The 71377-nt window shown below is 52.0% G+C and overlaps 1 protein-coding gene across 4 annotated transcripts; it reads right to left on the bottom strand.

Moving 5' to 3' along the window:
- Positions 1-23942: 23942 nt before the first annotated feature.
- ADCYAP1R1 (ADCYAP receptor type I) lies at positions 23943-63142 on the bottom strand (the record flags this gene model as incomplete). 4 transcript variants are annotated; one of them, XM_082846314.1, is made up of 16 exons in its annotated part: positions 23943-24131; positions 25343-25384; positions 26796-26925; positions 30116-30199; positions 37131-37222; positions 41363-41432; positions 42044-42104; positions 42536-42689; positions 43537-43669; positions 44150-44247; positions 44773-44882; positions 47415-47456; positions 48694-48714; positions 50741-50848; positions 61389-61494; positions 63062-63142. In XM_082846314.1, the coding sequence occupies 16 exons, from the start codon at positions 63110-63112 to the stop codon at positions 23943-23945; spliced, it is 1491 nt and encodes a 496-aa protein (XP_082702440.1). The 4 variants fall into 4 exon arrangements, with proteins under 4 accessions (XP_082702440.1, XP_082702437.1, XP_082702438.1 ...); XM_082846311.1 differs by having other exon boundaries at positions 30116-30196; positions 63062-63112; XM_082846312.1 differs by lacking the exon at positions 30116-30199 and having other exon boundaries at positions 63062-63112.
- Positions 63143-71377: the final 8235 nt, after the last annotated feature.

The following is a 71377-nucleotide window of genomic DNA, read 5'->3' as shown; positions in this document are numbered from 1 at the left end:
TTATAAGAAAGAGGCAAAGGGAGATTACACACACCCAGGAGAAGGTGATTTCAAGATGGAGGCAGAGATTGGAGTGATGTGGCTATAAACAGGCATGCTGGCAGCCACCAGAAGCTGGAAGAGGCAAAGAACAGATTCTCTCTTAGAACTTCTGGAGGGAGTACAGCCCTGCCAACACCTTGATTTCAGCCCAGTGATACTGATTTTGTATTTCTGGCTTCCAGAACTGTGAGAGAATAAATTTCTCTCGTCGTCTTAAGTCACCAAGTTTGTGGAAATGTATTATAGTAGCCACAGGAAACTAATACACTGACACTGTGGAACACTGGGGAAAGGAAGGATGGCCTTGTCAGTAAATGGTGCTTGGTTAACTGAATAGCCATATGGAAAAACAGTGAACATTGGCTTTGACTTCATATTATACACAAGCATAAACTTGAGATGAATCAGAAACTTAAATGTAAATGATTTTTAAAGGAACATCAAAAAGATAACATAGGGAACACATTCATGAAAATGAGATAGACTAAGATTTCTTTAATAGAACCCCAAGAGTAACTAAGAGAATGTACACAGAGAAGAAGATTGGTAAGTTGGCCTACATTGACATTAAGGTTTATTCATCAAAAGATTACATTAAGAGAGTAAAATGGGAAGTCATATAGTGGGAGAAGATATGATCAACTACATATAACTCTCAAGAGATTTGTATCCAGAAAATATTTTGAAAACACCTCCAAATAAAAACAGAACGACTGTCAACTCAATAGAAAAACAGACAGGAGATTTGAGCAGGCATTTGAAAAAATATAATATCCAATTGTACAACTAAACACATAAAAATATGCTTAATGTCATTATTTAACAGAGGAATGAATATTAAAACTATAATGAAATATACTGTTACCTACCCATGAGAATAACTAAACTTTTAAAGATCGACATACTAAGTGCTGGTGAGCAGTTTTAAACTCCATATACTGCTGGTGGGACTGTTACGTTGTACAGCCAGCCACTTTGGAAAAGTATTTGTCAGTATCTCCTAAAATTTGACATATACATACCTTATTATGTCCCTGCTGTCTGATATTTGGGGGATGACTCTTTCAATTTCTGTGTCCTCATCTGAAAAATACAAGGATATAAAACAAAAACAAAAAGATTCTTACTACATAGGGGTTACTGGGTAGATGAAAGGTAAACATCTTTATGAAAAGCTTAGAACAGTGCTTTGGTATGTAAGTTTAGTTTATCTGTTTTTTTTTGGGGGGGGGTTGTTTGTTTTTTTGCGGTACACGGGCCTCTCACTGTTGTGGCCTCTCCCGTTGCGGAGCGCAGGCTCAGCGGCCATGGTTCACGGGCCCAGCTGCTCTGCGGCATGTGGGATCTTCCCGGATGGGGGCATGAACCCATGTCCCCTGCATCGGCAGGCGGACTCTCAACCACTGCACCACCAGGGAAGCCCTATCTGTTTATTTATTTAACAAAATGAATGAATATGATTACTTCTAGTTTATTTCGGAAGGATCATAGCATACCAATATTTTTTCTACAGGAGACCTGGACAAGGCCTGGTTCAAACCAGTGACTGAAATTGTGCCTATTCATTCACTAAATATTTCCGAGGCTCCAAGGCTCCCATCAGCGGCTTTCAGTGACCCTGAGAATAAAGTCTGCAGTGGCGCCAATGGCTTCAAGAACTCTCCACTGGCCTTGGGGAGAGTCTAAACTCCTGAGTGCAACTTTGCAAACTCGGGCCTCTGGCTACATCTCCCCACCATTCCTTCTCACCATAATAAAACCCTTCAAGTGCCTCAGAAAAGCCACGTTCTCTCACCCCTCTGTTGCTTCCTCTGTCACAGGGTTTCTCAACCTCAGCACTATTGACATTTTGTGTGTGTGTGGGGGGGTGGGGGTCCGATGGGTGATCCTTTGTTATGGGGACTGTCCTCTTCACTGTAGGATGTTCAGCATCCCTAGCCTCTACCCACTAGATGCCAGTACCACTTCCTCCTCCTTCCAGGATGTAACAACCAAAAATATCTACACACATTACCAAAAGTTTCCTATGGGGCAAAATCACCCCTAGCTTCCAGCTGGGAACCACTGTTCTATTGTGAATGTTTTTATCCCCACTGGCCTGGCCAACTTCAACTCATCTTTAAGATTTCAGGTTAGATGTTACCGTTGAATCCCCAGTGTCAACACCACTGCTATATTCAAACACATAGGTGATCAGACAAACAGCAGCATCGCTCAGTGCAGATGCAGAGGAATGGGAGGACCGAGGAAGTAGACGTGAAGTGAAGCACTACTGACTGGTAGCAGGTTGCACAGGAGGGTAAGAGCTCCGTAAGGAAACAGTATGACTCTGAAGTTCCTGAAACGATAGGGTTATGAGAGTGTAATATATCAGGAGGGAACTGGAAAGAGAGGATTGGGTGGGAGAGGATAAAAAGAAGGAAATAATGAGTTTGGTTTTTGAAACGATAGAGGTGCCTGTGGAAAAGCTCACTGGGGATGCTCAAGAGAGGTGAGGGCTCAAGTATGAGAGTAGTGAGCAGTTGCAGTACCTTCTTTCTTACCCAGAGTTAAATCTGTGCCCTTAGAGGGGCCATCCAAAGTTGTGTAGAACTCACAAATTCCCTCTCCCTCCCTACCACCCCATGCCATACACACACACACACACACACACACACACACACACACACTTGTCTCCTCTGCCTTCAAAATCACACAAAAACTGCTTCTGAAAAAAAGCCCAATTTTTAAATGGGGTTGGGATGGGGTGAGAAGATGGAGAGAAAAGTGGGAGAATGACAGTGGCAGAGAGGGGAAGCTATCTTCAGACCCTGTCTTCGCTCTGGGAGGAAGGACCTACAGAGCTGGCTCAATAAAGCACTTTAGTCTGAACAGCTGGTGCTATCTAGTGGCTGATTCTTATAACTACTGCAGTGGAAGTGGAACTGATACCTGCTTTGAGGACCGTCAAAGGCAGCCAGAGGGGAGGAATGGGGGAGTTAGGGAATCAGGAGAGGAGAGCGGTAGTGATTGGAAAGGTAGACATGAGATGTTCTTCTGGGACCCAGGATTCATACACCCAGCTTGGAACAGGGTTCCTGAACTACATTCAGGCTGCCCATTGGCGGTCTTCCATCTGCAGTCTTCTGTCAACTTCTGGGAGGCTGGCTTGTCAGAGCCACATCATTGCCTTATAACCCTCCCCGGACCCCTGGTCCCTTTTCTTTGCCTGATCAGAAGATCTCATGTCTGGTTGATGTTGTCCCTTTCTGATGTTTTCTTCCTGATTATTAGCAGTCTTCATTACTAGTGCTTGGATATAGTATTTCTTGTTTGGATATCCAACAAGCTTTTAATTAGAGAAGCAACAGGAAGAGATATTAAGCTGTATTAATGCAACTGAAAACCCAGCACAGCTAAAAGAAAGATAATCTCATAGATAACAGTATTGTTGAAAATTATGGGAACAGCTTCCAGCAAATAACTAAATGCAAAATCCCAGAGAGGGTCAATTGTTGTTAGTTGATATTTGTAGCAAAGTACAGCACTTAATAATGTGGCTGTTTCTTATCCTTGTGGGAGGCAAATAACAAGAGTTGGGATTTCCACTTTACATCGTAACTCTGGTTCTTTCTTTTTTTTTTTTTTTGCGGTACGCGGGCCTCTCACTGTTGTGGCCTCTCCCATTGCGGAGCACAGGCTCCAGATGCGCAGGCTCAGTGGCCATGGCTCACGGGCCCAGCCTTCCCGGACCGGGGCACGAACCCACGTCCCCTGCATCAGCAGGCAGACTCTCAACCACTGTGCCACCAGGGAAGCCCTCTGGTTCATTTTTAAGGGCCCCAGGTCCTGCAATAATGAGCATAATAAAAGTTTATCTTAGAAATAATCCTTTCACCATCAATTCCCAGAAAAAGGATCTCTAAGATGCTTTTCATCCCAAGGAATGTCACAAAAATGACCTTATATTAGGTCATCAGATAGACACTGAAATAGATTGTTTGCAAAAATTGTCACAATTATTCCCCTCCCTATATTTATTCCTTGAGTCTGGGCTGGCTTTGATTTGTTTTATCCCCCACAAAACACCGTGGAAGACACTTGCCAATTCTGAGCCTGGGCCTCACGAGGCTTTGTGTGCTTCAGCTCAATCTCTTAGAACCCTACCAGCTACAAAGCAAACAACTCCAGGCAGCCTGGTGGAGCTTGCAAGAACACACAGAGTAGAGACAACCATCCCAGCAAGACATGGTGACACATGGGAGGGACCAGCCAAGATGAGCAAAGCCATTCACAGATACCTGGGAGGGCCCAGTAAAAAACAGAAAACCACCCAGCTGATCCCAGCCCAAATCAGCAGTCTTCAGAATCATGGGCTGAATAAATGGTGATTGTTTTAAAACTCCTTTGGGGTGATCTGTGATATAGTAATAGCTAACTCTTATAAGTATTATGGCTAAATTACATCTTAGAAAATTTATATTTCCTGACTGAACAAGAAATCATGATGCCAAAAAGAAGAATTTGAGGAATAAGTCAGATGGTATGAAGGAAGTTGGGCCTTCTCATGTTGCCTGTCTGAGGACTCCTGATTTCCCTCTGGAGTAATCCAACCCTTGCTGTAAGTAACCCTATGTAATCGTTAGTACATTCTAGTTAAGCAGAGAGAGGCAAAATTTTAATAAACTATAATTCCTGTTGTTCCCACACTTACCTAAATTGTTATTTATTTTATACCTAATTTAATGTAATAGTTGATTTTCCTTACTGTAGATTTATTTCTACTTCAATTTATATCATTGTCTACAATCAGACCAATTTCTGTTTTCATGTCTCTTTCAAGATATTGCTCCCCTGCTCAAAATTCTTCAAAATCTACCTACTTCTTACTGCATAAAAATGCCTCTGAAAACAAAATTAGTGAAATAAATTTAAAAATTGATAAACTGGACTTTATAAAAATTTAAAGTGATTGTTCTTTTAAAGATACTATTAAGACCCAAAGCAATCTACAGATTCAATGCAATCCCTACCAAATTACCAGTGGCATTTTTTTTACAGAACTAGAATAAAAAATCTTAAAATTTGTATGGAGACACAAAAGAACCTGAAGAGCCAAAGCAATCTTGAGAAAAAAGAACAGAGCTGGAGGAATCAGACTCCTTGACTTCAGACTATACTACAAAACTACAGTAATCAAGACAATTTGGTACTGGCACAAAAACAGAAATATAGATCAATGGAACTGGATAGAAAGCCCAGACATAAACCCACACACCTATGGTTGACTTATCTATGACAAAGGAGGCAAGGATATACAATGGAGAAAAGACAGTCTCTTCAATAAGTGGTGCTGGGAAAACTGGACAGCTACATGTAAAAGAATGAAATTAGAACACTCTCTTACACCATACACAAAAATAAACTCAAAATGGATTTGAGACCTAAATGTAAGACTGGACACTATAAAACTCTTAGAGGAAAACATAGGAAGAACACTCTTTGACATAAATCACAGCAAGATCTTTTTTGATCCACCTCCTAGAGAAATGGAAATAAAAACAAAAATAAACAAATGGTACCTAATGAAACTTAAAAGCTTTTGCATAGCAAAGGAAACTATAAACAAGACAAAAAGACAACCCTCAGAATGGGAGAAAATATTTGCAAACGAATCAACGGACAAAAGATTAATTTCCAAAATATATAAACAGCTCAAGCAGCTCAATATTAAAGAAACAAACAACCCAATCCCAAAATGGGCAGAAGACCTAAATAGACATTTCTCCAGAGAAGACATACAGATGGCCAAGAAGAACATGAAAAGCTGCTCAACATCACTAATTATTAGAGAAATGCAAATCAAAACTACAATGAGGTATCACCTCACACCTGTTAGAATGGGCGTCGTCAGAAAATCTACAAACAATAAGTGCTGGAGAGGGTGTGGAGAAAAGGGGACCCTCTTGCACTGTTGGTGGGAATGTAAATTGATACAGGCACTATGGAGAATGGCATGGAGGTTCCTTAAAAAACTAAAACTAGAATTACCAGATGACCCAGCAATCCCACTACTGGGCATATACCCAGAGAAAACCATAATTCAAAAAGACACATGCACCCCAAGGTTCACTGCAGCACTATTTACAATAGCCAGGACATGGAAACAACCTAAATGTCTATCAACAGAGGAATGGATTAAGAAGATGTGGTACATGTATACAATGGAATATTACTCAGCCATAAAAAGGAATGAAATTGGGTCATTTATAGAGACGTGGATGGACACAGAGACTGTCATACAGAGTGAAGTAAGTCAGAAAGAGAAAAACAAATATCATATATTAACGCATGTATGTGGTATCTAGAAAAATGGTACAGATGAACTGGTTTGCAAGGCAGAAGTAGAGGCACAGATGTAGAGAACAAACGTATGGACACCAAAGGGGGAAAGTAGCGGGGGGGTGGGGGTGGGGGTGGGATGTATTGGGAGATTGGGATTGACACATACACACTAATATGTATAAAACAGATAACTAATAAGAACCTGCTGTATAGCACAGGTAAATCCACTTCGTTGTACAGTAGAAACTAACACAACATTGTAAAACAACTATACCCCAATAGAAAAATTTTAAATTTTAAAAAATGATACTATTAAGAAAATAAGGACAAGCTACAGACTGGGAAAAATATTTGTGAATCACTTATCTGATGAAGGACTTGTCTAAAGAATATATATATTTTAAAACTCTCACAAATCAATAGTAAGAAAACAAACAACCCAATTTCTAGAAAAAAGGATATAAACAGACATTTAACCAAAGGAATGATATGAGTGGCAAATAAATACAGGAAAAGCTGTTCGTCAGAATAGTTCATTAGGGTAATGCAGATTAAAACTAAAGTGGATATCACTACACACATTAGAATGACAAAAAAAACCTAATACATGAAAAGATACATGCACCCATAGTAGCATTATTTACAATTGCCAAGATATGGAAGCAACCTAAGAGTCCATCAACAGATGAATGGATAAAGAAGATGTGATACACGCGCGCGCGCGCACACACACACACAATGGAATACTACTCAGCTATAAAAAAAATAAAATTTTGTCATTTGTAACAACGTGGATGGACGGACTTGGAGGGTATCATGCTTGGTGAAATAAATCAGACAGAGAAAGACAAATACTGTATGATATCACTTATATGTGGCATCTAAAAAATACAGCAGACTAGTGAATATAACCAAAAAAGAAACAGACACAGATATAGAGAACAAATTAGTGGTTACAAGGGGGAAAGGGGAGGGGTAGGGGATTAAGAGGTACAAACTATCATGTATAAAATAAGTTACAAGGATATACTGTACAACACAGAAAATATAGTCAATATCTTATGGAGCAAAACTTTTAAAATTTGTGAATCACTGTATTGTATACCTATAACATATAATATTGTACATCAACTATACTTCAGTTATACCTCAGTGGAGGGTAGAACTTGTACTAGAGCAAGTCTAACCTTCAGAAGCAGAGGTCAAGAAAGTCACCACCTAGCTGACGCCTAGGATAGAGCAAGAGCCTGTTGCTGAGAGACAGGAACTGTAAGGTTGGGATGCTGATGTAAAGGCCACAATACAGCATGATGTGTGAAGTTGGAGAGCAGAACACAGATTTTCCAAGAATCAGGTTTTCAGTCAACATTTTAGAGAATCCCCAAACTAGCAAATGGGAGTCAGGGAATATTTATCCCCAAGAGCATCCCGTTTCTCAAAACAATGCCAACAGGAAATGAGCTGCTGAAGCATAGCAGTACCTGGTAGGGGGAAATCCTCCTGAATCTTGCTTTCAAGTGTAGCCGTGGAAAACAAGGTATAAAGGAAATCCCTCCAGTGTGAAGCTTGAGCTCGGCCAGGTATGGTGAATGATGGGCTGGGGGAGAAAGAGAGCACAGAGGGCCACAAGGATCTGGGAGCACCATTCTTTCCACAAGTAGCTACGAACATGAGCTGCCTGCAATGTGCTTCTGTTCCCCACGGACAGCTAGTCTCAGCTGAGCCAGCCCAGCCCAAAGACCACCATCTCCGGAACCAAGTCTGGCCGTCTGAAACTGGGACTAATGGGAAGGCTGAGATGGGGTGGAAACCCTAGAGATCATCATGGGAAAGAACTTGTGTGATGAGCTCTAACAACCAAATGAGGAAAAGTTAGGGATGCTCAGAAAACATCCATGGCACTTGAAGGTGCTGGCCTGGAGGGTGTCTGCATATCCAGCCCTTTGGGCGCCGCTGTGCTGCTCTAAATCACAGGTCCTAGTGCCAACATCAGAGGTAGAATCCTGGAGAGTCAGGCCATAGGAGCAACCATCCAACATGCGCTAATAAGAACAAATCAGCTTAACAGAATCAACTTTAAAAAATCAGCTCAACAGATTTTTAAAAGAAAGCTACTTTTAACCAAGTCAGTGTTGGGTGGTGTTAGGGGTTCTGAAGAAGTATGAAGAAGCATCCTTCTTCAGAAACACTTTGGTGCTTCTTAAGGAGGGTAAAACCAGCCTCTGTGGGCCACTTTGGAAATTTTAGGCGGTGGGGGGGAAGGGGGTTTGATTATCATAGCAATTGGAGTTGGGGTGCAACTGGTATTTACTGGGCAGGAGCCAGGGACAGTAGATATCCTGCAATACACAGGGCAGGTGCACACTATAAAGAATTGTCCCACATTCTGCACGACTTTCCAACATCCTAACAGACCTTTTGCCTTCTGTTATGTAGGCAAAAAACATGTAGGTTTTTAAGTAAAACCTGGGCCAATTGTAGGTTACATTTAAACCTGGACCAGGAACACAACTCCTGTTTATACTCAAACGCAAAGTATTTGGAGCGTAGTTTCAAAATACGTTGCATTTTCCCAGGAAGCCAACTGCTTTGTTAATCAAGGGAGGATTAAATTTTCATGAAAAACTTTACTGAGATTTGTTCCTATTTTTAGATAATCACGTCAGTGACAACAGCACTGCCAGTTATGTTTGAGTCACTGGCATAGCTCTAAGAGTCTGCATTTGCAGCTGCTGTATTCCTAGTGCTAAGATGTATAGGGACAAGCATCTCCCTCTTTAGGTCTGCTAGTGTTGTCAGCTACTGGATATATATCATTACAATTTTATGCCCCTTTCTTTCTCCATATTGCAGTTAGACCATCATATCACTTTTTTAAATTAAATATATATGTATATTATATATATGTATATGTATATAGGTATATACATATAGACACAAACACACACACGTATACTATGAATTTCATTTTAGGAGACTAAAATGGGTGCTTCAGTCATAATGAGCTACATTCCGTGGCAGAAATTAACAACCCTGGGTTAACCCCTGTGACTTCAAAACAGCCAAAGTTTATTTCCAATGTAATCCGCAGATCCATACTGTTCTTGGCTCCAGCAGAGGCAACAAGAACGTGACAAAGCTTAAAGGGCTCTTTAATGCTTCGATGGCAAAGTGGTCCAGCTCACTTCTGCCACAGTTCGTTGGCCAGTGCGTGTCACATGCCTATGCCTGACTTCAAGGACCTTGGGTGAATGCCATCCCAAGAAAGAGAAGGATCGGAATATTCAGCAAAGCCCTAACGACAATCCAAAGTGTTATGTAAAAGGAAGGTAGAACTTCATAGGATCGTTTGCGGCTGCGTTAGGAAGGTCCTATCCCATACAAACTGGAGAACAATAACTGGTTCTAAGGTCAGTCTGAATCACAGTGATCATGGGAGCCTTTGCGGAGGAGGTGAGATTTGAAAGGTAGATGCCGTTTGGTTCTGAAAATAGAGGACATTTCAAAAGCAGGCCGGGAAGATGGGAGAACTGGAGAATGACATACATAGAGTGCCTACTATATACAGGCAAGAGTGGACACTGTGTACAAAGTTTCTATGCAGAAGCCATTTGCCCTAAGTCACACACTTTGGGATTCCAGTGCAGGCTTGGCTACCCCAAAAGCCCAGGGGTTTCTTTCAATTACCCAGGCAGCCACTGAGCAGGACAGCAGGCTGAGCAAAGAAAGGCGCGGTGGCTGGAAACAGCATGGAGAGAGGACTATGGCCTGCTCACTGGGGACCATGGAATTCACTCATTAACACAAATGTCACTGGTTAATTCTCATGCAACATGATTTGTTTGTGCCCTTGGGGCACAGGAAGATGAATAAAACACTCTCTGCCTGGGAGACATCACAGACCAGAAAGAAGAGGGGTTACCTTGGGAAGGCACATTGGATTAAAGGACAGTGTGGTTCTGCGATACTGGCATGGAGAACGGGACTTACAGCTGTGCAGGACAAGTCAAGCCTGAACTCCCAGGAAAGCCAACTTCTCCTTGTCCCCAGAACCATCTGTCAGGCAGCCACAAGTACTCAATGCCAGCAATGGCAGGGACTTGCATTCTACCAGTTTACAGCATCCCCAGTTCTCTAGAGGGACTCTGCTCTGAATCCAGCCTAAATGAAACTCTTCAATGCTTGAACTGTGGAAAGCCTGAAGAACGTTCCAAGATCCCAAATTCAGGCTTTGGAAGTGTCTGAAACATGTTTGGGGTCAATGCTCTGTTTTAAAATAACCATCCACAACCGGAACTCAGTGGGAATTGACACTGACTGAAATTTGAACCATTGGATGTGAAGAATTATGACAATTGGGAGAGAGGTTGGACTGAACTACCTGTTCCCATGGGTGAGTGTTTGTAGAACGGTAGGAAAGAGAACTGGTGACATTAACCAGTTACCATGCTTTATTTTCACTATAGCACTTATCTGAATTCATCTAATCGTCCATTATTTGTTTTATTTCTTTCCTTCTCCACCAGAATGTAAGTGCCCGTGAAAACAAGACTGTCATATTTGCCGCTGTGTCCCTGAGGCCTGAAAGAATGCCAGGATCATAGAAGGCACTTGTCAATAGGTGTCTGTAGGATGAATGAATATTTTCTAATGTGCTCAAATCTAAACTAACCTTCAAGGCATGCTTTCCCTGATCCTGAAACTAGACATCATCTTTCCTGGGCTGCTTTGATAGCACATGTTTTTGTCTGGATTCCCAAGAAGTAGAGCCTGAAATGGAGATTCTTGAGCAAGGAACTTACGGAGGGGCTGCCCTTGGGAGAAACTGTAGAGGCGCGAGGAAAGCAGGGAGGGACAGGGGAAGGAGTAGGCAAAAATGTCGTTTCAGCAGAATCAGCCTCCTCCCGACCCTGCAGGGGGCTCTGGAGTGTACAGGGCACCACAGAGGCGGTCCCAGCCGGAGGGCAGGGGGCGGGGGCCACATCGGTCAGTCTCCAGCCACAGGCAACCCCGGGTGGGAAGTGTGGAGAGGGGGTAGTGTTACCCCTCAGGCATCCCTCAGCAAGCGTCTGGAGAAGGGGCAGGTGTATGCTGTTAGCAGCCCACACCTGCAGCAACTGGACTGGCGAGGGAGCCCTGGGCGGCCACCAACAGCATCTGGGCACATCTCTCTGTTTGCCTTCTTTCAGCGTGTTTATCAACTTCCCTACAAACAACAAGCTCCTTGAGACCAGCATCCTTATCTCTTTCACCTTCGTGTCCCCCAAAGCATGGGAGAGACGACACGGCAAACATCTCATTGAAAAAGTGAGGAAGGAATGAACAGATAAATGCAAACACTCATGTTTACAATTAAGTGTGAATATTCTTAGACACATATTCACTTCCTAAATGACACCAAACATATGTTTCTTACATTTATGTGACCTTCAGTAATAAATTTTCTGTATGATCCGGAAAACAGTGTAAGCGCGTACTTCATCAACAGGAAATGCGGAGGATTAAACCCACGGCAAAATCTTCTCTAGGCCACATTCTTTCCACAGGCGATTTAAGATATAAGTTTTTCCACCCGATGTTAATTATATTAAATATCTTAACTTGCTCTTATCCCTCATTATCTCATTTATGAGTCACCGTATGGAAACAAGCCCGGTTAGCAGAACACTCCATTCTAGGGAGAGCTCCTGCGATTTCCAGGTTAGGGCCGGGCTCCCGGTGTTGATAACCAACTGACCGACAGAGGGCAGTGCAGACCCATGCACCGATTTTTTGCCAAGACAAGTCAAGATGGGAGACTTTGCCCCTAGACATTTTGGTTGGAGGGAAGAATTGGCTCTTGGTTCCCGGGCTTTTTATATCTGCTGCTGCCTCACCTGCTTCAGGTTAAGTGACTGGTTGTGTCAGGACCTGTTTTCAGTTTTTCTCCGCTGGTGATGCAAATGAATGACGAGGCAGGACCACTCAGCAGGTCGTCTGCAGAGCCCATGAGGCCTGTCTTCTGCCCTCTGTGTGCTTCCCTGTTGTCTGCCCTGCAGGCCAGGGCCCAGCCTCAGGCCTTGGGTCACTGGGAGGCTTGGTGCAGCCTGGACGTCATGCAGGTCCACAGACCAGTTAGACCTCTCCTCAAACCTCAGTGTGTGGTTCCATTCAGTTATACGGCTTTGGCCAGTCCTGGGGTTCCAGTCAAAGCAATGGTTGCAGACGTTCTGGGGCCAGGGCTGGGTCTGACATTTTGATTGCTTGAGTGGGCCAAATAAGGCAGCATTCCCTTAAACGTGCCTAAAGATAAAACCCATTCCATCTTCAACTCATCCCTTCCCCTGCATCTCTTTCACTCCAGCGAAAGGACTGCTTTCCGGCAAAGGTCCTTCCTGGGGGCAAATAAGGACTGAAAAAGGATGGGTTCCTTTTCCAGCAGGGCCTTTCCACCACCATCCCCACTGTTTCCAGGGCCTGGTTCTCACACCTGGCAGTGCCCTCTCCTTCCTTCAAGAGGCAGGGATGCAGACTGAACTCTCATGAGAGAACTCTCCATGGTTTCTACCAACACTGGGCCTGACCCAACCCATCCTGGAGGGAGAAAAGACTCCCAGCTGAGCCCCTCCCCTGAGCCAGCTGCCGGTTCTTTCCACCTAGCCCTTTTTGTGGCCTGGACTCAGCTCTAGAACCCTGGGGCAGGCTGGGACGAGCCCTGGATTTTGGTGAGAGAGGCTCGTGGTTCCTAAAGGTGCTAGGACCTGCCCCTAATAACCAGGGTTAGTAAGGACTGCAAAGTGACAAACCCCCTTTCGCACCAGCTGCCCATCCTGCCACCACCAGGCAACTTTTAGGTCTCAAACCCCTGGGAGGTCTGGATAAGCCCTGGGCTCTCCTGTGGGGAGGCCACTGTGGTCCCTTCAAGCACTGCTGCCTGCCCTGTGGAGCCTGGGGTGAGGGGTACCCCTTAACAGACACCACTCCTCCCAGCCGGCCGCTGGTTTCTGTCCTAATCTGTGTAAGTCAGGAACAGTTTAGGGACATATGTGTTTGCCTATGTATTTTCTGCTTTCTTGATTAGAATGTATTCCCTGTAAGAAAAAAAAAAAATTCTTATCCTTAACTCATAGTTTTACTGCCAGGTATCTAAAAAACGTAAAATCTAACAGAGGCACCATTAATATTTCTTGTATAAATGTTTAAAACTCAGTGTGCCTTCAGTACAGAATTTTATGAGACAACATCTAAGAGGCATTTAATCAGATTTGGGCTCTTGGAAAGCTTTTCAGAAGAAAGTGAAAAAAGTCTTCACTATAATTTCTCTGCTTCTAATGTTTTTTCTTTTCTCTCTCTTTTTTTTTCCCCCTCATTCATACTCAAGCTTAAGAGCAAATTCTCATGGAAAAGTTTACTTGCCAAACCTCTGCCCCAGCTACAGCAGACAGCTCTAACAGTCAAGACACAATATGCTACGAGAGACTGAAAGCTGAACACCGTCTCACATGCGTGGCACTGTTGAACAGACCATGAGCATTCTGGAGATCCAGCTAAGAGGAAGTTCTGTTGGAGATACATTTAGTTTGGGTTATGATTAAGTAGTGTACTATTGCTTCAGTATACAGTTAGATTATCACTACCCTATGTTCTACTCAGCATGACATACAAAGGCAGAGGGCCAGAGATCATATCATAACATGAAATGTCCTACAGTGTCCAGCGCTGTGAGTAATGGTGGAGAAACAAAGTTTGGCGTGTATGGAAACAGGCAGTAAGCTGTGAAGAAAATCTTCCAGTCAGCAAATATGTAAAATTTTAAGTGGAGGATTCTGTTCTCATTGGTGCTGAGTCCAAACTATCAATAATAAAACACATATTTTGACCATGTGGCTGAGTTCCATTTCCATTATGTCTAGAAAATGATATAAAAATTGTTGCCCAATATAGAATCAAAAAATATACCGCCAAAAAGTAGGTTAAAACTATCATAATACAAATGTTATGTTATTTTTCTGGATTTTGTAATATTTGATAGTTATCAACTTTTTTCATTCTAAAAAAATCCATTTTTACACCTAATTTTGAATTTTAAATTTTTCATTTTTTATTAAAGAGGACCTCCGCCAAAATTAAATGTTTCAGGCCCCATAAAACCTAGATCTGCCTTTGTTCACATCAGATAAATTGGCCACAATCTGCTCTCAAATAGGTACAGTGTCTTGGAACTGTCTGTGGGGCTGGAGCCAAGTTCACTCAGCTCTCTTCATGGTACTTACTGCACCGGTCCCTGCCTGTGCCAGTGTCCCTGGAGATGAAGAGTCAGGATTACCAACTGAGATCATGTTTAATGCATAGGAATAGATGCTTCTGCTAATGGAAGGAGTGTCTAAAGAAAAGGGGGTTGAGGAGAAAACCACAGACAATTCCCAAGCATCAGGGAAATTCGAAAGATGTGAGCTCCAAAAGAATATCAACTCAAGGAAAACATTGACTGCCAAGCCATGCCCAAGTCTAGATCAAGGGCAGAGAGGAGGGACCTGGGGTGAGGGAGGAAAGGCAGTGAAAATATAATTGACTTGAGGTAGGGGCTATCTGGAAGGCAAAGAGAGAGGAGAGTGACTGAGCGGGGTGGCCTGGGAGAAAGCCCTGAGCCCACCAGAACAAAGATGCTTCCCGTTGAGCTGGCTGGGGAGAAGCCAACTAAAGCTGAGGCTTCACTCCCAGACCCCATGAGGGTCTATGTGAATTGGAATAGATGTAAATGATGGTTTTATACAAGTCTTCCGGCACTCACGAGTGTAGATGGCTATCGGAAGATGGTCTGGGTTTGCTTTTGTTTCTGCTTTGAAATGGGCACTCAGTTTCTTTGAAAGTTGGGGTTGTTTGCAGAGTGAGAGGAGGTCAGTGTTCAGCCTGCTTGAATGAATTTCATCCAGCTTCACTGGCCAAGACTGAGGCCCTCTAAGGATTTAGATTCTGCTGTGCAGCTTATGATCTAGCAGGCAATGGACTCTTAGCCAGTTAATTTCTGTGAGAAATGCTCAAAAAAGGACCAAACCAGGACCAGGGTGAGGTGTGTTTGCTTTTTTACCAAAACACATGGGTGGTGCCAGGAGGTGACTGTGGGTGAGAGCAGGCTGTCACCCTCTCTTGCCCCACATATCCATCATTGACCCCCATCTCTTCCAAATTATCTAAGTCAAAAGCAGTGTGCCAGCTCAGCCAGCGAAGCTTCAGACTTTCTTTCCCTTTGTTGTGCACTGAATTGCGCCCCTACCCGCAAAAGACACACTGAAGTCCTAACTCTAGGTACCTATCAATGGGACCTCATTTGGAAAAAGGGGTTTTGAAGATGTAATAAGCTAACATGAGGTCATACTGGATTCGGCTGGGTCCTAACTGCTTTATTTTCTTCATAACATTTTCCTCTATCTGAAACCAGCTCATTTCTTTTCTTCTGTACTTGGGATGTAAGCTCCTGAGAGCAGGGCCCTTATCACCGGTGATCACCAGGGACAGAACAGTTTCTGGCACATAGTAGGCACTCAAGAAATAATCATTAAATGAAGACTCAGATGCTCAACAAGCATCTGGTGAATCAATAAATGAAAGGTACAAACCCTATTGCCACCATCCTCCTTCTAAAAGGATTTACACCCCAAGCCTGTCCTTTATAGAAACAGAGGAAATGACAATTTCAAGAAAAACTATCTCCATAGGAACACATACAATACCACATCTTAAAAGTTAGAAGAGCTCTTGGTGGCTGAGTTTCACACGTGGAATCCTTAATCTTGCATCCACGACAGGGAAAAAAGGCCATCTCTAAGATCAGATCAGAAGAATGGCTGTGACAGGCATCCAGCAGGGGGCAGCCTAAGATAGTTGGGAGGCTTAGAAGCACCTAAGTTGGGTTCACTTGAGGACAACTGACAAAAATTAAAAGACCAAAAAAAAAAAAGTGAACTACATCACCACTCTGATGATCCCCCAAATTAAAAAGACATTAAATAATGTAGCAGCTGCGAGGGAGCAGAATCCACTCAGGAGATGCAGTCATGAGAGCGCAAGAAAGATGTAGGAAACCGGAAGTGAGGCAAACATGCCCTCACACCTCACACCTCACACCAGAGTAGGTCCCTGTGGGTGGACACAAGCAGCTCCCTCAATTCTGACCGGGGACCATCTCGAGTTATTCTTTGGTCCAGGTTGGAGACTGCATCCCCCAGTTTGTTTCCAGTTGTAGAGTGGGACATCAGTAGGATCAGTTAGCCTCTGGGTTTTCACAAGTGTGGATGAGCTCAGTGACCGTCAGCTAAACCCTGAAAGATTTGGGGGTTTGAGACTATAGCACAAACTACTGTTTGCCCGCCAGTATCCATCCTCCCATTTTTACTAGGGGTGCGTAACATCACCTGCCTTGAAGTGTAGCCTTGTGATTAACCGTTGGCCAATGAGATGTAAGCAGATCTGAGGCTTCTTCTAAAAAGAAAATTAAAAAGACTAGGAGGGAGGTTTTGCCTTCTCTCGCTTTCCCCTGAGTCTGGTGACATTCACACCTCTGGGAGCCATTCTGGGACCACGAGGTGACCCTGAGAGAGGAAGTCACATGCTAAGGATGGAGGAGCAGAAACGGAGAAGCCTGAGTCCTCAGAGGGACCATACAGCCACCATTCCAATTCTGGAGTGCCTACCTCTGGACTTCTTCAATGTGAGAAAAATTAACTTCTGTCTTCCTTAAGTCACTGTTCATTGGGGTTTTTCTTTTATAGTCCACTGAAATGGATCCTAGTTGATTCAGAGATGGTCTTCTACTTACTCTGATCGAAAATAAATGACATCCATGGGCTGCTTTTCTCCTGGAACTTTCTGCTTCCTGTCCCTTAACAGTGGCCTGGGAAGAAAAGTCAATTAAAGTTCACGTTGCTGATGTCCCTGCTTGTCCTCCCTATGCCGGGAAGTTAATCATTGTCAAGCCTCAAGGTTCCCAGAAAGGGACTGTGATGCCCAGCCAGTGTCCTTGGGTAGAAAGTCTAGAACAATGGTTCCTAAAGCATTGTCTGCAGATCAAGAGCAGCGGTACCTAGAAACTTCTTAGAATTGCAAATTAGCATGCCTTACCTCAGACCTGCATCAGAAGTTCTGAGGGTGGGCCCAGCAATCTGTATTGTATCCAGCCCTCAGATGATTCTGAGGCATGCTAAAGTCTGAGAACCACTGGGTACCCAAGAGGAATTGCTCACACCACCCGGAGCAGAGAGCGTCATCAGAAATAACCAAGGTTGAAGGCATTCTTTTACGGGGCTTGGGACAAAAGAGAGCTGGAAGAGTTGACTAGTTGGGAGGAATGGATAGAGGAGACAGGATTTAACAGGTGCTCATCTGAACTAAGTCTTTGGTTGGTCTTCACAGTTGCCAAGAAATTCAAGACTGAGATGGAATTCAAGGCTTTCCATTTACTTTTGGTTCTCTTTGCTTGTTGAGTGTGACCTCTCTCTGCGAGTGAAACATATAGAACCTCAATATATCATGGTCACACCAGTAAGAATATTTTTCTAAGCACTAGGGAAGTCATCTTTGCGAGCGGTCGGCATAGTCTGACACACAAGGAGACTGACTTTCACCCTTCAAGGGTAGGTTCCATTTTGGAAGCAGCTCAAGATATCTGCCAGGTAAGTCATATGACATAGCCTGATAATCTCCCTTACGAGTGGAAGACGAGGTGGACCTGGAGAGGAAAGAGCAGGGGTGATCTCAGGCAGCCTCCCAGCTGGGGAGCACCCGCACCGGATACCTAGGAGCTTTCGGCGAGGGGTCTAGCTGCCTGTAGGGATCCCGTGCAGTTGGGCTGGGATTCATCTTTCCGTTGATTTGACCTCCCCAGAGTGGCCCACCTGAACACCGAAGGGAGCTGGCTCTGCAACTGCTGTAGACCTCAGGCCTGTGGTGGTAGGCATTTATTTCAGGACTTTGTAACCCTGATGTTCAATCTAGAAATTCTCCAGATGTAGGAGCCTGACCTCCCCAAGGTTAAATTTCCAGCCTCATTGCAGCTAGAACGCAGTCAATCTGATGGACTCGTGTGAGACTTTGATTCAGAAGTGAGCAAGTGGAAGAAAGGGGCTGCACGTGGAATTGGGCTTGCTGGTGACAAAGACAGCCAAGCTATTTGCTTTCAAAAGTGGTTAATTGTGAGGTTGGGTCCCTGGCACAGAAGAGACATCCCTGAACTGGTAGCAGCAGCAGTCAACAGCTTTGCCTCAGTTCCATGACATGATAAGGCTTGAGACACCTTTTCTGGTTTCTCCAGCCTCAAAAGAATTCTATGAGCTGCCTAATATCCTCTTTTCTAAACTTACTTTCTGATTCATCAGCCAAAATGATCTTCTATAGCTAGCAACTAAAAATTCTAATATAAATATGGGCATTGGAAGTTGTGGAAAATCAACAGAACCTCAAGGAAATGGGGGTTACCTGGAATTGGTTATCTGGTCTGGCAGGGGCTGATGACTCGGAATGTCCAGAAGAATTAGGGGAGCCTGTGGTTACCTGTGGAATGAAATGCTTGCTGCAGGCAGGCTTTGGGCATGGCCAGTGGCCACTCTCATAAAACAATACAAAGGTCATGAAGCAACAAAGACTATGAGGTGAGCTGCTTCCATTTCTAGGAACTCAGAACATCCAAGTGACCTCGATTCCACTCAGGTTGCATGATCCTTGCAGGTCCTTTTGAGGTCAGGACTTTACTCTTCCAAGTCCATTCTAAGGTCACTCAGGCCCATTCTCATACCTTTCCCTTGGACTCGAAAAGGCTACAGGACCTTATAGACTGGATTACTCTGGGGGATCAGATTTCCTCCCCTTCCACCTCCTCTCCTCCCTGCCCTCCACTTCTGCCAAGTTACAGCCACCAGGAAAAAATGATAAGACATTTATTGAATCATCTATAGCAGTTTGACATTCTTAAAATCCCGGACAAGGTTGTGAGCACAGCGGTAGCAGTGAGGTCTGTGGGGCTTATCTTTATTGTGGGAGATGAGACCCAGGTGGGCCCGGCTCCCACAGCGAGCCTGGACCACGTCTGGGATGCCAGGGGCGTCCCCACTCCAGCCCTCACAGGGGCAAAGCTACAGAAGACAGACATAAGACAAGACACACATGGCCAAGCACAGACACATCCCAGGACATTGAGTTCAGGAAAAGGAGAAAAATGAGCACACAGCCCTTGAGGGATGTCCCAGATTCTTGAAGGATTCCCACGGGGGTGGCATGGAAACACTAACATCACCCACGTGGAAGTCTCATTCTATCCGAAGAACAAACGCCCAACTAATGGGAATAAACGTGGAATTCTGTGTCCATCAGAGCCCACTGGCCTCCCCCTCCACCCCCCAGTGCTGGTAGTTTTACAAATGGGGCAAAGGTTAACCCAGGAGGGCTCAAAGCAGTTGACAAACAGTATGGGGTCCCCCTTTCAGAGGTCTTCACCCCAGTAAACAGCTCACACCTGTGTAGTTTCCAAAGCCCTTCCATATGCAAGGGCATCTCACCTCAACCTTGCCCCTGACCCGTGGGCCAGACTGAAAATCATGTCCACCCATTTCTCAGATTAGGAAGCAGAGGCCCAGAGAGTGCCTGTGCCTTGGAGCACAGAGCAGGTGGTCAGGTGAGGCTAGAACGCAGGTCTCCCCTCACCACACCGACTCCACTGTCCCTCCTGCAGTCTGGAGTCCCGACAGCCTCCGTAACCAGAGCCCTTCTCCTGCGCAAGGCTGAATATTTTCTGGTCGGAAGCTTTACTGGGTGTCTTGTTCTGGCTCACGTGCAGGGGGGCACATATTGGCAGGCCATTTCCCCATTCAGGTTTGTAAAGCATCCTGGGTCCCCAGATGGTGCAGCACTGTGCTAAGCCCACCTGTCTGTGTCTTCTCATCAGCCCGATGGGGAGGCTTGACCTGCAGATCTCCAAGTTTCCTCCCAGCTCTAGTACTTTGTGAGTTTCCCCAAAGATACATGAAGGAGTCCAGGCCAAACAACAGGTCAGTGGCAAAACTGGAAGACGCCCAGGTCCCCTGCTTCCTGCTCAGGGCTCTTCCAGAGGCATCCATGGTCACTGGGCCCAAGTAGGAACTTACGACGACAGAGCACTCCCTGCTTTCACTCTGAAGTGGCCTTGAGTGGATCAAGGGTACTCACAGAATTACAAAGAAGCCTCTTGTAGCTTTCCTTCCGGGAAGGGAGAGGGTCAGATGAAGGAGGTGGGTGATAACGGACTTGAGGGTACTTCAAGGCTCGGGCCCCAGCTCCAGCTCTCTGGCCCTATGCCCTAGAGAAGCCGGTTCAGGGAGGGGTGTGGGTTAGAGAAGGAATCACTGCAGGCCCCTGGATACGTCAAGGAGGGTGACGGAGCTGCCCACTGAGACAGAGAACATGGCCTGGCCTCAGGCATGGTGGGAAGTCATGAAGTCTGTCGTGCTGGGGACCGCCAGAGAGCCCCTGAACCCCGATTCCCACACTCTGACCCCTCATGGTTTCCCTGACAGGCTCAGCATCTTTGACTTGGAGTCCCATTTCCCCCAGGGCTAGAGTCTCTCTCTTGATACTGCTTGACAGCACAGTCATGACAGAGGACGAGAGATTTCTTCATCCCAAGGAACACTCTGCCTCCCCTGGGTGAGTTCTGTCCCTTGGGATTGCACAGCACAAAAACAATCCCTTTCTAGAGACACGGAGTCAGATAACTCTGCTCCTCTCCAGCCCAACCGTTCCCAAGGCCCTTCGGCCCCTCCTCACTCAGCATGATTTCCTACCTGTTCCTGGTCCAGGTGAATACTGCAATCCTTGCCTGGAGCCCATTCCCAGGAGATGGCTGATGTCTAGACGAGAATCTCCGAGATACAGTGGGCTATAAAAGCTAGCTAGTCTTATTGCCCATTTTACAGGTTTGAAAAAGCAGGTCAGAGAGGGAAGGGTGGTACCCAGACCTTATACTGTCCCCCCACTGCCTGTGACCCTGAAGAACAGCTGCCTGACCTCCTGGAGCATTCAAAATACATCAGGCACATCTGCTCACAAGGCTGGCAATAATTTGTTCTGACAAAAAGCAACCAACAGGAACCTGGAACCTCTACGAGGATGCAGGCCCACAGCTCAGGGGGCAGCACGGCATGGGGATTCGGGGTAGATTTTGCTTTTGCTATTTTGTGATGATATATGTATAAGATCAAACCCTCTTCTTCCACAGTGAAGCAGACCTGCTGGTGGGGGCGAGGATGAAGAAACAGGGTCCAAACTCAGGGTACCGCTCCTAGGATCTGGGGGTAGCCATTGCCCACCCAGACGTGGCACCCTGCCCCAGCCGGGACACAGCTGGGTCTGCATATCATGCCCTGTCCAGCTGTCCCTGGCCTGAGCCTTCCCTCTCACTGTGGTGTCCAAATGGAAGAGACAGATGTCCCATTTCTAAGAAAGGGAGAATACACAGCATCCAACCTCCCTCCAGTCATACACAAACACAGACGTTTCAGAACCGCAGACGATACACATAACAATGGTGCCCTTTTACCCGCCCTGGCTTTGAACTGGAGAATTACTGAAGCACAGAGCCTGGAGAAGCACTAGCAGTCGCCTCATGTCACGAATGGGGAAACTGAGGCCCAGAACAGGGATCACTGTGTCCACTAGCTCAGCAGTCTGAGCCCAGCTGGGGCAGACTGTGTGTCTCTGAATCCAAGCCTGTGAGTCCTTCCAAGCAACTCAGGTCTCCCAACAGACACCCCCTCAGGTAACACACGTGGCTCCCAGACAGAGGGAAGGAGATCATGAGGCAGGTAGGTGTAGGGGGGGAAGGCCGCCACACACTCCATGGCCAGCCTGAGCCGCCGTGTGTGCCTGGAGCAGGGAAAGCAGGCCCTGCCCTCCCCTGGCTTAGCCAAGACCCAGGGTCCACAGTGCTTCCCTGGACATGGAGCTTATCTGTAAACCAAGCGCTAGGCCCTTCTCCAGCCACTTCGAAGGCCTCTCCAGGAACACGTCCCTTCGTCCCCTGGGCCTCTTCCTCTTTATAAAACCAAGCAAAGCAACATTCCCCATCCTCCCAAACTCTCCAAGTGTTCCAGAACGTGCCCGTGAAGCAAGCCCACACACACACTTGGACAGAAACACCACAAGCTGACACAAATGAGGCGGGCCCCGCACATGGCCACTGCATTCTAGCACTTTCCTCCGCCTGTCCTGAACCTGGTTCTGCCCCAGTTTAAATTCTTAGGGTGTGGTCTGGTAACTTGTGGCTGGGCAGCCAGGACAGGAGTTTGGGTGCAGCCACTCCTCCCATCAGCAGCCCCTGCTAACAAGCATGGCAGGTGTGGCTTCCCCTCCCAAACCCTACGACACCCCGGCATCCGTGCTGACTCCACGTCTAAAGCGCACAGAGGGAAGTCTTTGCAGAGGTCTCCGATTTCATTAGCTGAGCCCAAGCCAGAGAAAGCTGGTGACGGAGGCTCCTCGTGGTCCGGGGCGGTGGGGGGGCGATGAAGGGGAGCCCTGGGCCCTGGGCACGTGGAGGTGTAAGGTGCTTCGCGATTCACTGATGTCACAGAAAGGTGGCTGGTTCATCCCAGTCATGGCTTTGACTTCGAGGGGAAGGGGGAGGGCTTAGGGGCTCTATATGGTGAGTGTAGTTGGGGAAGAGTTTCTCTGAGGCATCCATCTCTCAATGTTCTGCAACTGATGCCTGGGGACAGGAGGCACAGAAGGGAAGCTACCAGATGAACCCCCGCCTACCTTGAGTCAGGGGTAAGATAATGGAGGTGGTGGAGGTCTTCTTCCATGGGTCCCTCCACACTCTTTCCATCTCCATTCCAATCACATCCACTTTTCTGGCTCCTGGCAATTTTTCTTGGGCCAAATGAAAAGCACCAGAACTTTCTCTGGCCTTAGCCCCACATCCAAACTGAAGACTCTGACTGGAAGAGCCCTGGAGCTTTCCCACTGTCTGATACCCAGGAACTGGGCACCTGGATACCAAGATGTTGGGTGAGCATGGGTCTCGCCTGCACCGAAAAGCACTCCACGCTGGACCTCTGGCAGCCTCAGGGACTGGGCCAGGCCTGAAAAGAGCCACGGGGTGGCGAGCAGACTCAAAGAGTCCATACCGAGAGTCAGACACTGCAGGGGGGCTGTCAGGCAGGGGCCACCCCGAATCCACCAAAGCAAGGTCACCAGCCTCAGCTCACAAGGCCTCCCACACAGGGTCAGGCGATCACTGAGGCTGGTGGGGACGGGGTCGGGTGGAGCTGGGGACCTGCCTGAGGTGAGCAGGGACACAAGGTAGAGGGGGAGGGATGGGACGACTTTCCCAAAATTAAGGAGTATTTACATGTCTGGGGTCAACGCCCAGGGGCCCACAGTGGGCGGGGCCAGCGCCAAAACGGGGAGGGGAAATACCCGTCTGCGCCCTGCATCCTTCTCCCACCTCGGGGAGCTGGGCTCCCAGCCCAGGGCCAGCCCGAAGGGAGAGAAGAGGCACAGCACGCGTGGGCCGGCGCCCACCCACCCGAGCCCCAGCCGCTGTTCCGAGGAGAGGAGGGGGCAGGGTGGGCTCAGGTGGCCAGGTTGTCGGCCGGGAGGCCAGACATGCGGATCTGGGAGCTGCTTTTGCTCAGGATGGAGAGCTGGGTGCCCCCGTTCACCCCGCTGCTGGCCAGGGACGGGTGCCGGTGCTTGAAGTCCATGGTGAAGTAGCGGTTCACCTTCCAGCTCCGCCACTTCCGCTTGATCTCCGCCTGCACCTGCGGGGGGCAACTCGGGCGGTCACTTCCGGGCAGACACCCTCCCACACCTCACCTGCCCGCCTGCCGGCCTTGGGGCCCCTCCCAGGCGGGCACTCCCATTAACGGCAGCTGCAGATGAGGATCGCCTGGAGAGCTTTAAAAACCCAGATGCCCAGACCATAACCAAATCTCTGGGGTGGGGCACCCATATGTTTTAAAGCTTCCCAGGGGATTCCAGTATGCCGTTAGGGTTGAGGATCACTAAATAAAGCACCTTCTGGGCCAAGACCCCCATGTTGCTCTTAGCATGGTGCGCGCAGGGCATGCCCAGTTTCAGCGTCCACATACCCACCCCCTTCGCCAGCACTTTTGTGCGGTGCAGGCACCCTCCACCTCCAGTTCCGGCTCCCACTTCCACCGTCGGTCCTGACAAGCTGCTTGTACTCCGACTTCTTGTGTCTCCCAGCCACTCCCTGCAGGGCCCTGTCTGCCTCTCCATATCTACCCTTATCTGACCCTTCTGTAGGTGGTCTGAGCTAATCTTCTTATTTCTCAGATGCAAAAAGAGGAGGAAGCCTGCCACGGTCACCCAAGCACTTGGTGCAATGACGTCTGCCCGCTCTCCAAAGCCATCCACCCATTCAGCCCCCATCCCCATCTCAGCATCTCTGTTCCGCACTCTGCTCAAAAGCCTCACCCTAACAGGCCTGGAAATGGAGCCTTGCTAGAAGGTTCCAAGCCGCTCCCCAGGGCCCCTCAAGTCCCGCTCTTACAGGGGATGGGTTTGGGCAGGCAGGCCGGCCTGCTGGGGGCAGGGCTGAACTTCGGATAGCTCCCCACTCAGCACCCCTGCCCATCACCAGCCTCAGAAACTGTATGTACCACTTCCTGTGCTTTGTCCTTCCTCACTTTCGGTTCGCCCCCACTAAGGTGTGTCTTATGGTGAGAGCCCTCCCGGGTGGGTCTGCACTCAACAGTGGGTGCCTTTATGGAGGGAGCTCGGCTCTGGAGGCTGGGCCTCAGCTGCACAGCAGGCAAAGCGGGAGAGAATCTGGCACAGGGTGGAGGCCGTCAGGAGACGCCGGCACAGCTGCCGGCCCCCTCCTGTAGGTGCTGGGAATGTGGCAGAGTCCAGGTCGGGAGGATCAGCCCTGTGCGCCCAGCAGGCCACAGCCCTGTCTGCTCCCCAGCAAGCTGTACCTCCACTGCTAAGAAGGCCAGGATCTTACCTCCCCATTCAGAAAACAGTAGAGAACAGCCACCACAAAGCCCTAGGGAGAGAAGACAAACAAAACCTGAGAATGCCAGCAAGGAGCCCTCCCCCCGGGGTGTGCGGGAGGCCGCAGGAGCAGCGAGTGACACCAGGAAGCAGAAAACTAAGATGATCTGAATGCAGGCACCTGCCTGGGAATCCGCGGTAAGATGGGAAAAGTTCCGTTCCACCAGGATGGCCACGTCCATGAAGCCAAGTGGCTGGCGGGGGCGTTCCCTCCCACTGACAACCCTGGCTTTGGATCTCACATTCCCTTGGTCAAATCCTTCCCATTCCCAAGGGCCAGCTCTAACCCACGTTCTAGAGGAGGCCTTCCCTGCACGCCCCCAGAGTGTCCTCTGGGCTCCCCAGCCAGCCCGCAGGCCCCCTGAGGGCAGCAGTCCTACAGGACAGAGCAGTCCTGTCTGTGTCCACCACCACCTCCCCACTCCACCCTCCCGCGGCCAGACACCCTCGTACGCAGAACACACAGAACACCACAGAAGTGCCTGGGGCAGAGGAGGTGCTCGGCTCGTCTACACACATTCTTGACTTATATTCTGTGCATTTAGAATTCTTGTGCTGAGACAGGAAGCCCAGGCTCTGACTCCCAGGCTGGGGCTTCGTCAACAAACCTCCCAGCCTTCCCGGGCTAAGAACCCGAACAGGTAAGATGGCTTTGAATTAAAATGGGGCAAGGGAGAGAGTCCGGTCAGATACACAGAACAACTTTCCGACCATCGAGATCAAATACTCCTCTAAACAGCTGGGCTAGGGAGAGGTGCTCTATCCTGGGGACTTTCAAGGGAGCCACCCACCACCTTCACTGCCCCACGCATGCGCCCACCTGTTCACTTACTCACTACGCGTCCTCGCACTGACTCACTCACCCCTTCACTCACTCATTTACAGCCCCGTTTACTGATTCCTTCATGCACGGACTTACTAGTCTCTGGCTCTCTCATTCCCTGGATCACTTATTTACATATCTGTTTGCTCATCCCCCCGTTCAGCTCATTCAGCTCCCTGTGACCAGATCCTGTGCTGGGGATCTGTCTCACTTGGGTAAGACAAAGCTCCAGCACTCACGGGGTGCACGTTCTACAGGCTGAAGTCAGAGAGGTCTCTTGAGGCCACTCTGCCCACCCCCGGGGCCGATGGTGAGGGGCGAGGAGCTGCCGCCTTTGATTGCCCAAGGGAGGCCTGGCTCAGGACACCCAGACGCAGCAGCAACAAGAAAATAACAGCTTGTCTTCTCATGGGAGCCTAGAGGGTGGACAGTAGAAAGGGCTATCCCAGCTCCCTTCTAATCTAGTACTATTATTCCAGAGGTGGAACCTAGAATAGGTTAAAGACGTAGAACACCAACAAGGGAGAGGCCAGGGCCCTGGCTCCCCATGAGTTCTGCCCTCCACACACACCACACCTACCTGGAAGGAGCCCAGCCCCAGCTCAAACACAAGTCTCTCCCTCTTGCTGACATCCTCTGGGGAGAAAGCAAAGACCGTGTAGTGGATTCCAAATAGTGGGATGAGCAGCAGGGTGGACCGGGCGAGCCGTCTGTGGGGAAAGAGCAAAACCTCTGCTCCGGGAGCTGCCAGGGCTTGGGGCCAGAGCCATGCAGGGCAGAGAAGCCCAGTCCCAGACCCTACTCTCCCCCGGAGCTGGGGCCCCTATCCATGGGCTCCCTCAGGATTCTCTCCCGGTGCGTGGGGCCTGGGGGAGATGGCAGCCAACAGAGCCCAGGCTTCCAGAACTCCCTGGGAAGTGCTGGGGAGACAACCCCCTGTCTGCAGGGCACCCATCCCTCTAGGCCATGCCGGTATCCTGTACAACCACTAAACATGCACACGTGAGTGTGTGATTTACACAGATCCTTTTTGGGAGGTGCGAAACCTTTGGGAAAAGTGAAGTCAGGGCAAAGTCCTGGGATGGGATTTGGAAGGACAACACGAGGTGTCCTCAAGCAAAACAAGCATTCTCCTGCTCTGAAGAGCAGCTCCCTGTGCCTGGAAAGAGCAGCCCCTCGGGAACCACAGAGACCGTCGGCTTTCCTGAGTCTGGGGCTAGCCAGGCATGCTCGTGGAGAGTGACGGAGAGGCGCTGATGACAGGGAGGCGGGCGGGGAACACTGGGCAGACCACAGAAGGAGAGACACGGGAGGGGTCCTAGGAAGGATTTACTGACTCCGAGCATAAACAGGAGGAACCTGCCACCTGGGAAACTGAGCTGGGGGAGCAAAGGCTGTCTGCTCAGGTGGGAGTAGAACGGGCAAGGCAGAAACGGCCCAAGGGACCTCAGTACTCTCCGAGGCCAGCTCTTCTGAGGTTCCTCTGACTGCAACTGGCTCCTGGGCCCAGTGGGGAGGGGCTCTTGTCTGAGAGGGTGGGGTACAGAAGCCACGGGAAAACATCAAGAGTAGGCATGGTGACGAGCTCTTTGTGGGTCCTGCTCTGGGGGGAGGGCGGCTCCCAGAGGGTCTCCAAAAGGGGGGACCCCGTCTCTGCCCACCCCAGCAGACTGGCTCCCTTTGGATCTCCTGGAAGAGCCAGCCCCGCCTGACAGGTGCAGTCCGCCCCCTGGGCCCTCCTAGCAGAGCTCGGCCCACCAGGGTGGGCAGCGGGGTACGGGGGTGGCCGTTTGACTTGGGGCAGTCACACTGTGTGCCCCTCCCTCCCTCTTTCCCATCCAGCCTTTCTGGGAGAGAATGTTCTACTGAATGTGGGGCGTCCGGATTTCAGGAGAAGTAGAATCCATGGAGTCTGAGTGATGCCCTTGGCCGACCAGCATCTACCAAGAAGGAAAGGATGGGGAAGGGGAAGAAAGAAAAGCAGGGGAGGGGACACAGCGGAAGGGGAAGGAATAGCCTGGGGAGACCTTCAGGTGGACCAAGGCTCAGTCCCAGAAGGAAACAGCCCCTCGAGTGCCCAGTGCCCACCAATCCTCCCCGTGCTCACTGACTGCCCATTCTACAGGACCTGGGGGTGCCTGGACCAGAGCGGGCGCCAACAGGATCTGAGGGGCTCCCACTCAGTGCCCAGCTGAGTTTGGGAGTGGTCTAGCCTCTCATGTGTCTGTCCTCTCTCGGATGTGGCTCTCTGAAGGCAGGCACGGGACCTCACTTAACTGTCATCTGCCCTGGCCAGCACACGCCCTGCACAGGGCTCACACTCGGAAAGTGCGTGTCCATGAAGGGATGACCACGCGGGCCCGGGATGAACACCTGGGAGCCCTTGACACTGAGCATGACCTGGGAGCCCTGCTCATGCTCATCTCCAGGCACCCAGAGGGCAGCGAGAAGTGCTGGCTGGAGAATGAAAGTCCAAAAAGAAGAGGACAGTGGCCTGGAAACGCAGGCGTGTGGACATCTTGCGGGTGCCTCTGTGACCCTGCCTAAAGGGGTTACTTTAAAAGAGCAGCTTAACTCAAGAAGCTGAGGAGGGAAGGCAGCCCTGGGATGTGCCGTGGTCCCTGCCTTCTTGCCTCCTCTCCCCAGAATGGATCTGTTTCCAGGGATCTGCCCCTGACGTTTGAAAAGTGCCCTGGAAACCGAAAGGCCAAACTTCTCCAGCTTCCGTGGTGGTGGTGGATGGGACGGGTTTGGTACCTGAGAAACACAACCTTTCAGGCCCTTCCCGGCCCCAGACAGATGTGGCGAATGCAGCAGGGCATCCCACAGTATAGTCCAAGGGCGACGCCTTCTCTCCCCTGTGGCCCCAGTGCAGCCCAGGAATAATCAGGGACTTCTGCCAGGGACCCAGGGCACCCCCATGACTCCTTTTGGTAGATGGGACAGTGGAGGCAGGTGAGGAAGTCACTAGGTCTCAGAGTCCGAGGACCTCTGTCCTTCGGAGGCCTTGGGATGGGAACATATGGTGTGAACCTTGGAACCCCGCGTTGAGGAGTCACAGACTCAACGCTACGATCTGATTAACCCAGAGAGACCGCGGCACAGGGCCTTAGCCTCTGTCTTCCTGCCCCAAGGAGGCATCACCGGGCAGAAGAGGCCTAAAGAGTACAAAGAAGAGCTCCAACGGTCAGAGCCCCCCGAATTCCAGTGGGCCCCCCCACTTAAAGGGGTGTCCAAGTTGGAGCTGAGGCTCCAGCAAGAGATGCCCCAGGGACTAGTGCTTAGGACTCCCTGGGTTCAAATCCTCACCCTGCCAACCGTGTGGCCTTGGGCGAGTCATTTCACCTCTCTGCGCTTCAGTTTCCTCACCTGTAAAATGAGGATAATACAAGTACCCACCTAATAGGCTTGTGTGGGGAGTCAGCCACTCAGCACGTTCGGTGGGAGTGAGGTGCGTGGGGTGAGGGTCCCGCCCCCTACAGGAGGACAGCCTAAATGAACTCAAGCTCAAGGCCCTTAGAAATAATCTGGCAGTTGCAAAGATTGAAACCCAGAGACGTGGGGATTGGCGGAAGACCACACATCACGACAGCGGCAGCGGCAGAGGCTTCAAAGCTGCTTCCTGCTCTGCACCGGCCGCGCCCCACCTGCTCCACCGTGGCCACAGCCCCATGCCCGCAACCTCCCCTCCCGTCCCAGGCCACGAGGTTGCAGAGAACTCACAAGACACACAGATGTCAACATGCAAGAGCTGGGAAAGGGCTTGGGGCTGGAGGCACAGGCTCGCTCCCTGCTCTCCTCCAGCCTGGGTGGACGCAAGCTCTGGGCGTGGCAGCAGCAGCAGCATGCGTCCCCCTCCCGTCCAGAGCACCCAGCCGCAGCCACGCCACGCACACTTACAGAGTAATGGTGGACAGTTCTGACATCTTGCAAGGGTGCTGCTGAGCCCGCTGTGGCCTGCAGTAGCATTTCTGCACGCAGCTGCTGGGTGTGACAAGATGTGCATTACTGTCAGCTGCGGGTACTGGGCAACGAGAAACTGAGGTGGGACTTAGGGCGACACGGATCACGGGGCGGGCAGAGAGGCCCAGGGTGTAGAGAGAGACAGGGCCGGGGCGTCACGTGGAGGAGAAGGAGGAAGCCAAGGGCCGAGACGTGGTCAGCTCTGGACGCAGAAATACACACCTCTACATATATACGTGTGTGCACGGACGCACAGGCACACGCGAGCCCTCACACTGGGAAACCGACAGGTGGTGGGGCTCGGGAGGGAGGGAACACGTGTGTTTGGAAGGTGGGGCCTGACTGGGGCTCACGCAGGGGACCAGGAACTGTCTCCAGAGTCAGCTCCAGGCACAGAGCATGGCCTTGACGGAGATCCCTCAGCAAGATGGGCAGCTGGAAACTCACGCCATGGACCTCACGCTGGCCCAGCCCTGGAATCAGGCCATTTCTGCACTTGCTTGTGAGAACCAGCTGGAGCACCCACTGGTCCTCCCCCCACCCTCCCCTCCCGCACCTTCCTCTGACTGAGCCCCCGGGTACCTCAGTGTGGGCCTAAGGGGAGCAGAGGCGGGATGGATGGAGCAGACCCATGAAACACGACACATCCACCATGTAAGTTAAAATTAAGTGAAGAATCCACTTCTTGGGTTGCCTGAGCCACACTACACGGGCTCAACAGCCACAGGCAGCTAGTGGTTCCTGGGCTGGACAGCACGGGTCTGGGGCATTTCCCACACTGCCGAGAGTTCCACTGCACAGTGCTGGCTGGACTTCTCGATAAAAGTTCAGAGGGCAGGGGCTGAAGGCTGAGAGAGAACCTTTCGGGCTCTGCCCCGCTGCCTGCGGAAACGAGTCACCTTAAGGAGACACCCACAGGTGGGCCCAGGATGCCCGTCCAGCTCTACCTGGCACTGGGCGAGGCACAGAGCTCTGCCTCCTCAGAGAGGTCTCAGGCTCAGTTTCCACCTGCTTGTGCTTGCGTCGGCACAACTCATTTGTTTCCATCTCTGACAAACAGGGAAGAAATGGAGTAAGAGCTGTGTCATCTCATCAGACTGCAGAAGAGGTGCCCATTTCACACCCCCTCCTCAGGCACCGTGTGGCGGAGCTCCTAGTAGCTGCTGGCGAACTGATCAACCTGAGGGGGTCGGATGCAAATAAGAACAGATACGCACAAAGAGGCCAGACCTTTGGCATTCATGGATTCATAATTTGTGATTCCCACTCTTTTAAGAGTAAGTCTGAAGGTCCTTGACATGTAGTGACACGTCATTTTGCTGAGGCGAACATGTGAATCACACACTTCAAAGATGGGGCAAGCCGAGGTCCACCCAGCATCCTTGCCTCAGTTATGTCTGTGGTTCTCTCATTTAATTAACAACATGTTTCAATTCACACCAGACTGCGAGATGGGCACTAGTGAACCATTATACAGATGACGGATGTTATGATGCTCTGCTACCCAGACCAGCAGTATCAGTACCACCTGAGAGCTTCTTAGAAATGCAGAATTTCAGTGGCTGGCTCAGACCTGCTGCCTCAGAATCTGCATTTTAACAAAATCCCTAGGTGCTCCACCTGCAAATCAAAATTCCAGGAACACTGTTGTGAGGAAGTCATGTATTTGAGAAGTTTTTCATGTGCCTCAATGAATGTCAAAGGTCTGTTTTGTACACATACAAAGAGACAGATGGACACATACAAGTATGTTTTCCTCAAGAATTAAAAGAGCTTAATTGGGTATTCAGGAATGGAAGCCATTCTAGTATACAAATTTATTCTCTACCTTGCCCAGATTGAAAGGTTGACTACTCTCTCCTACAGCCAGTGGCCTGACCCCTCAACCTTGGCCTGGAAATCACAGAAATCAGGGTCCAGGAGCTCAAGAGCCCAAACCTCAGATGTCACTTCCTGCACACCCAAACTCTAAAGCTTCAGCTGTTCTCCTCTGAGACCCCCTTTCCCCAAACCTCCAATGACTGTTCAAAAGGATCCAGTGAAAAGAAACAAAAAGGAAAAGGGGTGGCAGAAAAGCCAGAGACAGGCATGAGAAAGGAAGATGTCAGAATCTCTGAAAAGTCACTTGTTAGTGAAAAACAGAAAAGAAATGCAATCAACAGGAAGAGAGAAACCTAGGCTGGCTGATCAGCTCAGTTCTCATTTGGATCCAAGGGAGGATAAGAAACTCAGACAAGGGTAGCGGATGGAGGCTGCTTGGAGAACCCCACAGCAGGTGCACGGCTCACACCCACATCTGCAAGTCAGGGAGCCCTGGCTCCCGGGCCTGACTCTGCCAAGGCTTTGCTGTGTGTCTGCAGGAAGGTCACAGCCATTTCCAGCCCATCTATAACCCAGGGATGCAGCACATGGTTTCTTCTGACCCTGCTTTGGTCTCAAGCTAAACTCCACGAATGCTGCGGTGTCTTCTGCGTGCAAGGCTGCCTGGGCTGTAGCCCCAGGATGCTAGACAGAGAACCCTGCAGGGGAACCCTTTGTGGGCAGCACCCCTGTCTATTTCACCCTGCTCCTAGGGGTCGGCATAGCACTGGCCACTCGGCAGGCCCACAGAATGCTGTGACCTGAGCTAAACATCCTCCATAGGGTCCCTCCTGGTGCTAAGATGCTGTGTACCCCCAGAGCCCCGGCCCAGTCCCCAGGGAGGCACTCCCCACCACACTGGTATGCCAGCCAGCAGCCCAGTTCAGCAGATCTTGGAGTTTCCCTGCCCACCCTCCTTCTCCCCCAACCACTGAGGACCAGCCAGCCCTCAGTGCCCCTGGCCTGACCTGGGGGGTCGGGGCACCTGAGCTCAAAGCTTTGTTTGACCACTAACTTGCTGATTTTAGGTGTTGCCACTTTCCTTCTCTGGACTTCAGTTTCTCCATCTGCAAAATGGGGGCAAACATTCCCTACTGCCAATCCCTAACAGGAGCTGTCAGGATAGGGTGCTCCCAGACAAGGGAGAGAGTGCTTTGGAAGGAGAAGATAGAGCCCCATGTGAACTGGGAGCCTTAGGCTGTGGGCTGAGAGCTTCCCGGCTGCACTTCTGCCTAGACATGGAAGAGTCTGTCTTCAGAGGCGAACGTCATCCCTCCGACACTGGGTAGGTCACAGCCCTGCTGAGCTATATGCTATCGGGTTGGCCAAAAAGTTCGTTCGGGTAACATCTTACGGAAAAAACCTGAACAAACTTTTTGGCCAACCCAATACATCACGGTGTCTGTTCTCCTTCCTTTACCCCAAGGTGCCGTGGGGACCTGCTCTGTGGGATGCCTGAGGGAAATACAGATGGGGTTTCCCTCCCTGACCCCAGACCCAAGCGGCAGCTCCCAATGCCCATCTTGCAGCAGGGAGAGCACTGGGAATAAAGCCAGCTCCCTGCAGGGCCAGGCCTGAGATGCTCGCAGCACAATCAGTGTCTGCCCTGAAACCTCACCCTCCTGTTTCTCAACCAGTTGGCTTCTCACAGAGGTAAACTCTGGTCCCCAAGACAAGGCAGGCTAACCCTGACCCCAGAATGGGGCTGAGCCCAAACCCTCTGCCCCAAACCAAGTCGAGCCTAAGCACAGGCTTAGCCCCGACCCAGGCCCACACTCCATGCCTGGCCACTGCCCAAGTCCTGAGCTCAGCCACTCCTTCTACCAGCCAGTGAGAGAATGGAGGTGGCTCAGCGCCACTGTCCCCCTGCTGGAGCCTCAGGCCCCAGCAGGTCCCTCTGCGGCTGGGTCGGGAGCGCCGTCTTGGTCTAGGGAGGAGGACAAACCCTTATCATCTGAGCAGCTGGAACCAACCTACAGGAAGGGGAGTGAATGCTGGTCTGAGGGCACAGGCAGGGGGTCCTCTCGGGCTTTCTTGGGGATGCCCAGGCTTAAATTTGTTCTGGAAACAGAGGAAAAACCCGGAAAGCTGTTGTGGGCAGATATGAAGGGATATCAGCCCAACACATAACTCTGTTGACCCAAGGCGACTCGGATGCAGCCCCGAAATCTCCCTCTCCTACCACGTCATGCCCCTTTTTTAATCCCCCCCTTTGTCTACCCCCTTCCCCACCTGCAGCAGACACCTCCCAGCTCAAAGCACTCCAGGTGGGGCAGTTTTTTACAAGGCTGGAACCCACTGGGGCCTCTTCTTCCAGGAAGCCTTGTTTAACACTATCTTCTTGTCTGTAAAGTCAAGAAGTGCTGATGGTGCAAATGATGGTGCAGTCGAGTTTGAAGTCAAGGGTCTGCCTGCACTGTGGCTATGGCTTCACTCTTTCCTGCTGGATTCATCTAACTTCACTGATAACTAGTTTCCTTGGCTGTAAAATGGGGATTATGTTTAATCCAGATTTGCCGTGTGGGCATTAAACGTGCATGTACTGAATGGCAAGTGTTTTTAAATGCTCTGCAGTTCTTCGCGGCATGGCCACTTTGAATGTCCCTCACTTTCACCAGTAGGGTCTCCTGGACCCTAGAAACACTCAAGCATGAGGCTGCATTTAATGGGATCAAGCTGATCCCTTGTCCTGTGTCAGCCCTCCCAGTGGCTTGCAGACCACATCCACCTGAGGTTTCAGCTTTGGGGCTTGCGACGAGCACGAGTTTAGATTTCTCTCAAAAAAAAAATGTGCTGAGATTTGAGGGGGATTTTTTACATGACAAAAGTAAACCAGGGCTTCCCTGGTGGCGCAGTGGTTGATAGTCCACCTGCCGATGCAGGGGACACGGGTTCGTGCCCCGGTCCGGGAAGATCCTACATGCCGCGGAGCAGCTGGGCCCGTGAGCCATGGCTGCTGAGCCTGCGCGTCCGGAGCCTGTGCTCCACAACGGGAGAGGCCACAACGGTGAGAGGCCCGCATACCGCAAAAAAAAAAAGTAAACCAACTACAGCCATACCCCTGAGATATTGTGGGTTCAGTTCCAGACCACAGCAATAAGGCGAATACCACAATAAAGCGAATATTGCAATAAAGCGAATATTGCAATAAAGCAACTCACATCAATTTTGTGATTTCCCAGTGCATATAAGGGTTATGTTTACACTGTCCTGTAGTCTGTTAAGTGTGCAATAGCATAATGTCTAAAAAGAAAATGTACACACCTTAATTTGAAAACACTTCATTGCTAAAAAATGCTAATCATCTGAGCCTTCAGTGAGTCATAGTAGTAACAAAGATCACTGATCACAGATCACCACAACTATAATAATGAAGAAGTTTGACATATTGCGAGAATTACCAAAATGTGATGCAGAGACACGAAGTGAGCAAATGCTATTGGAAAAATGGGGCTGACAGACTTGTTCAACACAAGGTTGTCACAAACCTTTAATTTGTAATAAAAGCGATATCTGTGAAGCACAGTAAAGTGAAGCGTGATAAAACGAGGCATGCCTGCAGCTGGTTCTTTAAACGTTTGTACTTAAATGTATAAACCCTGTGCTAATTACAGATGGTTCTTATCTATGCATTAGGAAGGCCTAACAAGGCTCTACAGCTCCCAGTCTACAATTTACCTTGAAAACCCTGGCTCCACACTTCCCTCCCTCCAGACCCTGGGGTTCTTGCTGCCTGGGGAGGGATGTCCAAGCTGGTAAAGTATGTCCGGGGGTCAATAGAGGGTCCTTACTCAGGCTGCAGCTGAGCCACCATGTGTGACCCTGCACAGGCAGAGTGAGGGGAAGCTAGGAGAGGCCCCAGAGGAGAGGTGCCAGGGACCTCAGAAGAAGAAACAGATCCTACCAGGAAGCAAGGTGGGGCAGGAGCTGGGGGAACCATGGTTGCTTAGAGCTCAAAGGAGAGACAAGGCCGACTTTGCTACCCACCAGCTTCAGAGGCCCGAGATGACTGCTAGCGTGGGAACCAAGCCACCCTCAAGCAGGATAAGCAGGCCAGACGTAAGGACGTGGTTTCTGACACTGGACCAGAAAAGGTGAGGGGAGCGGCGGGGCCCTGTTTTGTGGCTCCTGGGGAAGAAGGCAGGAATGATCTCTCCGGGGCAGTTACTTGCAGACGGCTGGCCCTACCAGCCCATCAGGGCAGGGCCTCCAAGAGTTTATGACTTATGTGGATGAACAATTTGCAGCTACATAACATACACATATAAGCAAAGGTTAGTAAACATTCGCCAAAACATGGAAAAATAAAGGGCAATAAACGGAGAGCCAAAAGAAGGAGGGGAGGGGCGGTCGATGTAATCATCCTACACACGGGGAGAAGCAAGTCTGACGGAACCAGGCCCTAGGCTAATCCCTGCCCCCAGCGGAAGGGCTATCACAGGAGAGGTACCCAGGCTGAACAGAGACCAGGGGCAATCGCCACTGACCTGGGGAAGCCTCAAGGAGCCTGAGGGAAGGATCTGGCGCTGATCCCTGAGCAGTTCCTGCCTCTCCCTCTCTCCGGGAGCATGGCAGGGTGGAGGAGCCCTCTGCTGGAGTCTCTCTGCTGTCCCACTTGTCCACTGGGCAGCCCATCAAGGTTCTGAGCCCCAGGTTGCAGCCTCTGATGGAGGCCAGACCAGCCCCCTCTGGTGCCACGAGAGCACTTCAGCTCCTTCTAACCTGCTCTCTCCTTAAACTGAGGACGCAACACATACGGCTTCCACGCCAGAGACTGTCCTCAGATTCCCTGTGCCTAGGTGGCCCCTCCAGCCAATCACAGGGCACCAGCCTGCCCCCCCGGGGCCGGAAGTGCCTCCACACACCCAGATGGTCGCGTTCCTGACCACAAAGCAAGAAGGGTGAGATGGAAGATGGCGGCCGGAGAGGTGGGCAACTATATTTTAAAGGTACTTTAACCCAAAAGAATTCTTGCCAATGCCCGTGCTAGGGTACCCCGTCAGCGACACCCAGGCCTTCTCCTCCTGTGTCCTGTGTGCAGGGCCCATACAGCTGTTGGACTTGACCATGGCATTCACCTAATGGTACTTACAAGTAGATGCTGGACTCATTGCCTCCCATGTCTGGAGACTGAAGTTTCTGCACGAGGATGACAATGATGCCGACGAAGAGCACAAAGTTAACCTGAGAAGCAAAGAAAAACCAGATGAAAATGGTTCTGAGCAAAGACTTTCCACACCCCGGCCTCTGCACTGTCTGTTACTCCCCCAGCAGGGCCCTCCTCCCATCCAGTCAAGATCCCATCTAGGCTTAGAATCTTCAGATGGCAGCATGAACACTCATTCACCCCCCAGCCTCCCTCCATATCACTGAAATGACAGAAGAGAGAGATTAAGAAGAATTCCATAAGAGTACTGAGAAATAGCAAAGATTATCAAGAGTGAGCCAGAAAAGGGAGCAATTTCTGGAAAAGAAAGCGCCAACAGCGTCAGGGTGACGGAAAAACTACAGTGCCAAGGAGAGAAGAGGCTATCGCAGAGGTGAGAGCTGTCCTCTGGAGAAACTCCAAGTCCAGAGTCACTGAATACGGAAAACCAGAATGGACAACCATATAAGCATTATTAATTAAAGGACTGCCTGGGAATAGCAATAACGTTTACCTTCAGACAAAAGCTCTCTAAACGAAGTGGGAAGCTGTGTGTATGGTGAGAAAGGGAGAGGGAGGGGAGCAAATAAAAAGAAACAAGGCGACTACGCAGCAACATCTGGCTGTAGCAAAGCAGCGCTCAAGGAGGAAACGGAGAGCCTAACACTAACTTAATAAAAAATAATAAATATTGAAAATAGAATAATTAACCATTCAAATCAAAATCTAGGGGAAGAGTACCACAAATTTAAGTTATAGAAAAAAGAAGTTAAAGATAAAAATTCATTAAAGAGGGCTTCCCTGGTGGCGCAGTGGTTGAGAGTCCGCCTGCCGATGCAGGGGACACGGGTTCGTGCCCCGGTCTGGGAAGATCCCACATGCCGCGGTGCGGCTGAGCCCGTGAGCCATGGCCGCTGAGCCTGCGCGTCCGGAGCCTGCGCTCCGCAACGGGAGAGGCCGCAGCGGTGAGAGGCCGCAAAAAAAAAAAAAAAAAAAAAAAATTCATTAAAGAAATACGAAAAAAAAAAGTAGACTTGATCGATAAAAATAGAACTTTTTGGTTTTGCTCTGCTCGTTTTCACAGATCAAGTAGAATGGTAAAGCCTCCTCCAGAGGGCAGGGTTCTGTCAGTCCTGCTTTCTACTGCGTGCTCAGTGTCTAATCAGTACCCGGGATTTAGCACAGTAAATACTGTTAACTGCACATGTTAGTCCAAAAGGAGAAAATGCAATTAAGCACATTTAGGGATGAGAAAGAGGACAACAGATGTACAGAATATTTTAAGTCATCACAAGGAAAACAAAAATCAGACAAAATGGGAAAATATAAATTAATCAAACCAAATCAACATGCAGAAAATCAGAATAGAGCAATGACCTCAGGAGAAATTTAAAAGGCACTCAAAGAGGCGCATTAAAAGGCACCAGCCCAGGTAAGCTTACTGGCCAGTTTCAAAATGCCTTTAGGGAAGATGTAATTGACATACTACTTCACTATGTAAAAGCAAATGAAAAGAAAACCTCCCAAATTACCTATGAGGCTAACAAAACCCTAGTACAAAACCTAGACAAGGACAGAAGGTGTGTGCGCGCACACACACCCACGCACACGCCTAAAACCGGCGAACTCACAAAGAACAAAGGTAAAAACTATAAACAAAATATTAACAGACAGAATTGAGCAGTGCGTTAAAAGAACAAACAGATCACGGCCATAAAGGTTTTATGTCAGGAATGCAAAAAAAAATCTACTAATATTTGTTACATTAACAGATTAAAACAACGAACTACCTTTATCCCACATAAGATTGGTGAATAGTTCAGTAATGGAAACATCAACAAAAACATAAGAAATGAGCACTTTCGTACTCTGCCTGTGGAGGGCAATTTGATATCCATGAAAATGTTAAATGTATACATCCTTTGTCCCAGAAATTCCACTCCTGGGATTTACTCTAAAGCATATTCACACATAACTCAAGAGTATACACAAATATATCCACCGCAACATTGTTCATCGTGAAGATAAACTGGAATATTATAAATGTCCATCACTAAGGGAATGATCAACTAATGTCTCCAAAACACATTTGATAAAATTCAACACCTATTCCTGACTTTTAAAAAATAAACACTAAAACAAGAAAAGAATAGACACTTTCCTAATTCAGTGAAGGTAACTCCCCAAAACTATAGCAAACACCATCCTCAAAGAAACCAAGGAATAAACAGTATAAATATTGGAAATGAAAAGTAAAATGTATTTCCATTTATAGATCATGTAATTTTCCATGAGAACCAACTGAAAATGGATAAGAACCAATAAAAGAGCTTCAAAAGGTAACCAAGAAAAGAAAAAAATACACAACAACTAATAGCTTCCCTAAGTCCCAGCACAAATACACCCACTAGAAAATATAACGAAAGAACGATTCCTAGACACAGGACGGGCACAAACCGAAAGACACCATAAAGGGAAACCTAACAAGACAACTAAAAAAAACTGTCAAAAATGACTCTATGAGAAAGACTGAATAAATGGAGAATCATGCCATATTCTTGGAAAGGAAGACTCAATATTTTAAGAAAACCACTTCTCCGAATTTGTTTATAAATTCAATGGAGTTCCTATAAAAATCTCAACCAGCCTTTTTTTTGCAACTTGACAAATTTGCAACTTGACAAATTTGAAAGTCCATCTGAAAAAGTAAATGTGCGAGAAAATTTGGAAGGGGAAAAAAATAAGGAAGGGGATATGAGCACACCCGATATCAAAACATGCTGCCAGTTTACAGTAACCTGCCACAGGAAAAGCCAAATAGATTAGTTACATGGAGTAGGAAGTCTGGAACTAAATACAAGTAGAGTACATTGAGTGTTTACGATAAAGTGGCATTTCTACGTAATGGAGAAAGAAGGACCTATTCAATAAAAAGAACTGAGAGGGTGGATGTCCACCCACTGGAAAAAAAATAAGGTTAGCTATCATTTCAGATCAGACAGAGAAATAAAATTTCAGATAGATTAAAGGCATATGTGTAATAATGCAATCTATAAAATTGTTATAAAACGATTAAGAATACTTTTATATCTTAAGGTTGGGAAAGACTTCCATAAACAAGAAATAAGACTCAGTGCTTCCCTGGTGGCGCAGTGGTTGGGAGTCCGCCTGCCGATGCAGGGGACACGGGTTAGTGCCCTGGTCCGGGAAGATCCCACATGCCGCGGAGCGGCTGGGCCCGTGAGCCATGCGTGTCTGGAGCCTGTGCTCCGCAATGGGAGAGGCCACAACAGTGAGAGGTCCGCGTACCACAAAAAAAAAAAAAAGAAAGAAAGAAAGAAGGCTCAGAATTCATGATGAGAAAGCCTGACGGTCTGACTATATAAAATTATGCAATCTTGGGCTTCCCTGGTGGCGCAGTGGTTGAGAGTCCGCCTGCTGATGCAGGGGACATGGGTTCGTGCCCCGGTCCAGGAAGATCCCACATGCTGCGGAGCAGCTGGGCCTGTGAGCCATGGCCACTGAGCCTGCGCGTCCGGAGCCTGTGCTCTGCAACGGGAGAGGCCACAGCAGTGAGAGGCCCGCGTACCGCAAAAAAAAAAAAAATGCAATCTTGGAAGTATACTTACAACATGTATAACAGATGAAGCATTACTATCTATCGAACAGTAAGAAAGATAACAACTGGACTAGAAAAATGAGCAAAGAATAGATAATAACCAGAATAAAAACAAATTGTCAATAAATATTTGAAAAAAAATGCTCTGTTGCACTAGCAATATGGAGAAATGCACATTAAAACAATAAGCTACCATTATCTCCCACAAGGCTGTGCAAAAATTTAAATGATTGAAATTACAAGTGCAGACAACGATACGGGAATACCCTTTGTGACCCAGCAATTCTACTCTAGGGATTAATTCTAAAGAAATATTCACACGTTTTCAAAACTATGCACAGAACTGTTCCTAGTAGCATCTTTCATAATGAGGGAAAATGGGATAAAGATAAATGTCCAACACTCGCGGAAGAGCTAAATAACTTGTGCGTCCTTTTTGCAGAATATAACACAGCCACGGGAGGCTGGTTTGTGTGGTGACCTCTTTATTTCTCCTCCTCCCTTGCCTTTCAGCCCAGGCCTCTGTTTCTTCCCTGCTTCTTGTCCCAAGGACACTCACCATTATGGAGCCAACCACAGGGGCTTTGATCACCCACCACAGAGCCGTGTTGTCATTCATATCCCAGCAGCTGCAAGACAGACAGAAGGAAGAGAGATGATGCTTGCGGGCATCATCTCTCCTGGCTGGCTGGAAGGGATGCAAGGGCATCACCATCTCCTTCCAGCCAGCCCCTCCTGCAGCTCTGAGGAGGGGCTGGCTGGAAGGGGAGCTCTCAGGCGGGCTGCACACCCAAGCCCAGCCCTGGTTCAAGTGCCTTGGTCCTTCCCTCTGCTCCCCTGTCAAGGCAGGGACTGGAGCCCAGGAGTGAGGGCACCAGTGGGCTCCTGGTAGAGGGCCACGTTCCCCCTTCAGACCTAGGGCTCTGGGGGATGCGACCTCACCCTCGATATTCCTCCTCCCCTCCCTAAAAGGAGAACAGCCACTCAGAGTTGGGCCCAGAAGCAGAGCAGGACTCTGAAACCTTGCACATTCCCTCACTGAGTCCCGGCTGAGATGTGGCTGGGTGGGTCCACCCGCAGTGGGGTCAGAGCACAGTCACTGCCCAGGGCTGGGGGTGCAGCCATGCCCGGCATTGGATGGTTTGCCTGAGACAGTTCATGGGACATCAGGACAGCCGCTGACAACCATCTGTCAGAGCCTCCTTGGGGCTCCGGCCCTGGCTCTCGGGCAGGTACTCACCCTGTGTCATCGAAGTAGAGCCTCAGCACAGCCCACACGGACACACACACAGTTGGGGTCCCTGGAGAGCAAGAAAAGGAGCCCCGTGATAACTGGAAAACCAATAGGCCAGTGTCCCCCTCAGACCTGGGGCTTCTGGGGGCCAATGAACCGCTCAGAGGTGGGGTCCCGACCCATGGGGCATGTCTCCCTCTCAGACCTGGAGTCCTGGGGACCCTAACTGTCCCTCACACCCAGGCCTCCTGGGGGTCCATGTCTCTCCCAAACCCTGGGCTACCTCGCCTCTCAGGAGGACTCTTGAGCATATCCCCTCCATCAGACACTGGGCTTCCTACGAGAAGAGCAAGAAAGCATCCAAGAACCGGGAGTGTGCCGTCAGCTGCGAGGCAGGTCAGTGCCTCCCTCCTCTGACCTGACGCTCCCGGACGGCAGGACCAAGGACATCCCCGGCCATGAGGCCTGAACCTGTCTGGGAGACAGCCAGTGACCTACCCCAGCCAATGAGGATGTACCAGTAGAAGTATCTCCTCTCGGGGAAGAAGGTCTCCACCAGCAGGGTGAAGAGGTACAGGCCCTCAATGAACAGCCAGAAGTAGTTGGATACGACACAGTAGTGGAAGAAAACCATCACAGCCTTGCATTCCACCTGCAGGGAGAGCGAGGAGGGGGAGGGTGGCACGAGACCCCACCGAACCCTGAAAGTCCAGCCCAGCAGGACCAGAGAGGATCCTGAGGGCCCTTCAGCCGAAGCATGCTCGGGTTTAAACGCCCCGTGGGTCTGAAAGACTCAACATTCCTGGATTCAGAGCTTACAACTGCAGCATCCTGTGAGTCTGAGTCGAAGCTGCCATGGAGGCAGCTCTGCACAGGTCAGAAAACATGGAACCCCCTTTTCTCCCCAGGCTCATTCTCCCCGACCTTCCCGTCCCGTCCCCAGTGTCCACAGGAGAGACGAATAAGGAGGACCCTGCAGGAGCCTCCTTGGTAAAATAAAGGTTTCAGGCATCACGTAGGTTAGGGGAACACCCCCGGCCCCCCGGAAATCTCATAGATCCCCCTCCAAGTGAGCCCTTTCAGGTCAAGGTCTTGTGCTCTGGGCTGTTCTTTCCATCCTGCCCCAACGAAGCCTATCTTTTCTGCTTATCTCCAAATGTATCAGAACTGGGGAGGTGGTCTGGAGGGAACCCCAGCCAATCAGCCCCTTGGCTCCATCTTGGGTTAAATGACCCGCGGCCAAGCCAGCCCTCTCTCTGAGCCTAGTCAACCGGGACTTGACATTTCCACCCGACCCTCCTCAACTGCCCTGCCAAGGACACACAGAGTCCAAGGGACAGGAAGTGAAGTCCCGCTGGGGTCTCACTGGCTGCTAGTAACCGCAGGGTCATTCCTGGGTTTCCGTGTTCACTGGGGTCGATACCTTAACCTGCAGGAAAACACCTGGACGGCAGGGCGTCGCAGGGAGGGCCAGTCCTGGCAGGGCTCCGCGCACTCACAGTGGAGACGAAGCAGTGGTTGCCGTCCTGCTCAGCATAGAGGATCCAGTCTTTGATGAAGACGGAGATGGCCCTCAGCATGAACGACGCAAAGAGGTTCATGTGGATGAAGTTTCGGGTGCAGTGCAGCTTCCTACACCAGCGGCCAGGGAAGCAAAAGGCTTTGAAGTAAGGAACTCCACAGCCTTCCACCCTCCACCTCGGGGTCTGCTTTGGGCCAACTCCACGGCTTTGTCTCAAGGGGGTCCTCCACCTAGACCATCCCCTTCTTCCCACCTAGACTCTAAACCCTCGCTCACTCCCAGGCCCCTGCCACCTGGCCCCACTACCCTGTGACCTACTCCCTCCTGTGACCTCTCTTTATCTAGACCAGGAAGATAAAGTGAGGAACGTAGGTCTCCTGCCCAGGGTCTTCCTTGCTGTGTGGCCCTGGACAAGTCCGTTGCCCTCTCTGGGATCAAGTTTCCCATCTCTTATCCTAGGGGTGGGGGAAACGCCTTCCAAGGGACTTCCAGAGCTGACATCCAGGGAAGCAGTGGGAGGTGGGAGGGATGGAGCAAGGGCTCTGAGCTGGGGTGGGCTGCGCTCACTCGAATGCTGCCCAGGGTCTCACCGGAAACGACACAGGATGACCATGGCAGTGGTGAGGGTGACGAGGGACGTGCTGTAGCCAACTGTGTACAGGGCCTTCACCGACAGGTAGTAATAATCCTGGAGCAGAGCACAGGACACGCAGGGCTCCACGTGGGGCCGGCCCCCGGCCCCCACGGAACTGCATCCGATCTCCCAGGCACCCCCCAGCCACCTCCTCCCTCTGCAGGGTCCGCACTGTGCAGAAGCTGAGCGTGGCAGAGTGCAGGAGCACTGACCAGCCAGAAGGGGCCCAGCCTCATCCTGGGGGAGGAGCCGGGAGGCCCCCTGCTGGGCCCCACATTAACCCTTCAATGGCTGGGCCACAGAAAGTCCGTGTATCCTGAAAGAGTAGCTAGGGAGGTGGAGGGCGCGGGCTGGGGGCCGCAGGAGCTCAAGCGGCAGACCAGTTGTTTCTCAGCCCAGAGTGAGCGAATGAAAGTCCCGCCCTCTCACGCCGCAGGCTACGCAGCAGGTGCTCATGACGCTGCCTGGGGACCAGAGCTTCCGCACGCCCATCAGAAGTCCAGGCCTCTGGTAGACACACCCCTCCACCCACCTCCTCAGCCTCATCCCTCCACCTCCAGGTGAGAAGCAGACACTCACCTGGTCCCCGGTCTCAGACTCGTACTCATCAAACCCACAAGCGTCGAAATAATGAGGGAACGGCTCAGACCATCCATCCTCTGTGCAGTTCCGGCTCACCACCCTCATGCCTGCAGCAGAACAAAAACTCAGCAAGCCACAGAAATGATTTAAAAGGGCTCCGAGATTCTTAATCGAAAATTACTTCTTAAGCGGGAATTCCTGGAAATCCACATGCCCGTCTGAGAAGCATGGCAGCTGAAGGTTCATGAGATCCTCCACTGTCCAAGGGAAAGTAGTCATTGCTTTTCCCCTTATACAAAGGATGAGGAGGGTAGGAGGACAAGGTGCAAGCTGACCTCTAAACAAGGGGTGAGGGGACTGAGCCAGAACGAATCCAGCCTCCTTCCGCCTAGGGAAAGGCCTGAGCCCCTGCCCTGGGCCCTGGGTCGGCACTTGCCAAACTTCGGCGAGCAGAAGAATGACCTGGGATCACACATGCAGATTCCAGGCCCAAAGATTCTGGCCCAGGAGTCACCTCAGGTGGTGGTGCAGCAGGAGTTCTCGTCATACCTGGAGCTCTAGGTGATGCCTTTACCGGGAGCTCTGGGCCTTCCAGCAGCTGCAATATCCCGTGTCAAGGGGACACGTGGCTTGCTTAATTAACAAGGACCAGACCTCCACTGACCTAGCATCAGATCTTATTAAGATACGTATTTAGGTTTAGAAAAAAAGAGACTTTGCCTTTTCAGGTTTAGAGGTCTGTTTCCTGTCACTAATATACTTTAATTTTCTTTTGCTTGAGTTTAAAGGCCATTTTGCAGGACACCAGAGTGGGCAGGAGTCATTTGCTGGCTGCAGAGTGGAGTCCAGTCTGGTTTTCACCCCGCCTGGGTGCCTTTTGGCCTTTAATGATTGCTCATTTCACCTTCCCCGCTCCTGATTGTCTGAAGGTGAACCATGGAAGTCTGGGGGAGGGGAAAAGGCAGCAGCCACCCCCTGCCTCCAGCCCAGCCCCTGAGTGTGGCCCCAGGCCAACCCCCCTTCCCAGACTGGCTTCCTGGGAGTTTACCTGGTATGTTAGGACACCTGGGGTTGGCTCTTCCTTTCAGGATTCAGGGGCCAGAAAGTCGTATACAAGAGACATCTGCATGAAAGAGGCTCCAACACCCATGTTGTTGGAAGAATCCCCCCGCTGTGGCCAAGGCCACCTCTGGAGCACTCAGGAAGGGGGCAATGGCAGAGGCCAAGAAAGGGGACCCCCACACTTTTCCAACCTCGTGTCCTGCTGGTTGAGTTGGAAGATCTAAGGCCAGTTCTTTTTTTTTTGCGGTACGCAGGCCTCTCACTGCTGTGGCCTCTCCCACTGCAGAGCACAGGCTCCGGACGCGCAGGCCCAGTGGCCATGGCTCACGGGCCCAGCCGCTCCACGGCACATGGGATCCTCCCGGACTGGGGCACGAACCCGTGTGCCCTGCATCGGCAGGCGGACTCTCAACCACTGTGCCACCAGGGAAGCCCAAGGCCAGTTCTTTTTAGCCAGGAGTCAGAAACGCACTTCCTGGGACTCTGGGAAGCAGCGGAGGGTGGGCTCTCCTGCCATAAAGAGAGCTCTGCCCAGAGCGGGAAGACTGGTCTCCATCGCTGCTCAGATTCTGAGTCTTATGACCCAGGACAAAAAGGACATCTGGCAGGCCCAGGGAGAGAAGGGCTCACTTCTGTCCCACAGTTTGATGCCAAATGGTTCCTTCTTCCAGCAAATCTGTTTCAGGCTGCTACTGGCAACCTCTTTCCAAGTCCCTCTGAATGTTTCTTTCAGAAAGTCTGCACGTCCTAGGGGACCACGGCCTTGGCCAAGCCCTTCCCTCCCCTGGGTCTCCTCTCTGCTTTGCCCACATCGGGGTGGTGGGAAGAGGAAAGGGAAGTCGCTTTGAAAAACATTTTTGTAAAAAAGTATCCTGGAGATACAAGCCATTTCCTTTCTTTTATTTTCCTTCTTTCTCTTTTTATAATACAGCGTGGGCTCAGAAAAGTATAAACCTTTTTGTTCAGAACTATTCCATGAATCTGCCACTCTACTGTTCTGACAGAAATCTCCGGAAGATGCAGTCCTCTCCAGATCGTCACCACCCTGCAGTGGCTGCACCTACCTCACTAGGCTGTTTTGCCCCAGCACCTCTGTAGGAGCACAGAATCTTAGGGCACGGGTTCTCAAAGTGGGTGCCCCCCCAGACCAGCCCATCAGCATCCCCTGGGAGACTGGCTGGAAATGCACATTCTCAGACCCCACCCAGGCCTGCTAAACCAGACTCTGGGAGTGAGGTCCAGGAATCTGCTTTAACAAGCCCATTAGGTGATTTTTAAAGTATGAGAACCACTGTTCTACATATGGGAGTTCAACGCTATCGGAGACCACTTAAGGAGCTCTTTACTGAGATCTGTGCTTCCCTGAAATTGTATGCACAGTGTTCTGTCTGAGCACTTGCATGCAAATTTCCATGGAGAAAATGCACAGCTTTATCAGAGAAGGAAAGCGAGCTGCCAAAGATCACACAGCCAGAGAGAGGCATAGACCAGCCTGGAAGGAGGGGTTCCCCAAGTTCATGGGTTAGCAGATGCCCTCCCTCCAGCCAGCCCATGGTAAACCCCAGCTCATCCCTTACCTGAGGGATCCAAGGAGTTACTGTCAGCAAATCCAAACTCTCCTGCAAAACAGGCGTGAGCATGAGTCGGGACACCCAGCCATCAGCTTGCCTGGGCTATCCACTGCTTACTCTGCACCGTGGAAGGCCAAGGCTGCCCCTGGCCTGAAGGATCAGGGCTGGGGGAAGGTGGGATCTTGGCCAAGAGGCTGCATCACACAGAGTAGCCACACACACCCGTCTGACACACTGCACCTTCCAATGCCATCTCATTTGCTTTGTATTTCTATGATGCTAATGGTGGCCCATGACTCAGTTCTCCGCACTGGACCACAGGGAGTGGAAATGGGATATTGTCGGGAGGATGGGAGGGCCTCTGGAGTGGGAGAGGACTGGAAGAGGGTAATTGGGCCTTTCCTCTTTTTTTGTAGGTGCTTGTTGTTTATCTATTTTATATAAAGTAGTGTGTATATGTTAATGCCAAACTCCTAATTTATCTCCGCCCCCGCCTCTGCTATCCCCTTTGGTAACCATGTTTGTTTTCTATGTCTGTGAGTCTATTTCTGTTCTGTAAATAAGTTAATTAACTGGGTCTTTTCAAGAAAAGGGCAAAGAATAGCAATATGGGTCCTGGGCTTGCATTTTTTCTTTGGTGCTCAACCTTCAATCTCAGCCCACAAACCACTCCCATCAAAGGGAACCCAGAACTCCAAAGACTTCCTCCTCAGACATTTTCTCTCTTTCTCTCCTGACTCTTTATTCCCTCCTCCACCCGTTCTTTAGGCTGAATCTCCTGTTAGCAGTGAACCCCAATTTCCCCTCTACTTCTCAAAATTCTGTTTTCAAGGTTCAGCTGACATGCCACCTCCTCCAGGAAGCCTCCCCTGACATCATCGTCATTCTGCCCGAATGCCACCTGGTTGGGTCTCTTCTACTCTGGAGCTTGCCATACATTCCAACTCCACATGTTGGCTCACTCACACAATCAGGCCTGTACGTGTACATATGCACGTGCCTATGCACACGGGTGGCCTTGTTTGCTAACCCCTCCACAGGGGAGTGGGTGTCAACTTCCCAAACAAGCTCATGAGCACCCTGAGACCAGGAGCTCCATCTTCCATCTTCCTGTGTCTCCCCCACCTCCAGATGGCCAAGGAGGGAGGGGGTGGGGGGAAGGTGGGATGAACCCAGCCCCTGATGAGCCTCTCATTCCCCCCCCACCCACTCCCAGCAGTCAGAGCCAGGCTCCTGCCGGATGGACAGATGATCAGCAGTCTGTCCTCTCCAAGGTTCCTCTTACCGATGGTTTCTGTCTCCCAGACTGAAACAGAGAGAGACAGACGGACAGACAGAAAGACAGAGAGAGAGAACACAGAGGTGAGCAAGGGGTCTAAAGTCAGGTCTGCTCTCTCTGGGCCCTGCTGACGATTTCCTCCTCTTTCCCACTCCCAGACTCTGGAGAGAGGCTCCGCCGGGGTCGCCAGAGGCATGAGAACTACAAGCTGGGGCTGGACCAGACACTGGAGACTTCTACGATTCCCTCGAGAACAGGACACAGTTAAAGAGAAATATCAGAGGCATGTGTAAGGAGGAGAGCGATCAACGTTCCCGTCTCTCCAACAGCCCGCAGAGCAACAATTATTACAATGAGATTCAGCCCTGAGAACCAGGAAATAAAATGAAAAAACGCCACCTTCAGCTTTCTAAGTATTTAAGGCAAGTCTCACTAATCCAGCTCTGTGAATGGAGATGCTAAAAAGGCCTGCCTTAATGAACCATTAAGAAGCAGGGGTAAATAACACATTCATTGTGCAATTGCCAGAGGGAGGCACAGAGTCTGAAGGAAAGTTTATCTTAAGAAAATGTTATTTTACTGCTGATTCATTTTACCTTTTTTTGTGGTTGAAAAGAAGTAATCCTGCCATGGTACCTGACCCAGAGTAGCTGTTCTGTCAACTTTAAATAAACGACTGAACGAAAGGAGTACGTGAGCGGAGGAAGTGATTAAGTTGGTTTCTAAAGGAATGAATTCGAAACTGGGCTGAATCAGCAGGCGGCCACCTCGCCTGACGTCCCACCATTCATACTGTGCCTCTTGCTTCAGCACTTCCCATCCTGCCCTGGGTCACACGCAGTCCCCGCGCTGTCAGGATGGAAGAGTTCAACTGCCACTCTCCTGCTGGGCTGGCTGGAGATTCTGGAGGTGGGAGGTGTGGCTAACAGGCCCTGCTCCGGAGCGGAAGTTGGGGGGAGGCGAGGCAGGGGTGCGATGCAGCTAGACCCTGCCTCCTCTGGTCCTGGGCAGGGAGGCAGAGATGGGGCCCTGGCACCCCGATACAATGCCACTACCTCCCTCCGCCACCTCTTGCAAAAAGAGAAGTCCAGGCACAGTCTAGGTTGCTGGACTTCCAGGTGTGAAAGACTTTGCCGCTGCCTCTCACACACACGTTAGGGACAGCGGCAGGCAGGATTCTGTAGTGAGGTGGAGCTTGGAGACTCTCCACTTCTGGAAGGACACTGGCTGAAGCCTTAGGCAGGTGAAGGACGAAGCTGAGACCCAGGTCTCAAGGGGCCCGAGCCTGGCCGCCCACACATGTCTCAGACTCTCTAATCTCCTCAGGAGCCCCACCCTCCGTCCTCCTCAAACCAAGGCCCCAACCCAGGGCTCAGTGGTCCACGGGTGGTTCTCAGCACATCACCGGCCTGGAGCCCGGTCCCGCCATCTCTCCCCGCCCAGCCCAACTCAGCACCCCTCAGCTTGCCACCCTGCTTCCCGTGACACCCCCAGGGTTGGGGTAGAGGGCCAGTCTGGCTCCAGGCCTTTCCCAGTGTCAATGTGGCATCAGCCACCAACCTTCTTCAGGAGTCCACGAAGCCTCCACCAAAGACAGGAGCAGGCCTGGAGAGACCACCAGACTCACATTCAAAGGAGAGACTCCCCAGAACCCCTTCCCCTCAGACCCCTCCCCATGGAGAGGCGGTCACCCAGGCCTCTCTGTGCAAGTGATAACGGTGATAACATCAGCTGACACCACTGGCCATTAAGACATGTCCAGTCTCGCTAAGGGACTTCTAGCTAAGGAACTTGGAGTCCAAGCTCGAGAGCCCAGCCACGACGATGCACCTCCACGTGGACTTGCCACGTCTGAGGGGTGCTTCTGTGTCCCTGTGTGCACGAGGGTCCGTGGTTTCATCTCCCCACCAGCACATGAGCTCTGGAATGGGAAGTATCTGCCTGCAGGGCGCCCTGTGTCCCTGGTGCTTGTCTCTCAGAAGAGCCTGAGGTCCGAACAAGGGGAGCAGGCTGGACCCAGAGTGGCCTGAAGAGGCCCCCGGGGGGGACCCACCTTGGTCTGGGTTGAAGATTCGGAAGAGCTCAGGGCAGCTGACGAGGACCATCTCACCCACGTGGGCAGGCTTCCAACATGTGATGTTGTCCCACATCCCAGGGCAGCCTGTGAGGAAGGGAACCACGGTGAGAGGGCAGCCAGACGCCCACATACACACACACACATCACACGCACACATCACCCTGCATGAGCTCTTCCACGTCCCCAGGCTCCACGTCGCGGTGGGGTCCCACTTCAGATCGACCTCCTCGGTGGGCCCTCCCTCCCCCTCGGGGGAGGGGCAGGAATCGTCTGGCCCAAGGATGGTGCTCCACGCCCTCTCCCCCCAGTCGCCCAGCGCCTTTCGGGGCAGACCTGCAGCAGGAAGATGACACGGAGCTGGGACCTGAAGAGGACCACAGATTGGCCAGATGGGGGTGGGGGGAGGAGGGGAGAGGCCTGCAAAGCCGAGGCCCGAACTATGAAAGGGCTCGGAGCACGAGGAGCCAGGAAGCAGGGAGCACCTGAGGGGTCACTGCTGGCGAGGCGCCCCCGCATCCGGTGAGCACCGAGGGCTGGAGAAGAGCAGGGACAAACCGAGAGCTATTTAGGAATCGCCAAGACGCGCGGCTCGCTGGACGTGAGCTTGTGAGAAAGGAGGAAGAGGTTGAGATTGACGACCAGCTTTTCAGATCTGGGGGGCTCCGTGGACGCTCCGACCCCCGTGCCTGCTCTCCTTCCAGCCCTTGCCAGCCTCCCTGTGGAGTCCTCTGTACTCCCATCACCACCACCTCCCCTCCCCTTCATGCTTCACCCCTCGTCTGACTCCACCCCTCCTCTCCACGGAGAGGCCTCTTGCCCTTACAGACCTCTCCGCCCTTATGGAGTGGGCTCCACCCTGCCCACCCCGACTGCGTGCAGGGGCTCGTGTCTGCCCTGCCCTCGGCCCCCTGCCCCACTGCCCTTAAACGAGACCACCAGGCCCAAGGACTTCAGGATAAAATTACACAGACAACTGCCAACCCTGACTCCTGCACAACACGGGGGCTACCTTCCATGGTCAGGGCCCTGCTGGATATCCCCACCTTGAAAGGCCTAATCCACACACAGCGTGTCCAAGACTCAGCTCAGCATCTCCTACAAACTCTGATTCCCTGTCTCAGCCCCAGCTAGAGCCCTGGAGTCACTCTTGCTTCGTCTCCTCCTCCTTCGTGCTCACAGCCGACGGTCACCAAGTCCTGCTGGTGTGACGTCTGAATATTTGTGGAATCCATGCCCTACCCTCCATCCTTGCACTCCCACCTAGCTAAGGGCTGACCACCTTTCACTGGGACCATGGTTACAGCCTCCCCAGTGGTCTCCTCACTCAACCGCACAGAGCTGTGACCGTGAGCTCTTCCAAAGGAAGATCGGGCTGGGTCACACAGCCGCCACCCCCAGTGAGCACCTTCCAGCGATCCTATCACCTCAGCTGTAACGTGGTTCCTAAGGCCTGGCCCTTGCTTCTCACTCTGGCATGTGGGGCGTGGGTGAGGCCCTGGGATGAGAGCTCACCCAGGGAAAGGACGTGATGTGAGAGGAGCATGGAACCCCCCCGTTTTCCAGGTGGGCAGAGATGTAATCATGACGGGGGGGGCAAAGGCAGAGAAGGGAGGCAGCAGTGTGGCGTGTCTGACGGCAGAGTACAGACTTTCAGAAAAGGGACCACATCCTGCTGAGCGGTCTATAGTAAGGGCTTTGGAGGGCTTCTCTGCCATGTAAGGGACAGCCAGCGCTTGTCCCAGCCCACAGGACTGCTAGGAGGACTAACGAGTTCATACATGTAAAGCCCGCAGAAGAACGGCGGGCTCACTCAATGCGTGCTCGCCATTGTTATTACCATTGATTTCATTATTTCAATTAGGCGTCCCTGGGGATCATTCCCCTAAGAGAGATGAAACACAGCCCTAGCAGGTGAGAAGAAAGGCCAGTGGAGGGCCACTGCCAGACACAGAGGAAGCCCGGGCAGGTGCCGGACAGGGATGGGGGCCCGGGGCGGGCCTCATGAGCTCACAGCCTCTCTGTTGGGGTCCATGACTGACTTTCAGGTCCTGTTTGGACCAGAAGGCACCCAAAGCTTCCAGGTGCAGAAAACCCTATCTCTCAGAACTCAGACCTGGCTACTTTAGAATTCACACCCAATCACATTAGCCTATAGCATCCTGCTCCCAGAATGACTGAGTTTGGGAGACAGAAGCATCATAGAAAGCTCTAAGGACAACAAACCAAGATGACGAGGATGCTGGGGCCACATGAAGGGAGATGGGTCCCAGGTCTGTTACTGACGATTCCTATCCACCCACCACAGCAGGGCTCCAACCTGCACGTGGCTGGTTATGACAACATATCCTTGAAAGAGACCTAACAGTACATCTTTGGCCGCCATGGCCCGTGTTGACCGTGGAATGGCCATGGAGCGTGGCCGTGTCTGGCCCATGCCCTGGGAACCCCAGTCAACAGATGTTCCCTAAATGTGGAACGTTAGGCCCTGGCACGGCCTAATGTGTTCCCCTGAGTTCTGTGAGTCGTTATACCAAATTATGGAGCCTGAAGAGGAGGCTATGGGAACTCTTTTTTTTTTTTTTTGCGGTACGCGGGCCTCTCACTGTTGTGGCCTCTCCCGTTGAGGAGCACAGGCTCCGGGTGCGCAGGCTCAGTGGCCACGGCTCACAGGTCCAGCCGCTCCGCGGCACATGGGATCTTCCCAGACCAGGGCACGAACCCGTCTCCCCTGTGTCGGCAGGCGGACTCTCAACCACTGCGCCACCAGGGAAGCCCAAGGGAACTCCTGATTTGTAGCCAAGACAGACTGAAGTGTGGGTAACCTGGGGCCCCACGACTTGCAATTGGCATCTGAAATGGGGGAGCAGTCTCCTGAAGCTGACCCTTAACCTGCTGGGTCTGTGCTAACTCCAGGTCATTAGTGTCAGATTTGAATTGAATTGTAGGGACATCCAGTGGGTATCCGTAGAAAACCGGAGAACTGCTTGGTATGGAAAACCCACACATTTGGTGTCAGAAATGCTGTGAAACAGGTTTGCTTTATGGGACAATGTCCCTGACCCCAACGGGAGCTTTCAGCCATCCACACACCTCTCTGGCCTGCATCACTGGGGTCATAGGAGACGCAGGTCACCATCTCGGGGCTTTCCAGGACGCCCTGTGCACATTTCTCCCGTAGGTATCACCTCCTGGCCTGACCCACAGAGGAAGAGAGGTGGGGTCTGTCTCCTCTCCTGTTCTGGATGGGGTCTGCTCTGGCCTCAGGAGCCTTGGAGCTGAATCCTCCCAGGAACGTTTTCCAGGGAGATGAGGATGGGATTTGGGCTCCTGAGAGTGCCTTGGGTTTTTCTAACTAAGGACAGCGACTCATCTTCCTTCCACGCCCACAACACACATCCAGTTTCTCTTTCCCCATCTGTTCCAGACTCCAGTCCCAACAAAGCTTAGTTCTGTTGAGGCTAGAAGATTTCAAGATGCCATTTCTCCCCCACTCCCCCTTCTCCTTTTACCTTTTCTGTGTCTTCTCTTTCCCCTTCCCTTCCCTCTTTTTCACTCATTTATTCAAGAAATATTAAGTGCCTATTACCAGTCAGACACCGGAGAGCAAAAGTGGGGTGAATAAACACCCCTGGTCTGTGCCCGCACGGGGTTTATAGCCTGTGGTCATGGGAATGAGTTTGGATTTAATACCAAATGCTGAGAAGACCTTGGATGGTGTATTACTTTCCTGTTGCTGCTATAACAAAGCAAACTTGGTGGCTTAAAATGACACAATTTCTTATCTTACGGTTCTGGAGGTCAGAAGTCTCACTGGGCCAAAGTCAAGTTGTCAGCCTTCCTTCTGGAGGCTCTAGAGGAGAATCTGTTTCCTTGTCTTTTCCAGATTCAGGAGGCCACCCACATCCCTTGACCTGCGGCCACTCGCTCCATCTTCCAAGCCAGTAGCATAGCATCCTCAAAGCTCTCTCCTCTGACCCTCCTGCTGCCTCCTGTCACCCATGAGGCCGCTTGTGACTACACTGGACCCACATGGATAATCCAGGCGACTTGCTCCATCTTAACTCAATTATACCTGCCAAGTCCCTTTTGTCATGTAAGGCAACACACTCACAGGCTTTGGGGATTCGGACGTGGGCATATTTTTTTTTTTTTTTTTTTGCGGTACGTGGGCCTCTCACTGTTGTGGCCTCTCCTATTGCGGAGCACAGGCTCCGGACGCGTAGGCCCAGCGGCCATGGCTCACAGGCCCAGCCGCTCCGCAGCATGTGGGATCTTCCCAGACCAGGGCACGAACCCATGTCCCCTGCATCGGCAGGCAGACTCTCAACCACTGCGCCACCAGGGAAGCCCATGGACGTGGGCATCTTTGGTGGGGGCATTATTCTGCCTCCCACACATGGGTCTGAAGACGCAGAGTCACATGATCTGATTCAGCTGTGTGGGAAGGTAATATGTTTCAAGAGCAGGAAAGCAAACATGGAGACGTGTCTGTCAGGATATGGCAGCAGTCCAGAGGAGGGTGGTGGGGCTCACGTAGGAGCCATGGCAGCCAAGGTAGAAAGCAGTTCTGCGTAGGAGAGTCTGGAGGCAGGACTGACAGGACTTGGTGACACACTGGCTGGACCCAGCCGGTGAGCATGTCAGGGAGCGTTGGTGCTCATCTGTCTCACGTGACTGAGTGCTCACCCATGGGAAGAGGGGGGAAGTGATGAACAGGTCTCAAAAACATCCCTCGCAGACTCCATACCCTTTCTCTCTCTCTCTCCCCTCTCTGCAGCATCCCTGGAGGCTGCATATCGAGGGTGGCAGTGTTGCGAGATGCAAGGAGCCTGGATCTCTGAAGGACCGGGCAGAGTCGAACTCCACCTCCCACCTCTGCTGACCACGCTGGCTGGTGACGTGTGCAAGCAGGAAATGTTATGGTGCTAAGTCTCTGAGATGTTAAGGTTCATCTGTTACCTCAGCATGGTCTAGGCTACCGTGACTGATGCACTAAACGGGAGAGAGGGGCCAAGGATGGCACCTGGGTTTGAGTGTCCAGATGGCTGGCTAGCTGAGCCACTCGCCACAGTGGGGAGGGCTGGATGAGAAGCAAGTGGTGGGGGGAATCGTTAAGCTGGAACTCAAGAGTGTCATCTGGGGTATGTTTAGTTTGAGATGATGTGAAGAGCCAAGTGAAGCCAGATTTCAGATAGGCAGTTAGACAAATTTCTGGCGTTCAGCGGGGAAGTTGGAACTGGAGGAAGAGAACGGGAAGTGGTTGGCACAGGGTTGCTCTGTAGGGCAGTGGACCCGGGTCACATGTCCAGTGAGAGGGCATAGATTTGAGAAGAAAAAAAGAGAAGAGACTAGGGCCTGGCCCCCAAAGAAGAGATGCCACCACTCAGAAGAGGAGCCGGAAAAGAAGACTCAGGAGGGGTGGCCAGAAATACAAGGAAAACCAGAAGACGTTGGTGACACAGCAGCAGGAAAGCCTGCTTCAAGGAGGAGGTGGTCAAGTGCATCAGACACGGCTGCGGGGTCGAGAAAGCTCCTGTCCTCTTCTACCCTGTGCAGAGGAAATCAGAACCGGTCCTCTTCCCTGGGAGAACTCTCCACTCTGACACCCCAAGCCTTCCGATCTACCTGCCTTGGGCCCCAATTCTACACGAAGCCTGCCTGTGCCCTCCTGGCTCAGTCTGTCCCGCCGAAAGCCTCTATGGGACTTGATGGGAGGAATTCAGGCACCGGGGGATTCCCGCTCAGGGGGAGAATGCTGGGCACACTCTCCGGGGCTGCTCCCACTAAGATGCTGACACACAAAGCAGCCAAGGAGAGGGTGCCTTGTGACAGCAGGAGGGGGAAAGACCACTTGGGCAGGTTGAATGGAGAGAGAACGCAAGAGCCATTAGCCCCGACTGGAACAAAATAAGGAGCTAATCTCGGGTTGTCATGGTGATGATTCTGTCCAGTTCCACACAGTGTTCAAAACTCGTGAGACCAGGGGCGCCAAGGGGACTCAAACAAAGGCGCAGTCCTCTCTTTGAGAAGCTGCCTGAGGATGCCTGCGTATCGTTAGAACAAGCCCCTCATTTCGGCATGCGATTCACGGGTAAAAAATGATTCCATTTACTGAAATTTACTTTACAGCCAATGTTACTGATCCATGAAATGAAGAGCAGCTGTGAATTCTGTGCTGTGGGAGTGGAGGAAGGACTGAAGATGCAGCCCTCCCCTCTGGAAGTCAGCGGTTCTCAAAGTGCAGACCCCAGAGCAGAGCGCCACTGGGAGCGTGCCAGAGACCCAGACACTCCGGCCCCGGCAAATCCACTGAGTCAGAAACTGGGGCTGGGCCCCGTAATCTGGGTTTTCACAAGACTTCCAGGAGGTTCTGATACAGGCTTAAGTCTGAGAACTACGGACCAAAGAGAAACAGGTTTGGACAGAAACAGAACCCTTTGTCAGATCTGGGGAGCGAGTTCCACAGAGGGCGGGTCCCTACAGGCCCCGCCCCCTCCCCACGCTGGGGGTGTGTTCGTTCTCAGAACAGCTGGGAGGCACAGACAAGAAGCTGGTCTTGCCCCGAGGATGGGGAGCCTGGGCCCAGCCTTGCAGTGGTTCCCCCACCCTCCTCCAGGCCTCTCTTCCGGTGAGGGGGTGGAGCTGGGGGCCAGGGTACACACTCTGCACCCTGGACAGGCCTCAGAGGCTGGCTCAGAATAGCAATGAGCAGGCTTTCCTGTCTCTCCTCCAAGCCACTTCCCTCCTGCCCCTGCCAAGGCCGTGTCAGGCCTCCCTCTTCCATCTTCTCCAGAGTGTGGGGCGTGGGACCCCCAAGGAGGACCACACCTGACCAGCCCACTTAGACGCAGGGAAGGCCTCCAGACTGATGCAAGCCCGCAGTCCCACAAAGAGGAGGTGCTGGCAGGACTCACCCTGGACAGGCAGGTTGGCCGGGCTGAGCCGAGAGAACAGAAGTGGCCAGCCCAGCAGGCAGTGCCTGTGCCCTGTGTGGGTCTGGGGACGCTCCAGAGAGGAGGCACAGGTTCCCACGCACAGGAGTCCTTTCTGCTTCTCTCTAGGCACAAGAGCACCGCAGCTCAAGAGGGCCCTGCCTGGCTGGGACAGCAGACCTGGGTCCTGTCCCAGAACTGGCTCTGGCCCTCGGTGTGACTTGGCCAGCGACGCCCAACTCTGGCCTCAGCCTCTCCGTGCGTCCCATGATACAGCCGGACTTGGTGCTGTCTCAAGGTCTGTTTAGCATTCAGGAGTTTGGAACGAGGGACGAAACCACTAAATATATCACCTCAACAACGGTCCCAATAAACATCTTTAAAACCCGCCAGGGACGCTGTGGACAAAACCACCCAGTCAGAAAGCTTGCTTTCACTCTCCGCTATCTTACCTATATTTTCTACCCCCTTCAGCTGCCTGCTGAGCGCTGGTGCCCCTCCCTAGCATATCTCTGTCCCTCGGCTTCCATTCTGAAGGCCCCTATATGCAATATGGTCCCACGTTCTCTTTGCGGTGAAGGTCCCAGGATCAGTGAGGGATATGGGTTTGAGGGGATGCAGGCGTCATCCTGGGAACCCCTCACCATCCCCCCAACCACAAGTACATGCCACAGACACACCTCCCCTCTAGCAGATCAGTGTCTTCATTCCAATGCACTCAGTTTATGGGATTTAAAAGATCATGGGGACACACAAGTAATATATATATATCTACAAGGATTGCTGTGAATACACACTCACAGTCACTGGAACAAGCTGACAGATTTTCTTTTTCAAGTGTGTTTCCGGGACATCGGCTGACCCCTGGCCAGCATTCTGTGCATGGTGTATGTGCTTGGGACAGAAGGGGCAGGGGAGGTGCAGAGAAGGGGTACAGCAGGAGGGCTGGCCTCTCTCATTTCACCCCAAGCACATACATTCACACCATAATGCTGATTCTCGCTTATAGTCAGATTGGACTCTTGGCTCCCAGCCAGGTCTGCCTGGACGCTGGGGGCTGCTCTCTGGCCCAAGTTGACATAAGCACCCTGGTAGAGGCTATTCTCTGGCCAACCCAGTGGCTCTCCACCTTGGATACACTTTAGAATCGTCGGGAGGCTTTTAACACGTACTCTCAACAAGTGCCCCCGTCCGAACGCCAATCACGCTGGTGTGGGGAGGGCCTGGCCGTCAGCATCTTTCAATTCTCCCAGAAGCTCGGCAGGCCCCACCCCTGGCTTTGCCCTCACTCCGCCCGGGCCGGACACCTAAGATCCCAGCTTGTCATGTGAGTTGAATGAGTGCACGAGAGCGTGAGGGGATAAGTGAGTGAATGAATGAGCAGGTGGATGGGTCAGTGAAATTCTTCCACAGGCTTGGGGTCCTTTGACCAGGTTCAGGTTTGGGGGTGACCTGACTTACAGGGCCCCCGAGGCAGGACTACGAGAGGGAGGTCCAGGCAGGGTCCTGGGCAAAGCTGGAGGCACGGCAGCTCAGGGGATGCCACCACTGCCGTCCCCTCCGACCTCCAACTCCAGCGGCGGCAGACGTGCAACACACAGATACCTGCTCCCGGGCCCTCAGCCACACGTCCCTCTAGCCCATCCCCACCGACTCCAATTCAGGGTTCCAGACCTAGGGGGGGACTCACTCCCTTCCCCTACCCGCCTCTTGCTGCTGTGGTTCCCTCAGCCCAGAACATCCATCCCTCAGCTCACCTGCCATTAAGTGCCTACTCCTCCCTAGGGCCTAACTCGGGGGTTCTTAGCCTAGTTTCTCGTCAGAATCGCCTGGGGAGCCTCTAAAAATCACGGTGACTCCAGTGGAGTGAGGCTCTGGCCTAACTGGTTTGGATTGTGTCCTGGGTACATTTTCCTCAAAGCTCCCTGGTGACTCTGACGTACAGCCAGGTCTGAGGACCAAGGACCTGATGTAAAGGCCACCTTCTCCATGAATCCTTCCCCACAGAGAATTCCTTTCATCGTCCTCTCCTGAGCATGCCTGGGGGTGGGAGCCCCTCCCGGCAGCACTGGTCTGCCCCTCTTGGGCTGGCATCCATCCTTCCAACTGCCTCACTCACGCTCACACCTCTGCCTGGATGCCCCTGGGGGGAAGGCGGCGGGGTTGGGGGTGGGGAGGTCTTGTCCTCTTCCTGCCCGGGGCTCCACAGGTGCAATTCACCTACATGCCTGCTGGCCCAGTCCCAGCCCCACATCCCACCTCGACCCATCCCTACGGAACGCTTCCTACTACTCGATCCCAAGTATACCTGAGACCTGCGAAGCAGGAACAATGGCCCCGGGTTGGGAGGGAGGGCACCTGGGTTTCAGGCCCACCTGAGCCTGCCACTCCCCCTTCCTATGGTTCTAAAGTCACTGCCCTCCAGGCTCCACATTCCCATCCCCTAGACAAGAGGCCTGGACAAGATATTCTTTGAGTCTCCCGCAACCGTGCACCCACCTAGGCCCCCTGCCTCAGGCTCCCTGGCTGGTGAGGCCTCAGATCCACTCTTGGCCTCAGTGAGAGTTGAGCAACAGCTCACCTGGAGGGAAAGGACAGCATGGCTGGGAGTCGCTCCATTACCAGTTAATGCCTGCTGAGCTGACTGGCTGGGGAGCCCAGCCCAGCGGGACGATCACATTTAACTGGGCTGCCGACTAATAACGCATTTAAACAGATGGTGCCCAGAAGAGCTCCCTGTAAATGGGGAGGATCGGGGGGGAAAGTAGGTCCCTCCAGGGTGGGTGGAGAGCCCCACCCTCCAGTGACTGAGGCATGAGAGAATCTGGCGAGGCCTCCAGCGATGCCCCCTACCCCCAAACCCCCAACTTCCCACACAGACCCTCTCCCTGGCCCTGCTGGAGTCAGGAAGCCGAGGGTGCCCTTGCTCTATGGGCCTCAGCGTCCCATCTGCGCAGCAGGGGAGTCAGGAGGAAAGGGGTTACACAGGACCACTGGTTCTCAGCCGGGGCCACGCCACTCCCTTGGGACATCTAGAAAAGTGAGGCTTTGGGGACTGTCACTGAGATCAGGGGCAGTTAGGGGTATCTAATGGGACAGCTAAGGCCACTGCATGTCCTGCGGTGCGTGGTACCATCCAGCACAAGGAAGCAGCATCCGGCCCCCCAGGCTGGTAGCAGCCCCAGGAGAACGGAAGCACCAGACACGCACGGGACTGGGGCTCCTGCTGCCTTGTTCTCTCCCTTCTGACGGAGTGAGCCGAGGAGATGGGAATGACCCCACACCTCATGCTCTGGGGAGACCAGGTGCTCTCCAGCTCGGCCACCAGCAACAGCTGTGTCCCTTCCACCACCAGGCCCAGGCGGCCTGCTAACGAGCTCTCCGACAGCCACTGCTCAGCCCAGACACCAGCTCTATCCCAGCTCCCATGGGAGTGAAGGTGGCCACGTCCAGTCACCCGGAATAGCCCCTTCCAGAGGGAGGCATCCAGGGCAGGCCATCCCCAAGGAGGGCAACCCCAGCGTCACTGCCTAGAGCAGATCCAGGGCTCCATCACCCCAAGGGGCTTTCTGAAGGACCCAGGGACCTGTACCCTCCACTACTTTCTATAAGTCGGCCAGAGGCTGGGACATCACTTCTAAGGCTGGCCTGGATGTGCCAGGGATGGTGGCCCTCCCCGCCACCCTCCTCACCTGGGGAGGAGTCATTCAAGCCCATCAGCTCGTTGGCCCTCTGGATCTTCTCCAGGCACATGGCTTGTCCCTTCTTGAAGATGCAGTCAGAGTGCATGGCGGTAGCCTGCAGGAGGCACAGGGGATACATGGTGAGAAGGAACAGGGAGGTTCACCGACAAGCCCTGCTACCTAAGCCTCCGGGGCAGTGGGAGAAGGGGAGTGACAGAAGCAGGAAGACAACAGTGACAGAGAGATTTCAGAGCCAGCGGGGACCCTGCCTCCACTTCGTCACAGACGCCATGAGGACTCTTCCCCTTCACCAACTCAGTGTGGGACCTGGGCAGATCCCACCCGCTTCCTGGGTCTCAGTTTCCATGTCTTATAATAACATTAGCGTGCACACACAGAGCACCGTACTAACTGAGTGCATTACTCTGTCATATGCACGCATATATATATCAAGAGTACTACAAAGCAGGCGCTATTTTTACCATTTCCCATTCTACAGATGTGAAACTTAAGCACAGAGACGTTACGAAACTTGCTCAGGGTCACACAGTGTAGTAGACTGTACAGCCAGGATTCGAACCCACGCAGTCCAGCTCCAGAGACCACGAGGCTACAAGCGCACTTTAGGGGAGCAAGCAGGAGGTGAGAAAGAGGAGGGGCCGAGAGAGCTCATCCTCTCTCTCCTCTGGGGGCCTGGGAGCTGCAGGTGAAGGACAGTGGTAGCATTCCATGGGGCTCAGTAGCCACTCTCATCTACTCCTGCCCCATGTGACAAAGGAGGGAACTGAGGCTCAGAGAAGTTTAGAAACTCCTGCCCAAGGTCACACGGCTGGTTAGTGGCAGATACTGGATTTAAGTGTAGGACCAAGTAACTTCAAAGCCCACGGATGCTATCACGACAGCTGCATCCTAGTGTTGTCACTTCAACTCAGAACGCCAGGGCAGGGATGGTTCCGTAAGGGGATGCCGGCGAGTGTGGAGGCAGGCACAAGGCAGCCCAAGCTGCCGGAGCAGTGCTCAGGGATCCAGTCTAGCTCAGACCGTTCACAGATGTGCACGGAAAGGGATGAGCCGGTCAGGGATCCAGTCTAGCTCAGACCGTTCACAGCTGTGCACGGAAAGGGATGAGCCGGTCTGTGGTTCACACAGTAAGGCAGGGCAGAGGCAGGACTGGCATCCAGGGCTCTGAAGACAGCTGCATCCATGCTGGTCAGAATTCCCAGGTTGAGGGGCAGGGGCCAATGTCTGGGAACCCTGCACCCCATCTCTCTCACTCAGAGACATGAGCAGAGAGCAGCCTTCTGAGCTCTAACCTGCCAGAGACTAGTGAGCTGGGGACCAGGATCACAAGTGCCTTCCGCAGCCTCGACGAGGGCCCCTGCATACGGTTGAGCAGGTTGTGTACTGTACAACTCTAAAGGCTGCCGCGTATGTTACTATCATAACAGATTTGTAAATTATGTAACAATTTCTGGTCAAATCGGTACAGGCTCTTGAGGAAGGGGCACCCTTTTTAGTTCACCCAGAAGTGCCAGATGGTCCAGGGGGGTACTGGCAGAGATACCAGCCATGTGAATTGAGCTCGGCTGATAGCACACAAAAGACACAGGTTATCTGGGGTGGGAGCTCAGGTGAGCCTGGGGTTCTAGCTGGTCATGGAGGGGAGGGTCCTGGGCCCTTACCATAGGCAGCAGAAGGAGGGCAGCCAGGGAGGCCTGTATGACACTGGCCATGATGCTTCTCAGCCCAGAAGGAGGCTCAGGCCAGTGCTGCCCGCCTCTCACTCACAGCAGCTGCTGTTCAGCCCCAGGTATCCACAGGCTAGAAAGAAAGGAAAGGTATGAATCCTGCGGGTCCAGCGGCATAAGAGGGGCGGCGACAGCCCCCCACCCCTACCTGCAGCAAAGCCTCCAAGGGTAACCCCCCCCCCCCATGCCTTTGTGCTGTTCTTTATTCTTCTATCCCACAAGCATCAGCCGAGGGTCTATTCACTACCAGGCACTGGTGATACAGCAGGGAACACGCTGGCTCGGGCGCCTACAAGAATGGTCTGAATGGCTTTCTCCTCTGCAGCAGGTGACTGTGTCCCCAAATCTCCCTCCACAGGAAGAGAGTTTTAGCTGGCACGTGCGTGCCCACCTGGAGAGGACATTTCCAGGTGCCTCTTGCTCTCAGGTGCGGGCATATGATGAATTTCCCACCTATGGAAGGTGGGTGACAGTGACACGTGCCACCTATGAGCCACCTGTCCCTAAGGCATCACGTGCTCACCCCTGCTGCTCTTTCCCCCTCCCCGATGCCAGACCCAGGCTGGACAGAGCCGCCAGGACAACACCAAGAGGCGGGGAGCGACACACCGAGAGGAGCCGGGATGACTGAGCGCACCCGCGGCGCTGAGCCACCCAGCCAGCCTGACGGCCCACCTAGCTACAGGCTGCTACGTGCCCTCCTCTCTAACTCACTCACTCATACAGGGCCGCTTTGTTCCAGCAGCCAAGCCCGGTCCCCAACAAACATAGCCTCCTTTCACCCTGCCTCAGCCCGCTTGGCCTCCAGGATAAATCCTTTACCAATGTAACAGACAAAAAGAGTGACTACTGAGAAGGATGTGCCTGGACCTCGAGGACCTTCCCCCCAGAGCTCCTGTGGCTCTGAGGCCCGAGTCGCTACTAAGGACCAGAAAGGGCACGGGCAGCCGAGTGAGGAGCCTGGGGGAGCCCCAGCCCATGCCCAGAGGAAGAGTCCGGTCAGCTTCTAAAACTGATCATTAACACACATTCCCTGCAAGCCAGCAATTCTGCATCTGGGTGTCTATCCTAGAGAGAGATTTGTGCTTATACAGAAAGAAGCATATGCAAGGATATTCACTGCAACATCATTTAAAATAGCATCAACAGCAAAAAATGCGGCAGCCAACCATCCTTCGAGCAGGCACTGTTAACAGGCCCCTGCATAGCCATACAATGAAATACTATACAGTAATTAAAATGTTTTGTTACTATTATTATTAAAGAGATTGAGTTATTATTAAAAAGATTGTCAGGGCCACCACTAACCCACAGGTGGCTGGCTTAAGAGGCCCATGGGGGCTGCTTCCCAACCATGAGTCCTTACACACCCCCCATCAATGGGCAGAGCAGCCAGTACCCTGGGGCCCTTTGTGCCCCCCGTGGCTGCCTCCCACGCCTCCCTCCCTCTCTCCTTGCCTCCACAAGCTCCCCTTGGCCTCTCCAAGCTCAATCTGGTGACAAACGAGCACCCGAAAAGGAGACAGAAAACCAGCCGCAGGAAGGTTCAAGGAAAAGGGGGTCCGTTTCATCTACCCACTGTTCTGCCTTTTTGGCGCCCACTTGGAAATACTGAGGGAGGCTTTGGTATCCCCAAGAGATGCTCTGAGAAGCCCAGGGTAGCCGTGGGGATGCTGGCCCAGCCTCTCCCCCAGGGACCTTCCATACACCTGGTGGCCACAGGCTGCCTCTGGCATGATGTGACACCAGTGGTCCGCATAGGGGTCGGTCATCTCCACTATCCCTGGGGAGGCCAAGGCCCTGTCTGCAGGGAGCTGGTGTTCCCTACCAACCCGGCTGGAAGAGAGGAAGGCCGGGCCCACAGCTTCTCAGCAGATGCTAAAGGCTGAGGGCCTAGAGGAGCTACTAAGGCAGAAGGCCTCCGAGACCCGGATCGACTCTCCCGCACAGAGGACAAGGTCAAGCCAAGGCCTGCTGGGGTCTGGAGTCAAGGAGGCTTCCACCCAGGACAGTCCTGGGTACCCCCAGCACCTCCCTCGACACAGCCTGTGGCCTGGGCCTGGGTTCTGGCCTCAGCACTTGGCCACAGTCAAGACCTTTGCTTCTGCGGGTCTCAGCCTTCTTAGCCGAGAGGAAGGTGACTCACCACCTCAGCTCCCTCCTTGGCCTGCCTCACAGCCAGCCGGGCCCAGACAAAGCCAGAGGAGGGAAATGGATGCATGGCCTGTGTCTCTAAGTGGACACACGGTGCTCCTTCCCGGAGGCCGTTGCCCTTGTACTCCCAGCAACGTGCCACCAGAAACACATCTCTTGGGAGAGACCTCTGCCCTGGGACATAAAGCAAGCTTCCTGGAGGAAGAGGCCTGGGAAGAGGGAAGAGTGCTCAGGGCCCCCTGAGACGGCAACAGCACTACCCCCTTCCTTCAGGACTGGGTCCCCACAAATGAGACTCACGGCCTCCTCCCCCGAGCCCTGAGCCGGGACGCAAGATGAGCTCTGACCTCTTAACACAGTCCTCAACATGGGCTGCTCAGCACAACCACTGAGGAGTGTTTAAAAATACCCCTGCCCATGGGGCTTTCCCGGTGGCGCAGTGGTTGAGAGTCCGCCTGCCGATGCAGGGGACGTGGGTTCGTGCCCCGGTCCGGGAAGATCCCACGTGCTGCGGAGCGGCTGGGACCGTGAGCCATGGCCGCTGAGCCTGCGCGTCCGGAGCCTGTGCTCCGCAACGGGAGAGGCCACAACAGTGAGAGGCCCGTGTAAAGCAAAAAAAAAAAATACCCCTGCCCAACTAAGTCAGAATGCCTGGGTATCAGTGTTGTTTAAGTTCTTCAGGTGATTCTCATGTATAGATAGGACTATAAAGACTCCATTTTAACCTTAACTTATTAGAACCAAGAGAGCTGGCCTGGGAGAGCTAGTGGCTTGCCCAGCTGGGGATGCTCTGGGGGGCAAGCGGGTGGCAGCGGGCAAGCAGAGAAGGAGTTTGTGTTCTGAGGACTGGCGGTCTCTCTCTCTTTCTCTCTCTCTCTCTGACACACACACACACACACACACACACACACACACACACACACAGAAACAGGTTTACAAAGAAGAGCAGAAAGACACGTCAACTCCACAGAGAGAGATATTTATCCCCAGGGCACGCACCTGAAGGCATCAATACAAACACCCATGTGTGGAATACACAAAGGTGGAGATTCCTTCAGGGACTGAGAGACAGCTCCACACGCCTTCACAGAAATGCAGAGGCACACTCAGAGCACAGCACAAAGGTGTGTGCAGAGGCATCACACAGCGATTTAGACCTTCACATATGTTCATCAGACTATTGATGCATATTATCACACACACGCTCATTCTGCAAAGGCACTCAGATATTCAGCGGCAGTCAGATGTATCTGGATTCAGATGTGGCCGCAGGTACACACACATATGAGCATGCGCGGGGACACACACACACACACACACACACACACACACACACACACACACACACACACACACACACACACACACACACACACACACACACACACACACGGTGCCCAGACTTGCGGGCTGCTTATCCCTGCAGTGGATTAAAAACAAGCGGAAGCGATCAGAGGCCCCCGCCTAACCATCCCCCCGCTCCCTGCTTTGCCACCAGGCTGCTCAGACAACGCGGCGAACCAGGAGAGCGGCGTGCCCCCAGCCCAGCGCCGCAGGGTGTTGGGGCTGGGGTACTCTCAACACGAGGCCTCCACTGGCACTAGACCCGGGTTCCTGATTCCCACTTTTGCCCCCTCTTGTTCACCTTCCCCAACTACAGTCCACCCTCTGCCCAACAGGACACAGACAACCCCTAGCCAAGAGATGGAAAGAGGGAAGCTGGGAGCTCCCAGGCCTTGACCTTCCCACTCCCGACCTCAGCTGGAAACCTCAGAGACGACCTCCTGCAGCCTCTCCAGGATGGTGACCTCAGCCCCCACCTCTTCTCCCCTGACCCCCGCCCCGAGGCCACTGGGCACAGCCCCTGCGGGACAATGCTCAGAGGTTACGGTCTGAGGCCACCTGTCCCAAACCTCATACTCCTGTGGACCACATGCCTGGCTCCTCTGTCCCAGGAAAGCACTTTGAGATGTGTCCCCTGGGTCAGCCATTCCCAGCCCTGTCCCCTGCACCCTGTTCCAGCTGCCTCTCTCCTCTGGACTCCCCCAAGCTGCCAGTGACCCTCCTAAGGGCCAGGCCTGGCCACTGCAGCCTGGGGTTGGACCCTCCCCTCCCTGAGGATGGATGCTGGGCTCTTTCAGCCCAGCCCCGCATGTGGCTCTGGATGACCTGGTCACTGATACTCCCAGGTGCTCTCTCTTGGGTCCAGGCTCTGCTGGGATAAACTGGCTTTTGCAACTAATCTGAGGACAATTAAACTACCTCCTGGCATTTAGTGTGGTGGACTCAGGAACCATTTTGCTAGGGTTTTAAGCTTGAAGACCTCAGGGAAGGCACTTAACTTTTCTGTGGCTCAATTCAATTATATGTGAAAATGGAATAACAGTAATACCTACTTCATAGATGTTACTGGGAGGCATCAACCAATTGATATAAGTAAACTATGGAGAGTGGAGTATAGCCTGGCTCCCAATAAGGGCTACACATGTGTTAACTATTATTATTATCTTACCACTTTGTGTTCAGGTTTTTTCACCTTCCTGCTGCCACCTCCACCACCATAAGCCCTCTGTCATATTCAAAATAGGAACATCAGGCCTGCTGCACTTTTATTTGCTAATGGCTAACATTTATTAACCACTCGGTACATGCCAGGCACTCTTCCAAACGATCAGTATGCATTAACTCATTTCACCTGCCCCAAACCCACGCAGTCGTTCCTAGCATTATCCTCATTCTATAGCTGAGGCGACCGAGGCACAGAAAGGCTAAGCAACTTCCCCAAGGACACACAGCAAGCATGTGGTAGAGCTGGGAAGTGAACCGAAGCAGCTTGGCTCCAAAGCTTGTGCACTCCATCCCTATGCTCCTGCCACTCTCTGTTATTGGTAAAAGGAAGACCAGCTCAGAGTCCATTGGTACCCTAGTAGTACCCTCTTACATCCCTGGGGACTGGCCAGGCCCTCTGCTACCCTCTGCCCACACTTCTATATCTGAAGCACCCTCCTTAAGAAGAGTGAATTACAGACACAGCATTTCAGACCTGAAATGGACTTTAAAGGTCACCTCCCCTACAGTACGGAGTTTCCTGTGGGGAAACTGAGGCCAGAGGCGGGGGAGACACTTCCCAAGGTCACACAGGAGAGAGTCCCGGAGCCCTGCCTGGCAAGAACGTATGTGCCCCCCTCACAGACTTGGGAGGGCCTGCCCTCCTCAGGCCCCAGAAGCCCAGCGACTGGCCTGGGGCGGGAACAGAAAGAGCAGCTGTTTTCCTCCGGCGAGCCACTGCGCCAGGCACGCAGGAAGACGGCGTCATCAGTCAGCACACCGGAGCCAGCGGTGACTCACCGAGCTCTGACTTTCCGCGGGCAGTGGGAGGGGACTCGGAGACCCTGCAGCCACCCCCCACACTGCCCCACACCCTGCAGGACCCTTTCTGCAGCCCCCCAGCTGAGAGTGGTCCAGCTCCTGGGCTGGGGCGCTCAGCCCTCTCCAGCAGCCAGTCCAGGGCCCTCGGGGAAGCTCTGATGTCTCTCCACCGCACCCTTCCAGGCCAGCCGTGAGCAGCACAGGCTCCTTTGCCTCCTGGGAGCCCCCCACAGTGGGAGGGCAGCATCTCACTCCTCCTCTCCATGGGGCCACACAGCCCTGGGTCCCTCTTCTGCCCTCATGGAGCTGAGGCATCTCCTACTGGACTCCTCTGGCCGCTCCGCATCCCTCTCCCTCGTGGAGCAGTGCCAAGCCTGGGCACCACACCAAAGATGACCCAGGGAAGGCGGATCCTTCACCTCCCTTGCTCTACACGTGCTCCCTTTATTAACGAAACCTGAGCAGCACTCGCCTCCCACTTCCTCCTTGCCCTCCTAGTACAGAGGACCAGAGAGGGAAGCCTGAAAGATGAAGCACTGCCTCTCCAACTCACCCCTCAAAGGGAGAGAACTTAACTTCTTTCTGGGAGACAAGAACCTCTTTCCTCCCCAACAAGGTCTGAGCTGATAAAGGTCAGCGTCCAATGCCGGAGTGAGGGGTGTTCTGGCAATCAATGGATTAATCATTAACGCTGACGTTCCTCTTTGATGTTCCAACGTTCCCCTTTCAAAGCCTGGTCCCCGGAGTCCTGGGCACAGCAGGTGACAGAAGCCAGGTCCCTGGAAGGCCTACGATGATTCCACCCAGGCCCTGCATTTTACACATAGGGAACCTGGGCTCAGGGTAGGGAAAGGCTGGGCACACATGCACACGGGTAGTAATATCCCATTTCACAGGTGAGGGTTTGAGGCCCGAAGAGACCCAGAGCCTTTCCCAAGGTCACGTTGCAAAGCCCTTCCACACTGGCTAGTTCAGGCACATCTCCTGTCCTGGAGGGGTCCTGGGAGTCCTCTGCCTGGGACAGCCCCCCAGGGCCTGAAAGAGGATGAGGGGAGAAGAATGGGAAGGAGGAAACAGAAGATAGCAGAAAGGGGAAAGGAGGGACGGGAAGTGATGGAAGGCAGTGGGAGGTGCGTGGGGAGAGGGCGGGAGGGAGGGCACAGGAAGCAGGCTCTGGTTTGTGGAGAGTTTGCTTAGCACCTCCCAGGCGGGGGGTGAGGCTGGGGCAGGTGGGATGGCGAGCACTGCCACCTGCGCTGACCCCTGCTAGCCAGCAGTCCCTCCAGAGTAGCTGTGAGGCCCTGGAAGGGCGGGCCAGCTCTGACTGGCACAGGTAGAACACGCGGTGGGGACCATCAAGCCCTGAGGAGTGCCGGGTGGACGGGTTTAGGAAGGTGAATGCAGCGTGTCGAGGGACCCAGCAAGATACCAGGAGTTGGGGGTGGACGAGAGGGTGGAAGGCTGGTGCTAGTCTGCGGATGCCAGGGACACTACAGCCTAGCTCCACGGGAGAGGGGTGGGGGCACTGAAGAGTGTTACAGGGCAGTGACGTGCTAAGCTGCCCGTTTAGGGAGTATTCCTCAGAAGGCTGGTGAGCTGAGCGGAAGGAGCAAAGCGCAGGCAGAAAACCTATCCTGGATTCAGGGTAGAGGTGATGGGGGCCTGGGCAGGGAAGGGCAGCTGGAATGGAAAGTGGGGGACAGAATCCAGAGGCTTGGGCAAGTGGGAAAAGAAAGTCTCCCTGGCCCACCGCTCTGGGGAAACGGCAGGAAAGAAATGTCAGAAGGGGACAGACAGGAGGGATAGGAAGAAACCAAAGGCAGGACCCGATTCACCACACGACCTTAAATCAGACACTGGGACATCGGAAGTGCCCGCAAAGGAACTGTATGTTTATTCTTTTGTCTCAGCCGCCCTTCTCTGATGCCCATTTTTCACGGGGGAAAGGTGACAGCTAAGGCAATGCCTGGAGCTGGGAAGAGAATGTCCAGATATTCCACAAGGCCAATCTAACCTCCTGCCACCACCTCCAGGAAGCCCACCCCGGCTGCACCCACCTCCACTGGCCTCACCCTCCTCTGAGAACTACCAGCCCTAGATAAGGAGCCCCTGACTCCTGCCTCGGCTGTTTCAGGCCTCATCCTTCTCTTTGTGAGTTTGAAGCCTGTCTGGGAACAAGGGGCATGTCCAGGTTTCCCTGAGGTTTTCCTACTGGTGGAGATGGGCATGCCCCTGGCCAAAGAGGGTGAATGGGAATGGGGGCTCAGGACCTGTTTGGTGAGCTCAGCGACGCGATGTCCTTTCATTTTCAGGCATGGATGTTGTCTCCGGGTGTCCTTAGTACAGGAGATTTATCACATGAACACAGCAGAGGCCTGTCTAAGGTAGGATGCTGAGGCCAGGCATTACATAGATGGGCACCCTGAGCTCCAGGCAGGGTGAAGGGAAGCACCCAAGGCCCCCCCTAGGGCGGCTTGGGCCCCCAGGACTAAGCCCCTCCCTTCTTCCACCTCTTAAACCACTTCTCTTTGCTAACCTACAGCCCAGGGGTTCACCAACCCTTCCAGCAGGTCAGATCCGGCCTGTCACCTATTTTTGTACAGCCAGTGAGCCAAAAATGTTTTTTAATCTTCAAATGGTCAGGAAAAAATTAAAAGGCTCATACTTCATGACACGGGAAAATGGTACGAAATTCAAATTTGTGTCCGTAAATAAAGATGATCAGAA

This window comes from Leucopleurus acutus, assembly GCF_964270905.1.
Source record: "Leucopleurus acutus genome assembly, chromosome: 9".
Classification (NCBI taxonomy): Eukaryota; Metazoa; Chordata; class Mammalia; order Artiodactyla; family Delphinidae; genus Leucopleurus; species Leucopleurus acutus.
This window is presented reverse-complemented; position numbering and strand designations above follow the sequence as displayed.